Below are 72,089 nucleotides of genomic sequence, written 5' to 3' on the forward strand. Positions count from 1 at the left end.
TTCCATGGGAAGACCCACAGATTTACCAATGAATGTTCTCAGACAGATTATTTAAGAAAATATAAAGCAAATAATTTTTTTTTCCTTTAAAATAAGCAATACAAAGCTTACACTACAGTCTGTCAAAATAGCATCTCCAAGAGATAATGACTAATCATGGTGAATTAGACTTCCTTAAAAATTAAGTGCATGGGACAAAAGCAGGAATAACTAGCAGCTACACACCTCAGCAGGACCACAAAAAAAACCCCCACAAACAAACAAACAAAAAACCCCCAACCACTACTATAAAAACATTTACATCATGTGTACTAAGCATATTTTTCCCAAACTGCTTTCCCTTGTGAGCTGGCTTAACCTGATGAACTATATCAATCTGGTTCTCATTTCTGCAACCAATTTGTTTTCTAAACTCCATACAGCCAGTTGCATAAACAAATCCTTATTATAACCACAGAAGTAGCTGCCTCAGTTTCTGCTGTAATCAGCCATTTACAGATGATTCATTTGCTCAGGCCTTTTTTTTTTTCCACATGCTAAAGATTGACTGTAAGAAACAGAGGCCATAGGTTATAAAGCTGTGTGTGCAAACAATGGAGAAATGAAGGTATTGCTCACAACACACTTCAGGCTGGTGCTCACACAGGTACCAGTGAGGGTTTTTTTTTATATCTATAAATCACACTTCAGACAATTGCAGGGACACACCACTGTGGTCTACAAGAGGGTACATAATTTATTTACTATTTTTAGCTTTATTTTATGTGTACATCTGTACATTTCAACCAGATTCACAAAATGTAAAACTTGTGTTGTCAGAGTATTTCATACAGAGGTTGACACATAGCCTCATGACTACTTAGAAGAACATGCAATAAGCTACAGAAAGTTTATGAAAATATTTTAATAGAAAATTTTAGTTAAATAAATGAGCATGAGAAATCATGTTTAACTTGCAAATTCTGTTTGTAAGCTGCTATGAGAGATTTCCTACTACCAAAAAGAAAATAAATATAAATCATTACCTAAAGATTCTTTAAATCTTACAATTGGACAACTGTTCCACTGTGTCTGCATTCTAAAGAATGGAAGTAGAAATTGTGCAGAAGAATGTCTTACTTTAAATAGCTGTCCAACTGTTATTGCTGTTTTTCAAACAACCTGAAAGCATGCAACGAAAACTTCAAACTAAATAGACAGCTGAATGTACATATTTAGGTTGTTAACACAATTAAAATGCAAAAGATAACTACAAAAGTTTCTCAAAATGTTGTGGTTTGTTTGTTTTAGGGTTTTTTTAAATATGTACATAGAGAACTGTACACAAACAGGGAAATAAAAAAGTTGCTTTAAAAAATGAAATAGAGTAGTATACAGTATTTACAACTTAAATGCCATCCCTTTTTTAACTGGGGCTAAATTATTACATGAGCATGCAGTACATCCACTTGAAACAAGTACCTTTTGCACACTATAACAGAGTCCTGTACAAAGCATAAATCAACTAAATGTTAAGTCACTCTTCTCCATCACAGTTGTTGCTATCTTCAAGCTCCATAACTTTGCCTAGGTCACAACACTTTAGCTTAGGTAACTTCATAAAGTGAAGCTATGAACATCTATTTCTCATAAAAGTTTGAAGAATGCATTCTATCAACAAGACAGTTTATGGTGAGACACCAACAATGTTCTATTGTTTAAGTCACGCTTGATGAAAAGCTGTACTGAAGGAGCACAAGTCTGTCAGTGGACTAATGGATATTTTTTACCTTTGTCATTTTTAAAGATTTTCAAATTCCCGTTTTCCTCTCCTCTATTTGTTCTGCCAAATCCAAATGGCTATAATACTTGTATTTGTAAAGCTTATAAAGCTGTTAAAGTTATGAATACAGATGCTAAATACTTTTTCTAACTGTAAAATAGGTATTTATTCTTAGTGGCTTCTGTAAGCACTTATGAAGAATTGTGTGCTATTCTATATATTGTCACAGTCAAAAGTTTAGTTGTATAGATACCTGATTATCCTCTAAAACACCCAAAATATTAAGGACCTTCAGAACTTCATTATCTGTATAAAATTTAGGCACATTTCAAACAAGTAAAACTTCTAGCCAAGTAATTTTAAAAGGTTTTAGATTTTTAGCTCCCATATACCTTATATTGGTGGATAATCGAAAATGGATTTTACAGTGTTGATACTAAATTTCTCAGGTAAGCCTAGAGAGTTAAGTCTCAAATCAAAAGGAATGCCATTTTTATCAATCAAGTATTGTTTATTTCACTGAAAATGTCTCTTTAGTATTTACTTTGCCTTAGAGTTGGTGTTTTGGTCCACAGAAGAAGCACAAAAGGACGTATTATCCATTCCCTTCAACAGCTATCAAATCCTGATAGGATTCATGCAGTAGCTTCCTAAAGTCTTTAGTAACTACAAGATGAACAATCAGAAGTGACAAAATGTGTGTTCCTGAAAGAAAATATTTCTTTAGATCATTATTTTAGAGTGTAATTGTTTTTATACCTGCTACACTGGGAGAATACCCCAAGCAGTAATACATCTTCACAGGCTTTGATATGTCCTTTTGATTCCACTTAGAATTAATGCACAGCCTGAATTTCATGTGTAACTTCAGGCACAATTGTGGGAAACAGCAGAAACAGCATGCTTCAGGATATAATATGTCACAATTTTAGGATATCAAGTGTATGCACTCAGGTTGAATTCTACTTTCTATGATAACTTCATTTCCCCCAAATTTTGTGCAGCTACATACACAAATTAATGAACCCAGATTAAGATTTCACTGCTGTAACAAAGGACAGAATACTTTTCCCACTGACTTTAAAGGTTGTGATGGTGGTGACCAACGTCACCACCAAATATCTGACCAGTAGCCCAAAACAAATGTTCAGCTCTGTTAAATTCATCTCTACTCAAAGAACATTTATTACTTCAGCTGAAGATTAGAACAGTCTTTCCACCTTGGGCTGCTCCCAATCTAAAGACTAAAAAAAAGTTATAATTCAAAAGGTATCCCATCAATATGCTGGTGCAATTGTATGTTAAATTTTGGTAACTGAAAAAAGGTTCTACATTTTTGTGTATGTAATACTCCATCATAATTTATGAACAACATACAGAATTTCATTTTGTCTCAAATTACATGGAATTAGATTGGTTATTAGGATGACAACTATGACCTATTTCCATGTTTTTCCCCTTAACTGAAATACACATATGATTAAAACCCTATTTCTAGAAACGGAAAAGCAACTGAAAAGCATTCTCAGGTTCACAATTGCATTTCTATGCCTTATTAGAGTCACAGACTTTCTGGGGAGGGAGGCTAACTGATTAATTCACAATTCACTACACCAAGCAATACAATTGTGTCTATTCATCTGGAATTATACATATGTGATGCTGGATGGCTATGTACAAAAACATCCAGTTTAATATGCTCATGATATAAATACTTAGATTTAATGCAGGCAATGCATTATTAAAACATGCCTAGTGCATGAAATACATAAATCAAAACAAAAAGACCCAGTTCTTGTAGTTATTAGAGCTCAGACTCCATTACAGTTTCTGCTCAAATGGTATTATATATGTGCTCCTCACAACAGAACTCAAATACAAATTGTAAGCTAAATAAATATTAATGTACAATATGTTGAGACGGAAACACTATTTTCTTTATCAAAATCAAAACAGTGTACTTCAAAAATAGAAAGCTACTTTAGACAAGTTTAGACAAGCTTTCCATCCATGTTGAATGTTCAAAACTGGTTAAATTATTGGTTTCTTTAAAAAAAAGTCAACAGCAAGTCATGGCTAGCCACAGCACACAGCTTAGTTTCATTAACTCAAAATTACCCAGAAATTTAAAGACAATAATTCTTGGAAGCTTTTTTTCCTGAAATATAGCTGCAGGTTTTGAATCAAAACAGAATTTTTTGATCTGCGGAATAAGTCAAGCCAATCAGAGCAGTGCCAGATGTTCCTTAGCTGCTTCCCAAGATGAGAACTCAAAGAGCAACCACCTCCAATATATGCCTACAGAGAATGTGGAAGCTCAGTTGAATGCCTGAGTCAAGGTCAGAGAGGTCATCTCCAAGGGGAATCTGCAAGTAGGCATCTGCTACTGACCTCCAAACCAAGGAAATAATACCAATTAAACAATATTTGAGTCACTTAAGAAAGCTTTGGGTCAACAGAACCTGGTTCTATGGCTGATTTTGGCTGCCTAGACACTTGTTGGAAGAACAATACAGCATCCCACATGTTATGAAAGTGATGGCACTTTTCTGGAGTATGTAGAGGACATATTTGGAATACAGATGGTTAGATGTGCCAGTCAAGGATGGGGCACTGCTGGACTTGCTACTCACAAGCCAAAGAAACCTGCTTTGTAAAATTCCAATCAGGGACAGCCTCAGCTGCCATGGTCACAGTACTGGGATCCTGCTGAGCATGCTGAAGGTCAGTGTTAAAACAAACATTTCAGATTTAGAAGAGCAAACTTCACTATGCCATAGCCCATGGGAAGGGATGCTATGGAAGATAAAGTGCTGGGAGTTTTTCACCAACAGTCTCCTGGAAACACTAAACCAGTTCATCCCCTTTAAGGTCAGGAAAGAGGCAGAGCTTAATTGTGAACTTCTGAATTTGTTCAAATCCAGAAGTATACCAAAGATGGAAAAGCAGAAAAATACACACTGAGAACTAAAAGGACATTGATAGGATGTACAGAGAACTTTAGGAAGTTCAACAAGGACAAGGGTAAGATCTTGCATTGGCAAAGCACAATCCAGGAGTGCAGCACAGGCTGGGATGGACCTGTCTGAGGAGCAGCTCTGTGGAAAGGGATATGGGGGTCCTAGTGAACAAGCAGCTCCATGTGAGTGAGCAGTGTGCTGTTATGGCAAAGGAAGCCAACGGGATCATTGACATGATGGACTGGATCAACAAGGGCATTGCCAGCAGAGATAAAATCACCGTTATCTCACTCAGCCACCTGACAGGCCACACCTCCAATACTGGGTTCTCTGTGTTCAGCTTTGGTCCCCAACATGCAAAAAACACACAAAACCATGGACAGGCTGGAAAGACTCCAGAGAAAGGCCACAGGGATAATCAAAGGTCTGGGAAGACTGACATATGAGGAAAGGCAAAGAACTGGGCTGATTCTGCCTTGAAGAAAGAAGGCTTAAGGGAGCCTTATCACCATATTCCAATTTTCAAAGGGTGTCTACAAATAAGAGACTCTCTTTTTACAAGCAATCACATGGAAAAGTGAGGGGTAATGTGTACAAATTACTTTGTGATATTCCAGTTGGACACTGGAATAATGCCATTGGAACAAAATCCACAGGGAAGAGTTGGGCTCCCCAGCACGGGACACCTTGAAGACTTGGCTGGTCAGAGTGCTGGGCTACCTAGTCTAGACCATGCTATTGACAGGAAAGGTTGGACCAGACCATGGTATTTTACAATTCTATGATCACACTGATAAACTGAAAGTATGTGGAATGTTTAAATCTTTGATAGCAGCAGATTCTAAAAAAACAGTAGCTTTTCCACATTAAATAATATATTCAGTACTCCCCCTTCTTCCAAATATTAAACCGTGTTGATGCATTATTTGTTCTGCACAGTGCAGAATGTGCACTTTGATACAACGCAGAGACAGGCAGAGCTGATTGAAGATAGTGCTAAAACATCCTGTGTGGACAACACTGCATTGTCCAAGGGTGAACCAGGGTACCATCAGTGCCATTCACACACAAGATGCCTTTGTAGCTTCATTAAGAGGGGAAGGGGGAGGGGAGGCTAGCTAAAGTAATTCTATTTTCTATTGGAAAAGCTATTTCAGTTGTTAGCAAGTGTCAGGTATAAAACACACTCCACAAAGCCACCATTCATTCATTCATATATATATATATATATATCTACACAGACACATACACCGACTAAAGCACCTTATGCTTAACAACACTGTTTCTAGGGATATGGAATGAAAGTTCCAAGTTTTGCAGACATAAGGCCACTTGCATTTTCTTTCACTGCTGGAGTTATTAAGCAGTACGTTCATGCTGTGATCAAAGAACACTTCACAGACAAACTTTTCATCATTATAAACTCCTCACAAGAAACAGCTGAAACCAAACTTCTGTCAAATAAAGTCTTGTCCCTGTTAGGCCACTTAAGCAGTATATTATCTGTCCGTCCCCTCTTGCCAGGCAATAATGCCATACAATGCAGAGAGAGCTAAGCACACAACAACATTTTAAAAGTGAATACAAGTACATATGCAATAAAAATTATTTGGAGAAAGGTAGCTCAAAACCTGCAAAGATGCCTCCTTGTCCAAGGGGGAGAGTTACAACAGCAACAACTTCACTGGCACAGTAATTAAAATGAAGAATGAAGTTCATCAATACAAGCACATGTATCTCATCAGTTGGCAGCAGTATGCTGTAGTTTAACTTAGTGAAAGACAGCCAGCCATTGGCCAGTGGCAGCAGAACAGCCTCCTACAAAAATTAAGAATGGAGATGTTCAAGGAAATTTGGAACCTGTGAATAAGTTTCAGTGTGAGACAAAGGCATGACACAATCTAAATTACTGAACACAGTGAGTGTTTCGTGATGTGTTTGGTTTTGATCCAGACAAGTATTTCCAGGTTGTCAAATAAAATGTTTTAAACTCTGTTGAACAAGACACTAACTTACTTGAACAAGACACTATATTCAAGTAACCAAATTAATTACAAATAATCAAAACAGAACAAGAATGAAGATGTGACAATTTTTTTTAAATCCTCTCACTTAAACATATATGTAACAAGGCACATTAGGAAAAATATCTTCAATCGCTTTATTATTCAATTTGACTTAAATACCTGAAACCAGTTTTCTCACAATTTAAGACAATGGGGGGAAGTTTCAATTGCTTGTTACAAATGTCATAATTTCATTGTCTAAAGTGCAATGGTCATGTGCCAAAAATTATAAGCAAAAAGTAAAAGACAAAAGACAAAAAAACAAACCACAGGAAAGTTTTTGAAGACATTCAAAAACAGTGACAGTATATGTATTCAGCCACCTTTTTGAAGCAATTAAAAGTAAAAATAACACTGAAAATATTTATAAACCCATACTTTAACTTGTTCCCTGCAAAGCCCATAACCTTGTATGTTTTCCAAACAAGACTTTGATGCTTTTAAAGAAAACAAATACTATTAGCATTCCTAGTACTTTAAAGAAATGTGGAATAAGATAAAGGCAGACATGTTAGTTCATTATATTTTAAAGTACTAAGCAATGACTGGATTGCAAGTTATATTTTAAACATATTCTTCTAGGTGTGCAGTAGGTGCCAGTGTTTGTGACAGTCCTAAAAGTTTTTTTGACATCATAACAGCAAAACCTTTGAATGATTTATTCCCCATCATCATTAAGAGATAACTGCTGAAAAGCATTAAGCTGAAAAAAGATGTAAAGGATTCCTCATTCTTCACAGAACTTTATGCCCTTTAAATTTTGTATTTCATAAATAATTAGTCATTAGACTTAAAATTTCTCTTTACTCCAAACACTCACATTTATGACATTTCACATGCACAACACCACTCAGTACCTTTTAAACTAGAAAAGCACAAACCACTAAAAGTTAAGTATTTGAAAGTTCTAGGTATCTTGACCTTTCCAAAGATACAAACTGTTCAGAAACAAGGTAGTAAATACATTAGTGCTGCCCCACTTACAAATTTTTGGAGTACGGTAACTATTTTATTACACTTAATATTTTTGTTCAGTAGAAAACCAAGATATCATACTGTTAACTCTTTCCATTTTCCTCATAGGTGTATTCGCTGAGAGTTTGTTGTATTTGTGTTTTCCTTACAGAATACATGTAGGGGTAAGGGTCCAACCAGTGCTTAATTAAATATAGGGAATTTATTTGCAATGAGTACCCTTTTTCTGAGGTTTGCAGAAGGGCTGGTAGCCATGTGTATGCTTAAGACAAAGTAATTTCAAGGAAAACATCAGTTTAAGATTTGTTTGTGCATACACAACAGCTTGTAACTTAATAACCTTCATATAGTCACCTTAAACTCCTGATTTCTGACAGGCTAAAATCACGAAGAAATGTGCCAAGGAACAAAACTGCGACAAGCCATTCTTCACACAGTGCTAATTATATCAGGGTTGTTAAAGCTGTGGTTCTTCAACCCCATCAAAATTAATCTACATTTTGAAACAGATCTAACAGTTGTTTTGAATGCTGAACAAGAATATTCAGCGTTCAGAGAGATTCTTCTAACACACAAAAGTCAGTTATCTTGCTATTTCACCTGAATTCAAGGAGAATTGTGCACATTCACAGAATTCTTCTACATTCCAGAGCTTACCCAGCCACCCACTCAGAATTAAACCCCAAGTTTGGCACACGGAGCAACTTTCCGGCCCCTCTGTTTCACTCCAAGGTGTTAAGGACAGTGATGCCACCACCAAGCAGGGACCTGCCTGGCAGCTGCTCGAGGCGCTCCATCTCTGCTTGGATCACACAGGGATGCCCCCTGGCCCCTTATGGAGGCATGTTAAGGCGCAGTGCAGGAGTGCAGCAGTTCCAACACTAGAGGACAGCCTGCTCATTTGACTGAGCCTCGAGATTTGTAGTGCACTTTCCACATAGCTTCCTTCCTCTTGCACCAGAATTCGAGTTCATAATCTGATGAATCCACTGTCAGGAAGCTCCTCTTCAGATTAAAGATGTTTTTCTCCCCCCTTTCCAGATAAGTTTCAAAGTGTTGCAAGAATTCTTGAAAATGAGATAATTAATGTCAGTACTGTCTGTCCAACGCCAAAGACAAGAGCTTCTAGGGGAGCCATATTCTTTCCTGCTACTCTGTAAATTCCAGCTACTGCAGCACCTAAGGATCACAAGGAAAACAATGATCAAATCGCAGAAAAAGCCAAGGTTGAAATATGTGACAAATTATCTATTCTATGTGTCAGCTATTTATAGAACATTACCAAACACTGCATTACTTCACAGCATTGCACAATTACCAGCCTTGCTTGTATTTTTATAGTTATATATATCCTTCAGGAATGATTTTCCCAATTGAATCAGATCAACCTTTCCATCATCAGTTTAAGAAAATCGAATCTTGTTGTTTCCCTGTATGCATCTTCAATTTTTTTTTTACATTTTTTTTGCCTTGTGCCAGTTGAAAAGGTAGCAAGACAGTCCTCTAAAAATTGACCAGGTCTGAAGAGTGGTTTAATACTGCTTGTATTGGCAGGGAGAAGACAAGAATAATAAAGGTGCAAGTGTCAACAAAACAATTGTAAACACACATTTATGAGCTTCATTCAATATTTCACTGAATAAAGTGGTCATACTAAATGAGTTTCTTTCGACTTAAACTACTGAATTGTTAACAATTGTTTAGCAAATCCAGAAAAACATGAAAAAGGCCAAAGTATTTCAGTATTTACCATAAATGTGTATAAGAGGAAATTTCTAACCAATATAATTAGATTTTGAGCTATAGCACATTAAAAAATTCCAAATTTAACAGATCATTTTTCTTGTACATTTGTGTGCAAATTCACATTTGAAATATAATATCAAGAGGCCAGGATGAACCTAAATCAAACCCAAAACTTAATTGTAGACCTTCAGTATGGATTGTCTCAGATGTTATCTAGTCATAATTAAATGCCTTCAGAGATCACAGAGGCTCTTTCAGGCTCAAAGAGAACTGAAAAGTCATCACCATTTTTTTAAGTAATAAGCAAGAGTTAGAAAAAAAGGGGGTCTTTTTTGTCTTGCACAGACACTAACAGGAATAGTCTGCTAGAGTGATCAAAAATCCATCAGTGACACAGACATATATTGAGCCACAACAGATTTTCTGAAAGTACAATCAGCATCTGAATCATCTGACATCTTCAAAAAGTAACACCTCAGTTTCACAAAAGCTTTAGGAAGAGTTGAACTCACTCATGATTGTGGCCATAACAGTACTTACAAAAACTATTATTCATACTGTTAGGCAATTTTTTGGTTAATTTATTTTTATTGTTTTGTTGGTTTTTTTTAAAACCATATTCTGTAAAGTACATTTTGTCTGAAATATCTCACCAGAAGGCTAGCCTTATGGTATTTCACTCAGCTACCTTTCATAAGCTTTTCCATTTGTTCCTTGGCTAGCTGCTGTCAAAACCTGAAAGAGATCCTTTTGACTGAGCCCTCTACTGACATTAAAATTATTTTTCAGATTGAACTCTCAAAGGAAATTCAAATTGGCCACAGAAGTATACCAGAATTGCTACTACTAGATCAATAACAGAAATTTTGAGCTTTAAGAAAACACTGAGATACTCTGGGAAGTATCCAGAATAAAACAATAAAAACTTGGTAGTTTGCTAATGATGTATTATTACACAAATAACAGTGTGCAGTACAACCTGTAATGCATAACCCAGCAGAGATGGTATGGAGCCAAAAGTATGTACAATAGGCTGCCAATGAGGGAAATGAAAATTTGTCACCAAAAAGGAGTGTGCTGGGGAAGAGGAGGAAGGACTGGGCCTTCTGGATCAAATACAGCTAAAATCCTTGCCTTAAGCTGCCTGGTATTTATATATTCTTGTTTGGCTTGGTGGGGTTTTTTTTTTTTGGTTGTTGCTTTGTGGATTTGTTTGTTTTTATTATGGTTTTAGGTTTTTGTGGTTGTTGTTGGGTTTTTTTTTCTTTTTTACTGTATTCCCTTCTGATTAGTAATTTTTAAATACCCTTTTTAATTACCCTTAATTTCCATGACTTTTCAAAGCTAAGAAACAGATGAGTCTCCTGCTTTTCTATATGCTGCTAAAAAGGTTCCAGAACATCAGAAAGTTTGACAGATCTCCCTGAGCAAAATTAAACTTACATTGTGCAATAGTCTATACTGCCTTCATTCTCCTACACAAACAATGCAGAAGACTGGAAAAGCAAAGTGGAAATTGAAGTCAGTTGGCTATTTCAATTTCTTAAGCAGTGGACCAGGCATATTCAAATAGCCGATATTTCAACTTGTATCTCTCAGTTTGCAGCATAATAGCCATTAAAAATCCTCTTTAATATTTGATCACCATAATTTGCCTTCAAAAGCTCCCCACAGAATTTCTATCAGTATAAAACAACTGAGTTCTGGCCAGAAACAAAAAATACTTCAAGGTAAAAGTACTTGCCTAAGCAAGCTGCAATGCTCTGTGCAAAACCTTTGGGAACAGCATAACAAGTCTACAGTCTAAGCTTGGAGAAGTTCTCAGATGAATATGCACACAAAAAGGACTTCTTATGTGCTAAATGTTTTGACCTGCAAAACTGGATGCCAAAAACACAACTGTGTTGCTCCGCTTTTTATGCAAAGATAAAAGACACAAAGTACTTTCATTTGAGAGACACTGATCCTGAAACCTCTCCACCACAGAAAGTTGTGAAAGTCTCTGCTTGGATCTTTCAACACCACATTTCCTATCTCAGTTCTTCAGAAATGCTCCAGCATGGCTGACCTTGTAACAGGCCACTGCCATTTTAATCCTAAGACAAAAATCAGCATAACATATAACATAAGGCACTCAACTAGTTCCAACTTATCTTAGCAAAAAAAACATAAAATAAGAATCCAACCTCCCCCAAAAAACCCAATAAAAAATAGCTATACTGAACCATATTGTGTTAACTGGTGGAGATTCTAAGCTGAGAAATCTGTAGCAATTAAAACAATATTTTGAGGAAAGGCTTAGTGAAACTTCTCATGATATTTGCATTTTTATTTAGCCTTGAAAAACAATAGTCAGGAAGGTCTTTCAGCAGCAGTAAGAAATAATCTGACACAAATCCTCTATGAATGAGTAGTGATACCACTGTTCTGATAAACTGGGCAGAACACAGGAAAACCAAAGTGAAAGGTGGGAAGTTTTGCTTTCAGACTATATGGTAGTTGCTAGTGTTAAGGTGCCTAGCTTGAAAAGTCTCTGAGGGTAAGGAAATCTTTTCTGCAACACTGAAGATTTTTGGGGCAGAAACTATTGCTCAGTTAAAATAGGCAGCACTCAACACATGGTTTTGAAGGCACTGTTTCAGACAAGCACGTGCTTCTTTCCTGAAAAAATAGCATTCACTATTTTCCCTCACAAGAGAAAACTCAGCATGCTCCTACTTGCTTGGGAAAGCTACTTAGTCTATTTATAAGTTTGATAAACAGAGCTGGATATGACAAAAAAAAGAATGATTAAAGTGTCCTACAGGTTTTATGGCCCATGTTTCAGTGCTGACATAGATAACAGAATTTCTTGGGAAAGACGGAAAAGCAGCATCTGATACCAATAACTCTAGATGAAGACAGATGAGCAGCATTTCCTCAAAACATTGTTGGCAACAAACTTGTGTCATATTTGGTCAGGTGTAAGCCTTCCCCATTTCACTATATAACACACTCCTACTTTCTGCAATGTTTTAAACATGAGTGAGGTTTTTAACTACAGCTCTGCAAACCTTTGGGCTTTAACAGAAAAAACTGTTGCATCTATCTGAGGATACAATGTCAAGAAATAATGAAAATATGTACTTTGAGTGGTAGCCATTCATGTAATTCCATAAGAAACTCTGTAACACATGCCCTTACCAAACAGTATTTCACCTAGAACATCAGCAAAGCTTAATTTTTCTTTTTTGGGAGGTGAGGGGAAGCCACTCTATAACTATTGCAAAATCCTTAATAAACAATTAACAATTAACTAAGAAAAGCAGTTTGTGGTTTTTTTTTTAGTTAGATGTAAAATAAGAAAGGAAAAAACCCCAAAACAACAAAAAAACCCAAACAAAAACAAAAGGCAGACTTACTGGTTATCATTGCTCCAGTTACAGAACCCAGAAATCCAATGCTGACCACAATGACAGATATCAGCCTCCCCTGCCTATGCCTCTGCAGCATCACAAACATTAATACTCCCACAGCACCATGGACAAAGAGAGAGGAGAAGAGAGCCCAGAGGAAAACCCAGTACCACATCTCTGAAAGAAAGCAGTCAAATAAAGGGTTAATGTTTTTAAGACAAAAACTTTATAAGTAAGAAACTTTAAAACATTGCAAACAATCAAGAGTAGGAGAAAATCAATACTGATTTCCATCTTAAAAGTGATACATGTGACACCATCAGCACATGCTCAAGACTCTCCTCATTTCAGCAGTCTGTCATAATCTATCAGGATTAGTTGAATTAAAAATTATAAAAAGGATTCTGGCAAAAATCTTAATTCAGATATATTTTTACAAGTAGCCGTAATTCCTTTAATGGCTTCTTTAAATAGTGTTGACTGCAATTTCATAGTGGGCATTGCAACTGCTTCTGTCGAATAAAATATTCTCTGACACAAAGACTGAAGGAGGAAAAAGTCAAGAACTGGTTTGGGGTTTGTTTGGGTTGTGAGTTTTTATTTTGGGGCAGGTGTGGATCTTTTGTTGTTTCCCAACCCCCCACCCTCACAAATAAGAGACAGCATCAGGTAACATCAGATGGGAAAAACTGAGATTAAAGACTTAACTTATCTACACCCAGGAGCTGTAATAGAGTGCTCCATCAAAGTAGCTTCAAAGGTGCAAATAAAAACTTTATCATTTTAACAAGAAATTTTAAACACATCCAACTCCTTGCTTCTAATTGCCCAGTACAGAACTTCAGAGAGAGGTAGTGACTATTATTTGAATTACTAAAAAGGGTGTCAAATCATGAGAATGTTTGGAGCACAAACATTTCTTTGAAGAATGGCAGATGTGATGAGCACCTTCAAAGAAAAGAGCTGGAACCCTGGAACCATCAATAGAGCTACACATTAACTCAAGAACCTTCTCACTCGGTGTCTCACTTTCTAAAAACATTCTACAAATCAAAAGGGTGAGTAAATAAAAGAAAAAAAAATCCCCTTTTGTTTTAAGTGAGCTACAGTGGGTATGTATCATTATAGAACTTAGTAAATTAGGGTACATATTCCACAATCGCATTACACTGTCATTAATTCAGTTTTTGCTGCAGTTCCCCTCAAAAATAGAACAAAACAACAACAAAAAAAACCCTCAAAAAACCCAGCTTCTTTACAAAAGCAAGATACTTATTGCTTATGAGGCAAGTCTGTATTAATGTAGCTTGACTCATATCAACTATTTGAGTAAAAAAATACAACCCAATTAGCTAACTTTAAAAATACTGAGCAGCACAAAACATACTGTGAAAAGATGCTGAGAAAAAAAATGTTGCTACACAATAACCACAGCCCTGGGAGTCCATTGTCAGCAGGATATGTATATAGATAGCACAGATAGAGAGTTTAAGCTTTATTTAGCAGTACTTTGGGAGTTGCTCAACCCTTCCCCTTTCCCACAATGAAACACTATGTCTGCCCAAGGACGTACAGCTCCTCTAAATCATGATAGCCAAAAGACTCCTTTAAAAGAGCAGCAAGGAAAGTGGGTGGCAAATCCACATCCAATGAATTCTTCAACCGTAGTTCAATGTGCAGCTTTTCCTTCTGAGTGCCTGGGTACATGTGTCCACATCCTCAGGGTGGCTCAGAGCAGCTCTCATCAGATCCTCCATCCCTTCACCCCGGCCCCAAGATGGGTGTCAAAAATCTTGGCAAAAGGATAACGACCATGGGACTGTTCCACTAAATTAATGTCTCATCATTCTCAGAAGCTGCTGTGACAGAACAGTAGCAGGAGTGCCAAGCAGTCACTCCACAAACCTCCTTACTAAAATTAAGAAAAACTGGCTGACCTAATCTGTGGGAAGGGAACCTCTCCTGCTGTCCTAACAGGCCTGGTCCATTACTAGCACAGTCTGGGTATTTCCATTGTTTTATTCAAGTGGCAGCACATAAACAAAAGGATTAACCAAAGATCTACCAATATAGAACATGGCAGCCCTGCCAGACCTACAGCTGGACAACAGGAGGATTTATTAACCAATCTGGACCAGGAAAGTCTGTAGGAATCTGACACTGTCATACCCCGTAATTTCTACAGGATTTGTTAGGCACTGCATCACCTTTTAGGAAATTTTGTAGGCATTGTCAACCTTTATCAGGTAGAAAAGACAAATGACTTCCAGTCTTAGGAAAACTCACTAGGATGACTGTATTTTTAGAAGAAAATGAAAGCTTATGGGAAGGCTAACTACTTCCCTGTAACTAAGAAACCAAAAATATTTACAAACTCTTACACAACAAAATAGCTCCACAGTGAGCAACTATCTTCAGTCTTATTTACGTTCCAAATAAGGCTCAAGGAAAATTAACATCACCCCTCACTTTATATTTAGGGCAGGAGGCTTGAGAATAGAACCAGCACCAAAATGTCCTGTTGGCTAAAGAAATATAAACTTCAGTTCTTTGCTACACACTTTCTCCTCCTACTCCTTAAAAGCAGCAGGAGCTTTGTTAAACTATGATCTCCCTTCATTAAAACATCATGTATGTCTTTAAACTTCATGTAGGAGCTGAAAGAGGACAAATCACTTCCAAGCACCATCCCTAGGAAAGGCCAGAAGCTATCCTTTCTTATCCTCCTTTATTTACTCTTTCTATGCCTGCTAGTTCAACACAATCATTTATTTACTTCTGCTTGTAGGGTGAGTGATGAAGCCAACCAAGTTGTTTGACAGGGATGAACAAGGTAAGGACAGAGAGAGAACCCTTCAAGCAAATCAGGAGACCTTACGCTCCATCCATCTAGAGGACAGCACAGACACTCTTACCCTGATATGGTGAGGGCAGAGAATTATTCATGCTCTGTAAAATTCAGTATCATCTAACCCCTGAACCATCAAGAGAGATGACTCTCAAAAATGTATGTTAGAGGAACACTGAAAGACACAAAGGAGGGGTTGGGAATAACACTGAGAGGTGCCACTAAAGAACGGAGAAAGAGAATGTGGACCTCTGAACACAAATGGCCAAGACTTCACTTGCTCAAAAATGACTGAGTAGTTTGATTGCTGAATTGACTTGCAACATCTCTAAGGAAGAGGAAGTGAGACTGAAGTGTCTCAGCTATTTATGTCCTATACACTGACTGATCCTTTAAGCAGCATAAATTTATGTATTGCTACCCTGACAAAAAAAGCACAGTCCGATTTCAGTCTTCGTGCAGCTATTCTAATTAGCTGGCTCTTTTGACAACATGAGCTGCTGTTATGGAGGTAATGATTTACCCCCTTATCTGTCAGAGAGATTCAAATATTCACCTAGCCTCAGTTCATTTAGTCATGCCCTCGAAGAGACATGAATAGTATAAAATTTTTTAAAAAGCCACTAACAAAATGCTTGCAATTCCCTTTGCTTGACCCTAAGAAAATTTCAGAGTTTACTTTTAGAGTATCCAAACTACTTGGAGTCACCAAAACACAACATACATCTATCAAAACTCCCCAGTTCCTAGAGAAATACAGGAACTAAGGAAGGCCCAGTAGTTTACAAGCATAGTGACATTCAGTATATTGCAAAGATGTCACAGCTCTTCTAATAGGAACAACTGAGACACATTTTCCATGTTTAAAATTCTTAATGCTTAAACTGAAAAGAAGATTTAAGACAGTGTTTATGCTCCTTTCCTCTGGTTCGCCACAGTTGGGGATTTTTTTTCCTACCAGAAAAGCTGCAAAACTCAAATACCTTGCAATTAATGCCCAATCACACCAGTTTCAGAGCACTTTGTTAATTTTGGTATTTATACATATCAGATAGATATCATGCATACATTATGCTTATGCACTACAGATACACATTCTATATGAATATTAATGTAGGCATACACAACATTAGAGATTAGGAAAAGACATATTAAAGCATGTAATTGTTTAGAATAACACTCATATCACTTCCATCTTAGCAAGACTTGAAGTTGCACTCCATCACCACTTTCATCTTACACAAGCAGATAAATGATTTTCAAATATTATCTATATAATGTATCAATATGCTGCCCTACTGCCACTCAGCTTCAGTAAACATGGAATATCTCCTTGGTCCTTCATCTTCAGCACTTTTCCTCTACTTCTAATCTTGTTTTGCCAGATGAATAATGATTGCCTACAACATGTCATAAATCAAAAGTGATTACTCCAAAACAAAGTGTCTTTCTATTCTAAGCCCAGTACCCAGCCCACTACTATTAGTTACAGAGGTAGTCAAGCAATAAGCACCTGTACTAAGAATACAAAAATACAGATTTAAGTCAACAAGGTAGCACTCATCAAATTTAGAATTAGAAAAACCAGTAATGTTAGATTCCTGTAGCTTATAAACTCACAGCACTCAGATGAAGTGACAGCTATAATAACTGCAAATGTAACTCAGCTCTTTACATGCTATATTTTTTTCTTCAGCACCAGGTCCTGTCCTTAATTATTGTATTAACTGGTACTTTCAAAGTTAACATCTCCAAACAAAACTTTGACTCTATAGTTGATAATATTTTTGCTGCATTAATTGGGGGGAAAAGCACTTTGCTGAGGACCATTTAAATCTCACATTACACACTAGTCCTCTCAAGTAACAGCATAGGGGGCAAAGAAAATCCAGACAATCTGGGACAAATTAGCACAGGATGGAGCTTAGGAGCTTCTATTAGTAGAAATATTGCCAAGACCTTCATTGTGGAAGCAGCCTTTAAACAATTTTTATTTTACTGGATACTAATAATGGGATTTTTTCCCTCCTTTTTCAGTTCAAATTCAGCTGCTATCTGATTTGTTCTAGTAAACACACTGATCTAGCACTAACTTTAAAACACAACCAGCTCATATAAAGGAAGTGTTCTGGGGATATACTGGAGGATGAAACAAAGAGTGAGGTAAAAGCCGCCCCACCTCTCCCATGACTCCTAAAGCCTTACTTGCACCTCCCAGGAGAGGTCAGGAAGAGAGGAAGCACCCCATGGTGATGGGCCCATGTTCACCTAAAAGGAACAACACCAGCAGCTTTAGCTGTTACAGGGTGTGATGTGTATGTGGCAGCAATGAACTTGTCTGTGGTCTCCTGGGTATTTGAGGCCATGAACAAAGGGCAGGATTTCCTTTTTTTTATGTTGAACCTGATTCACATATATGATATAAAAGTAATCTTTCAGTTTCTCATTGACAGGAAAAAGAACCCACGAAAACTAAACTATTAGGGTATGAAACATTCCTGGCTAAGGCTGGAGTTCATATCAGGACCCTGTTGAAAAATTCAGAAAATTAACATATTTTTAAGAAGGAAGCTGATAACATTTTGCAACATGTTTGTGAAAACATAATCAATATGGTTTATCTAAAGGAGATAAATCTTCACTTGTGCAACTTGAAAGTCCAGTCCAGACTGCAACGTTAAGTCCAAAAGTAGACACAAGGCAGTCTTAAATATTTATGGAACATGGCATATTAATGATTTTCTTTTCCCAATATTCTGGGGAAGTTTCTCCTTATACCTAACAGAGGTGCAAAAGGGAATGGATTAAGAAGTCAAAGAAGATAAACTCATTCACAAACCTATTTTCTTGGTAGGGAAAAGAACAAAATTTTTGGTCTTGAACAAAGTTTAATTTGATAAGGAGTAAGGAAGTGCTCGTAACTAGTTCAGCTTTTTGATAATATCAATGATTATATCAATATATATTCTAACCTGAAGTCCAGAGCAAGTTTTGGACTGTTGACAGCCCATGAGAACATTCAGGTCAACAGGTTACGGCTGTAAGAGCAGCCATCATTTAAGCACAAAATAAGAAACTGCAACTACAACTGGCAGTGACACATTCTCCAACAACACTACAATGGATAAAAAATTATTTTTCATATTTTTAAGTTAAAAAGAAAATACATTGCACATTAAAAATACCTTATGCAAGCCCTTATCTTATTGAAAAGCACTGAGAAATGAGCTGATTTTAACTCTCAGCACTGAATTTCATAGAAACGCCTATGCTGCACAATGATCTAATAAGAAAAACTTTATAGAGGATGTCTGGCACAAAGCAAAGTGAAATCCATTGTGAACTTTTTCCTTTAAGAGTACAAGTTTTTAAAGTAGGTATGGTAAAGTAACTACTCAGGAAGTGAGCTGTATTTAGTGTGTCACACTAATACCTGGAAACTCTGATTATCAGACACACACTACAAAGTTCATAGACCAGATCAATATGAAAAGGTTAATCCTTTTTATTACACTAAGATGCATCCTGAAAGTCAAAAGAGCAATAAAGATAATCACTTTCTGTTTGCTACAGCTTCAACTTCAGCTACATTTCTATTTTCATCCCACTTCTATTTCCATCACACTTCTTCCACCTCTAAAAGATTAAAAAAGAAAACAGAATATATCTATTAACCATTACTATAGAGTGCAAAAATAATACTCTTTCATAAATATTAGAATATTTCCATAACTGTTTAAAACCTACCCCTACTCAACATTTTCCAATAATCTGTCACCACCTAATACACCCCTACAACTGAGCAGAAAGAATTTACTCAGTTACATCTCTGCTATTGACACCAACCCTGTTTGTTCAGAGCTGGAAACTTATGCTTTTCTTCACACAAGGACAGAATAAGAGAAGATACCCCTCCCCACTGTATGCCTTGGGTCTCACAGTAGTCCACACCCATTTTTCAGCCTGAGACTGAGCAGAAAAGAGCCAGTTCTTGCCAAAAGCCAGCCAAAGCTCCCCTCTCCTAACAGAGGGTGAAGGACCTGACTCTACTTTGGTTCACAGAGTTTTTTTCTAACAGCTCCGTCTTTAAGAATCCCAGATGCTTAAGATTACAACTACTTGTCAGAAAACAGCTGTTACCTCATTCACTCCCACAGGTCTCATTATCCAGAGGTATACTCAGAGGTAGTGGGGGAAGTCTCTGATTCTCCACATTCAACTCTGTGGTTTTCTAGTTGGCTTTTTATAGCTCTCTGTCAAATGCCAATGAGCATATATCCACAAGGGAAACAAAATAAAATAAAAAAAACCAACCACCTCCACAAACATACTCCAGCCTTCTATACGCATTTATACACTCACACACTTTCTACAACCCTTCACTCACGCACAGGTACTCATCACTTCACTCGCATACACACACCCTATGCCATTAGCCTTCTTTTATTATACATGGACATAAAGAAACGAAAGAGCACATCCCACGCGCTCATGTCCTTAGCACGGGCAGGCATCGCAGACACCGGGCACACACCCCAGCCCAACCAGCACCTCACACAGACCCTGCCCGATTCCCGGGACCCCACAGCAGGCACACACACACACACACACACACGATGTACCTGCTTACAGAACACACATGCAGGCACCCGGAGAGACCCGGGAACATCAACACCAGCCCTCCCTCCGCGCAGCACACAGGGAGACCACCGCCACCCCACGCCCTCCATTGTGCTGCGGCCCCGGAGCGCACCCCGCAGCCGCCCGGCCCGCCGTGCCCCTTTACCCGTGAGGCTGCGGAGGACGGTGCCGTGAGCCCACAGGCTCAGCACTTGCTGCACCGACAGGTTGATCATGGAGTTGTCCCCCGCTTCCACCTTCATGGTGCCGCCGCCGGGCGGGGTCCGGCAGCCGCCGGGCCGCGGGGCGGGAGGGAGACGGCGGCGGCGGCGAGGAGCGGCAGGGCGGGGAGGCGGCCGAGGGAGCTCCGCGCCGCGGAGGAGACATCGAGGACGGAGTGGGGGAGGCGGCGGCCGGGGGGAGCCGGGCGGTCTCGGGGGAGGAAGGGAGCCGGCCGCTGGTGCTTCCCTGCCGCTCAGGGGCAGGGCCGGGCGGCGGAGCCCATCATCACCATCATCATCATCATCATCATCATCATCACCATCATCATCATCATCATCATCATCTCCGCCTCCTCCATCAGCAGCGGCTGCCGCCGCCTCGCTGGCGGCATCGTCACCCCGGTCACCGGCATCACCTGGAGCGAGGGCGGGGCGGCCGCGGGCCGTCACTAGGCGGGCGGCTCCATGCGGGAGCAGCGGCGGCAGCGGGGCGGCTCCCGGCGCCAGAGGCTGCCAGAGCGGAGGGGAGGGAGCGGCGAGAACGGGAGCGGGAGCGGGGCAGCGGGAGCGGGAGGGCAGCCCCGCGCAGGCGCGGCGGGAGGAGCCGGGGGGCGCGGGCTCCTCCCACCAAACGGAGAACCAGCATTCGGAATCACGATTTGACTCAAAGAGGGCGGGAAAGACTAGGGATGTCGTGGACCCCCAAAGAAACTTGCCTTAGCAAGAAGTGTCTCCAATAAAATCTACATACACCTATGGGTAGGTTTAAAGGGGAAAATAAAGTGATAACATCCCATGGTGTTAAAGCTGGTATTTAAGTTGATGCTGCTGACTGCGTTTAAACATCGGAGAAGAGCAAAATGCAGAATCTGAATTCTGATGAGAGCAGTGTTTTCACCTCGCTGCTCACAGCCTGAGCACACGGAGCTCCAGAGGGCGCGGGCGGATTCACCTCCGCGGCTGCCTCGGCGGGGTCTGGGGACGCAGCCCCGGCGGAGCAGGACGGGACAGGGACAAAGGAGCGGGGCGCGCAGGAGGAGCGCCGCTCGGGAGTGCCGGGGCTGCCGGAGCGCAGGTGACAGCGCGCGTCGCAGCGGAGGAGCTGTCATCCCGCTGCTGTGATCCCGCTGCTGTGATCCCGCTGCTGTGATCCCGCTGCTGTCCTCCCGAGCTGTCCTCCCGAGCTGTCCTCCCGAGCTGCCATCCCGAGCTGTCCTCCCGAGCTGCCATCCCGAGGCAGCCTCCAGGCAACGCTGCGTGACGTCCCTGCCTGTCTCTTTGAACCTCGCAGCTCCGCTGTCACTGTGGCCGCAGATTAAAGCCACCGAAAGTTAGAAAACGTCAGAAATCGTGAGAAACGTCAGAAAGCTTTTGCTTTCTTTATGTAATAAAGGAACAGCCCTTTTAAGCTGAATGCGGCTTCTTTCGAAGCGCGGCATGCACGGTGCTTACCGATGTAAAAGCCAGCAATCATCCCGCATCCATTCTTAAATATGCATTCCTAGGCCACATTTAGTGCCCGCACTTCCTCGCTGGCATTTCTTCAACAGTGCTTGCTACAGTACCTCGTAAACATCATTTTATATCAGCATCCTTTGATGGAAAGGGTTGGAGAGGTAAAGCAATTCATAATAAAATTTGCAATTTATGGATTAAGAGCAACTGCAGATAAATCAGCTCGTATGCTGCTTGATGCCAATGACCCATTTTTTTTCAGATAGATTTTTGCAGGATGTCTGGTTCAGGGGTGTGCTTCCAAAGCCTTTTGCAGCTGACAATACTTGGCATTTCTGCAAGTAGGTATCAAGCCAGGCAATGAGAAACTCACAGGGAACAGCTCCCTAGGGGGCTCTGGATTTCATTGGTTAAGCATGGCATCTCTGATGGAGAAAGAACTCAGCTGATGGGCCAGGTCCCTGTTCCATGATCAAGGGAAGGTCCTCTCTCTTCCTCTTCTTGTAACCCCATCACTTCACAGCTGTTTAAGTCAGGCCCTACAGAAAACAGCTCCCTTCATTATACAGTAGTGATTTATTTTTAGGGCAGAATTATTCCATACTTGGAGTAGGGCTCAGTGAGAAAATAGCATATAATTTAAGTTTGAATGTGAAACATACAATGAATTATTTAGGAACAGTTTTTCTGGTTTATTCCTTTTAACTTCTGCATGCCAAATATTGAGAAAACAAACATTTTTAAAATATCCTTAAATAAAATCCCCACCCCTAAATTTATTTTTGTTGTAGACCAATGTCCCAAGAACCAGGTACACTCTGCAGGACACTGTGGTGTAATAGAACTTACAGTAAAAAGGAAGACTACTTTTGATGACCATTTTATCTCATAAATCTCCTATGCTAACCTCCTGACAGATGTCAGCAAGACTATCTGATGGGCCAGAGGCATGCATGGAAACATGCATGTATCTGTAAGCAGTGGTGCATTGGTGCCTGGTGACCTTTCAGCCTGCACATGGATGATTTTCTTGGGTTCCACACAGGGAAGAATGCATGGGGGATACTGGCTTTGAAACACTAGCAAGTGTCCAGAACTTGGTAGAACACCTTCCTCAAGGTTTTATAGTAGAAGTACAGGGAGCACATTCATGTAGAGGTTGGGTGAGTATCTCTGTATTTTGCAGATTCTTGCAATATTTCCGCAGGATCATCCTTCAAGGTTTTGCAGATGCTCTCTCCTCCCAGGGAGGGCTGATCATTCTGCAGCAATGCAGGGACAGCAGGAACATAGAGATGCTCCTCTAAGTCCTAGGAGAACAAACCAGAGAGATCCACCAAAACCACAGTCCAGCTTCCACTGAAACCCCATCTAAGAGGCTAAAAATGGTTGTCAAACCTCAGGCATGCAACATCTAAATTAACAGAGCATTTTCTATCAAACACCTCCAGCACACTTGGACAGTGTACAAGTGATAAAGGGACTCATCTTAAAAATGGCCATAATTTATATAATTTATTCAACTCAATCCTCAGCCCATCCAGCAGGTGAGCTGGATAAAAATTTGAATACAAATTCATCATGTGTAAACAAGGCTAACTGGGTCATTCAGGAAAATAGGAAAATATTGCTAAAGTACTGACTTTAAAGCAAATTTAAAAAGGAGTCATACATGGCAGTGACATTTCCCAGTAGTGCAACACTAGGAGGATGTCATTCTGGAGAAACAGAGTCCCTTGAATGAAGCAGCAGAAACAGTCAAAATTCACTCTTCCAGGCTGTAACTTCATAGGAGCTGGGAATTGCAGCCAACTCTGTCCTCAGCAAGACCTCCCACATGGGTGCTGTTGCCACAGAAGTCCTGAGTGTAGCAGCTCCCTGCAGGGATTATTATCAGTTCTGTAGGCAGCAATGTACGGAGCAACAGTGATGATGGCAAGGGGCTCCCAGCAGGGCTTAGGCTGCTGGTGAAACTGTGACTCAGGGGAAGAATAAACCACATGTACTTGAGCAAGACAGGCAAAGGTGGTGAGGGCCGCAAACATCTCAGGGAGGAGAAACCACAGTGGGCAGCGCTGTCCTGATAAGTAAAACAGGAAAGAAAAAGAAGAAGAAGAAGAAGAAGAAGAAGAAAGAAAGAAGAAAGAAGGACATAATCTCAGAATTTCATCAGATAAGGTAGCTCCATTCCATAAATTATTAATGGTTAAAAAAAAGAGAAGTAGTCCTTTTGCAAGGGCATGGTAAGACCACTTCCAGTGCTGTTGCACCCTGAACACGGGGAGGACAGACAAAGCAGAGAATATGGAGATGGATCAGGGAAGGTGACTGTGTCAGAGAGGAGGGCTTGCTGGCAGGATGGCAGAGGGAGGGCTGGCAGGCTGGGTATGACCAGCTCTGATAACCCTCTGCAGAGCAAGGATCAGGAGAAGGCTTGGAACTGCAGGGAAAGCAGGGGAGGGGAGAGAAGCTGACAAAGAAACCTTCACAATTTGTGTAGAAAGCCCAGGTTTCCACTCTTGTGTGGTATTCCAGAGGCAGGGACACAACTCACAAGGTCTGCCTGACAGCCAGCCCTGAGCCACCACAAACACTTGAGAGACTCCAGGCCTCCTTTACACATCCAAACCCACCAATGAAAGGGTCCATGGGGAGCACCTGAAAGCTTGAACAAGGACTGATCTTCATCCCAGATGAGCTCATTTTCCTTCCCCCATTCCCCTATTCCCTCACAGCAGCTGGGAGGTTTGGGAGCGTGCAAAGCACTGCAAGGAGCCAGCTGTAAACTCTGACTTCAGCCAAAGGAAAGTAGTTTTACAGGTGGAAAAGTAGGGTCAGCTTAGTTTCTCTGCTCTGCGAAAGATCAGAATACATCTACATAAGTTGCTATTAACTTCTGGTATTGTTTTCAGAAGCTGAAGAAATAATGATAAATTTCATTGGAGAGCCCTTGGCTGAATAATTTTCCACTTGGAAAGGTAATGCTGTTCAAAATGAACTGATTTCTTAAGTCACATCTCTTTAGAGAAACAGACAAGACTGAATATGTTCTATTGCAATGCTCTGGAGCAAATATTTAATTTTCCATAGTGAATACAGCTTTTCATCATAGTAAAACATCAAAATCCACATAGCAACCCCTTTTGGTCCCCTTGAAGAACAGAATGCTCACTTGAGATTTTCTAGCCAGAGCTGGCCATGTAGATTGACTGGCAGTGCAGTTAAAGATCTGCTTTAACTGAATGGAAAACCCCAGCACTTGTCATATATGCAGACACTTTTCCCCATTTCAAAGGGGTTTGTTGGCCTTTCACCCAAGTCACTAAGAAAATGTTACAAATGCAGATAATAAATTAATACCTCTGATGTTAGCCATAGGTTTCTTCCTATTTGTCCCCTTTCTAGACCACCAATTCATGCACAGCAGTTACAGCTCAATCAGAAGTAGTAACAGCTGGCCTGCAAGCAAAGCTGAGTGAATAGAAGAAATAACAATTGACGATTTTCAAGGGTATCCATAGCAAGGAAGAAGACAAGGCCATCAGCATGGAAACAGATTAGAAAAGATGCGTGAAAATTTTTGTAAGCTAGACTACACGCATAAGTAGATGTGTATACGTGTCTTATTAAATTTCTGTAAAACTTTTGCCAATTTTGCAAAATTGCTTTGCACCAATGAATATAATAAGTTATTGTGACGTAGATCGCGCTTTTTTAAGAGTATATAAGCTGGAGAACACACAGAATAAAAAAACCTTTTTCTTCTTGGACCTTGATCACGTGTGTGGATGTCACATCCGACCTAACAGCGACACTTGTCCCCTTTCTAGACCACCAATTTATGCACAGCAGTAACTACTCAATCAGAAGAATTGGCAGTCACAGCTAGTTGTGACTGGAGAAGTGGGGCTTTCAGACATCCTTGGCCTCCTAATCTCAGCTCTCAAAAGGCTGAAACACGATCTCAGCCGCTGACCTCGCTGACGGATAAAGATGCCTGGACAGCCATGTAGGAGAGGAAGGAAGTAAAGTGATACCACGGGCTAAATATCGCAGCTCTCCCCAGCATGAAAGTAGCGTCACAGGCGGATCTAAGCCATCAGAAATCATCCCGAGCCGGCTCCCAGGGCGGCAGAGGGAGGCAGAGGTGCGCGGGAGACTTTCCGCACGCCCCGGCAGATGGAGCGCTGCGGTACCGGGACGGCTGCGCACGGCCGGCTGCGCTCTGCCGCCGCGGGAGCCACCGCCGGAGCCCTCCCGGGCTGTGCTGGCAGTGCTGCTGCAAGAAAATACCTGTGGGCTCTTAGAAACTGCAGTTAGATTTTTTTTTTAATTAAAATTTTGGAGAGAAAAAAAAAAAAAACAGTCAGCTTAGTCTGTTTAGAGACTATCCCTCTGTAAAGTACATTGATTTTTGAGCCAAGAGTTTGCATGTATTAAAATGCCTGAAGGATTGAATCCACCATGAAATAGAAAAGTCCCACTGACTACTCTAAAAAGATTTGCCATAAGTAAAATTACCTAGACTTGGAACTAATTTTTTTTTTTAGTATTTTAATCTGCACTGCTTAAAAGATCAACTCAGCTATTTGTTTTAAACAATACCATCATTTAGAAGTAAAAAGTATAAAGCTTTCTCCTACTCTCTCTCTGCACACACTCACAGACACGTGCACACACACGTGTGTGCATTCATACACGTGTAGCAGTTTGAGATAAGGCCTACTGTTAATGTCAACTATGCTGTCACTTAGAAAATTTTATTGCTCTTTATGAACCCTTTCCCAGGAATTCTTTCTTGTGACTAAGAATGTTATCAGGGTTCTTGTGAAATCTAAATTATTGTTTGTGTTTTTCTTTATAAGTTGACTCAAAGCAGGCAATTATCTGTTAAAACTGTCAGTAGGAGACATTTGGAAGAGTCTAGCAGGGACAACCACCTTTCAAGACATGGATGTAACCAGTTTCAATATTCATCTGAAGATAAAGTATAAAGTAAAAGTGAGGAACAACTTTTTCTCCTTCTTCTCTTCACTGACATGTTCAAAAAGGTTGTTTGGCTAAAATGCAGAAAATTTGCTTCCAATAAGATTTATTTCTTTCAGAATAGCCCTCACTCCTCCAATTATTTTTTAAATAACATACCAGACTCTCACAGCCCATGTCAACAATTTGATGCACGGTTGCCACATCAGGTTTCTCATATGCTTAGGTCATTAGCTAGCAAGAACATTGTCAAGCTATTATTTTTTGAAATATCCTATTTTTAGATTGTTTTGGAGTTGCTGGAAGTTTGATAGAGAAACCTGTTCCTTCATTAAACTTATTCTTGTTTAACCCTCACATATGCATGCCACAGTCCAGATAGTACATAGGCATTTATCTTCTGCCCATGGCCCAAAGCTCTGGCTCATCTGATTTACAATCCATTTGCATTTTTTCTCTCATTTAGAACTGAAGAAAACTCAGATTCAAAATGTCTGAGTTTAGTTGAAATACCTGTAACTTCAAGCTTCACAATTAAAGCCATATCTGCTCATACCCTCACACGGAGCTCCTTCCCTCCCCTTGTTTGCCTCTCAATTGATGCGTCCTTGAGCAGGCAGGAGAGGACACACCAGCATCACAGAGCAGGACATTTCCTCAAAACTTCTAGCTTTCCCCCTCTGTAGCAGTGCTTTTCAATAACACAAACCTGCAAAACCACAAATATTTCAGTTCCTAAGCAGGTCCTTCCCCTGCTGATCCAGCATCCTCTAAAGTAACCTGGAAATGCCTAATTGATTTCAGTGGACTCCAGTGCTGAATGGGGGAATTATCTGATCTTATCGTGTCTTCTTTTCATCTGACAACTATAATTATGTTTAGCAGAACTGTTACAGGTGTTTCTAGAAATTCAGCTGCCTTAGGGCAGAAACAATTCTGTTCTGCCAGTAAGGGCCATGTATTTTGGTTCCTCTTTAGTATAGGCCAGTTTTAACAAGTCTTACCCACTTATTTGATTATCCCAATGTGTTTGCAGCACTGGTTTACTTGCCCTAACTCTCCATTTCATCAGTACAGTCTACTTCAGAGAATGTCTTTGAGGGCACCTCAAAAACACCTTTGTTGTCAACATTTTTAAAATCTGCTGGTTCTTTCAGCCCTACCACAGTCCCATGAAATTCAAAATCTGGCTCTTGGTTTTAATTTATGGGTTAATTAGAAATTTTTGGCACCACTACAAGCATAGATTAGTTCCAACCATCGTGAGATTCCCATTTGAATTCCTGGAATTTTCAAACTATTTTAACAAGTCTTTGACTTCCTGTCATCTCCTTTAGATTTTCCTCTCCTAGTTCATAGTTCAAGCTGATCATATAAATATGTCACAGAACTATGCTTTCAAAAATACCTCCCTCTGCAGTGCTGAGCAAAACTCAAGGTAGACATAAAGAGAAAAAAAAAATCAGCTCATTCCTACAGCAAGGGAATCCCATTGCTGGAAAAGAAAACCAAAATCATGTGAAACTATTGATAATTGTAACAGTTTTGGATCAGGTCTTGATACTTCATAAAATTCTGCAGGTATGATCCAACAGGACACTAAAGATTTTCTTCTTGTTTGTACTGCGAGTACTGCTTGACCCTTCAGTAATGTTATTCCTAAAGAAAGGAAAGAGTCAGCAGCATCACTGAGGTGCACAACCAAGAATCAGGAGACACAGCATCTCTTTCTAGACCAGCTTCATGCTGACAGGTGAGTCACACAGGGCCAGATTCACTTCAGGCAGTATCACACCCTGTGAACAGCCCTCTTGTCGCCAGTGGCCTTGGGTAGTGCTCAAAACACAAAGAAGTCTCCTAATTCTACTTGTAACCGCTTTGGTGTTTGGTTTCTACAATTGGAAAAATGAGGTAACCTTACTTGTGGGGTTTAATTAATGGACAGTTTAAAACGCACTGAAAAATTCAGACAGACAGAAATCAGAAGTATAAGGTATTCCCAGAGATAAATGCTTCCAAGGTGGCTTTGTTATTGTTCTGGCTACCTGCCCACAGAGCTTTGCATGCAATTTAATACCACCAGGAGGAGAAATATTTGATTTTATAGAGTTGTAAGCTCTAGCTGATCAAAAAACTTAAGTGGGGAGGGGGACAAAAAAAAAAGATGAAATACTTTATTGTCAGTATTTGTCAGATGCACTCTTCCAGTTCCCTCTAAAAGGGGCTGTGATGATACTCAGTAGTCTTAAGAATGGGGTGAAAGATTCAGGTGAGGATGGGAAGTGTACTCACTCACAGGATTAACTTGGTCACTATGTCTGGGCTACAATGCCCTCTTTGATCTTATCTAAGAAATCTCCTTACAGGAAAGGAAAATTTTGCCACTTCAGTTGTGCAGAGCACAGATAGCTGATAGGGACTTGAACGGAGAGGGCCACACAGTGCAGCATCCTCTTGCCCCCCTTGGTCTGGAAGCAGCCTGGCCACATTTGCACGGAGCTGTGCCCAACAGGAGGAGCTCTGCCTTCTGCATTTCATTTTCCTGCACTCACAGTTCAAGGATTAACTCAGGCTGAACTACGTGAAAGTAATGTGCACCTGCCTGCATGGCAGTGCCTTAGGTCAGGGGGTTTTGCAAACAAGTGTACTCAGTGCAGGCCAGGCTCCCTGTCCAAAGCCCTAATTAGAGGTGTAGATCACAATCGGTGTAAGGATGCCCAAGGCTCCACTGACCCTGAAAATGACCATCCTCCCACTCTTCCCTCAGGTCCTCCCCCAAAACAGCGCTGACAAAACCCTGCAGAGATTATTCTGAGACTAGAATAATAAACTGAGTGGTCTGAAAACAAATACACCTGTAGGAACAAAAACAAATGAGCAGTTAAAGTGGCAGCACTCTGAAAATGTTTGGAGATGGAATTGTACATGAGTATGTCCTAATTCCTCGCTTCCTGTGGCAGTAGTGGAAGAGAAAGAAGTAAAACAAATTTACTACTGCTAGGAAAGGTGGGATCTGACCCAAAGCAGCGACAAATGCAATGGTAATATCCCCAGCTTACACAATGTTAGCTTTTGACTACACTAGCTGCTCTAAAAATAATTCAAGTCCTGGTGAGATGATAATTTCACAAACATTTTCCTCACCTTATGCTTGCTTAGTAAGTATCAGAATCAGTACAGCAGAATTTGTACATTCAGGTAGCAGTTATCACAGAAATCACAGCACAAGATAAATGTGAAGATAATGTGATATAATGTGACACAAGATAATGTGAACAAACTTCCCAAAGACATCAGAATTTAAATAGGTTTTCTTGTCATATGCACTGAATAATGCATTCACTTTTAAACAATCGACAACTCAAGGAAAACAACACAAAAAGTCACAAATAATCTCACAAAAGGGAAAAGGGCCACAGCTAATTTAAGAAGGTGTTTTCTACTGCTATTTTACCTGTCTTTACTCTGACATCAGGAAAAAAATGTTGACTGGTTTCAGATAGCCATTAGCTGTCCTGTCCTTAGATAATCTCTGAGAGCTGAGGGGGCAGGAATGAATGTACACAAATACAGCACACTTGAAAAATATTAACTAAAGCTGGGAATAAACTATTCTCTAATGGAGGTCTCAGACCTGATTAACAAAGAGAAAAACTGGAGCAGATACTTTCCAAGGGAAATGTATACAACAGAACTATTCCAGGCTTTTATGACTTGATTTTTAAAACCGGCCAAGAAGAGATTTAATTTTGTTTACTTTAACAACTTAGAAAAGAAAAACGTCCCAGTGCTCTAGCACTTTGTCAGACAGATTCCAGAGCAGAGGGATTAGCTAGCTGTTTGGTCTCACAGTGTGCACACACACGTACCACCTCACATCTGAAAGGGGAACTTGGTCAGTTTGCAAAACGAGGAGAAATGCATGTTGGCCCAAGTTCTCTGTTTCTGTCAGCCTCTCTGGTGAAGCAGCACAGTGGGTGAGGGCAGCAGGGAAAAGGTTTTGAGTGATGGTTTCCACTTCTCACTACAAAAGAAAATTTAGCCTTTCTGTTTCTGCTCGTTCATGTAGGAGCAAAAAAATGCAGCTTCTGTAAAACTCATGACAGTGCTGCAAGTGCTAACAGCATCAGAATTACAAATGTGTTAGTAACTAAATCCTCCTAACGAGAGGCTGAACCCTTGGGACAGCACGAACCCTGGCACGTAGCCTCCCAGACAGACTGTCTGTCTGGGGAGGAAGTTGGAGAGAGTGGCTGCAACCTCCTTGCAGCCAGACCTACCAGAGGAGAGCAGAGCTGCTCAGGATCCAGGTGGTGCTGGCTGAGGAGAGCTGTGCTGCCAGGTTCAACATTGCCCACCAGCAGTGCCCTTCTGCCAGACCCCCCTGGAGGGCTGCCCAACACTCAGAGCTGCCCTCCCTTCGCCCACCCTCCTTTCCAGCCTGCAGGGCTCTGTACTGGGAATGTGATACCTGCAAGGCTTGCTCAGGGAAAGGTGCTCACTGAAGGTGTACCTTAAGGTTGCTGTTTGCCTTCCTTGCTGTTCAGATGGAATCCTCCCTGCAACTCCCCTCTCACCTTCAGCTCTTCTGCTTCTACATGTTCAGAGGTAACCCACTCTGCCCAGCAGCACCTATAAGAATAGTGGATCTTAGAGGATCTTAGAGCCTAGAGTAACAACCCTTGCTTTAAAGCAAAGTTAAAGCATCTTTTAGTTGAAAAATTCCTAGCCTATTCCTAGAGCTTTATAGGGGAAGGTGCTTTGATCACTGACTCTTTTCAGCTGTATTACACTTATTTCTACCGATGCAAGTGCAATCTGGTTTTTGCGCCAGGGGCTTGCTGATTGTATTAAATTTTGATAGTGCAGTTTTGGAAGGATTCCTAAGAAAAAATCACTGCTAATGAAGGCATAAGTGCAAAATTAGAACATCACTCACATTTCCAGACTGAGCTGAGATCTCATTGGCAAATGGTGTACAGGCAAGACCAGATGCCTCACAGTGGTGAATTGCACCTAATGCCCTTTTGTAATATGCCACAATGTGGCAAAAGCTGATCACGTTCAACTCATTTTGTAAGAACAAAATGTTAAGTAGATCTTAAAGGACCCAGAAAAGAGAGGCAGGCAAAGGTAAATGGGTTGGTATATGCTATGCTTTATCTTTCACCACAAACTTCACAGCTGCTACAAGATGCTGGAAGAAGTTTTGTAGCCTCTGGTGCATGAGGTGAACTTGGTTTGGTCAGGGAGCAAACCAAATGGTTTTGGGATTTAGCAGAGCAGATAATCCTTTTGATTCTGCCCTCCACGGGAGTCTTTTTGCTAAGCAGGAAGTTAACCTGATGTTGGATCCAGTGGTTTGCAATGTCAGCGTGACCTCTGCTCACTCTGATCTTCATGGAGTGAACCATTTATGCAATGAAAATACAAAAGGTTCCAAAAGAATGTGTGGTGCAAGGCCAGGTTCTGACACCCCACTTACACCACCCCTGTTACAGGCTTCAGTATTGATAGTGATGCCATGCCATTTGTGAAAAACAAAATTGTCCAACAGAGCTTCCCCTGCCAAGGCATTAAAGAGGAGATACTGATCCTTAGTGCTTAAACATCTGTTTCAATACAAATTTTCCATTCTAGGATGCTAATTGGAAAAGCCCAACAAGAAGAAAACCTAACAAAAGGTCAGGGGGTGCTGTACAACCAGCTGGACAAATAAGTTACAGTAGCTGTTCTTATTTACTGCAGAACACAGCTGGATTTGGTCTTCTATTTCAGGTGGATGGTACTAAATTTTACATAAAATTGTCAGCATCTTTAAATGTAGCCAGGTAAGGAATGCAAAGAGGTCAGCTTCAGGGAGGCATATTTGGAGAGTATAGTCATATTCAAGCTCAGTTTTTACCAGGTTTTGCAATGAAGCATGATAACATAAACCTAAAGATTGAAATTCCACACCAGAGTGAGTAGTCCAAAAACACATTGCTCTGACAATGTTCCAAAAAAGTCAAAGCTTAGATGGTGCATAAGTATTGCCTGGGCTTTAGTCAGGCTATCCATTTAAGGCTGAAATGTCACTCTTGATGAAAACAGAAACAACCAAAAAAGCACATTTCTCAAATCACTCAATTTATCATACTGCTTTCTGTCACAGTGCCTACTGGGTTTCACAATCAATCAGGCTTCTTTCAATGTGCTCAGGATCATGGAGGTCTCAGTGACAAATTAAAAATTTGCCTTTGAGATAACACCAGATGTGCATCACATGTGAAGGGTGAGCCCTTTGTGTAATTAACACTGCAATTATTATCACCAACACATTAACTGTAGTCCAAAACATGTCTTCATGTGACTCATAATAATACCAGAAGCCTAGCAAAAGCCTGTAAGTGACTATAACCTGCTGCTTTCAGTGTTTTAATGCCAATCCCCAATCCCCTGAATCTACTCTGACTTCCTTTCTGGTTCCTATACTACATCACTGGGCAGAGCCATTTGCTCCTTTTACTTCTAACCTCCATAACATTCATCTGCAACTCATTTTGACTCTTCTGCTGACTCAGCCATAGGCTGAAGTGGAAACAAAATTCAAATATCAAGGCATCATATATATATATATATATATATATATATATATATCACACACACACATATACACACATATATATATATATATTTGTTTTAGCTGGAGGTGTATAGCAAGTCTGGAGACACACATACTTGTCTTCGTGCATCCTTTATTCCTAGTCATAAGGAAGAGATCCTACACATGCCACTATAGGCTTTGGCTGGAAGACAATTTTATTTTACTTTTTGATTTAGTTAGTGAAGACAACAAGGGAATTGAGCTTATGAGAATCTCTTCGGGTACAGTAACCAAACATTGACAGACATGTGAGTAATTCAGCATTGACTTTGTAGCCAGCATAGCAAATGACATTCGAGAATCAATGTTTCATTGCCCAAGAGCCCACTTATAAATGCAGCTGTAATTAACCACTGCCTGCTGTGATGCCCAGCAGTAGTGATGAAGGAGATGTAATATGCATTTAATGCTGTTTAGTTTTCAAAGCAGTATTTTAGCTGGGAATGCTACTCTGTAAGCTCCCTGGGAGCCATCAGTTGAATCTGATTTCACAGACAAGAAACATGAGAGCCTAGAAACATTTGATCTACCGGATATTGCTGGCACTGCTTACTGCTGCCTTCGAAGAACACAGATCTCTGTCACGTACCTTTCCTCAGGGCACAAATCGCTTTCTGCCCTGCTCAGGAGGAGGTTACTCTGAGGAAAATGCAGATATACCTGACTTTTATTCAGGAGGCCACCAAAGGCTTTGCATATTCTTTGGCAATTTTGTAAGATATGATCTGCAATCCTACCCCAGTCCCAATTTGTACCTCAGAACAATTAGAATATTTATTAGTGAACAGGTGTTGGTTAATTGATGCAGTATCTGTGACAAGGCACTGAAGTTGCAAAAGATTTGTCTGTGCACAGAAACTAGGAACTGAGGACAGTCACGCAAGTTTTCTTCCTGCAGAGCACTGAAATTTTGCTGAATATTTACATGTCTAACCATTCACATCTGAAAAAAAGAAAGAGAGGGACAAACATGGTTCACAGCGACCTTATCGGGAAGGCAGGAAGCAGAGGTTTTAGATATCCCAATGTGATATTCTTCACTTCTGAAAACGTGGCAAAAAGGATCAGAATAGTGTTCTGGAAAGTAAAGTGATCTTTCAACAATTAACAACGCATCTGTAAGCAGAAATCAAAGGTCCATGCCCTCCTAAGGACTTCTACTCCAAGTTCCTAGAGCTACTTTCTGTTTCTTTGAAAGGCCTATTACTGCACTATCAGCTACTGGTTTTGTCTGTATCCAGAAAAAAAATCAGCCAGATTCTTCAATGCAGCGTCTGCTGCTGCGCACAGAGGTGGCCAGGGGCCTTCCTCGCGCTTTAACAGGGGATGTTATCCAGCAAGCAGCACCACAGATGGTTGCACTGATGGAGAGAGAGGCTGGGACATGTCAGCACAGACGCAGGAGCAAGAGATCAGTAGTCTCCTTAAATGACACTTGCTGATACAGAAAATGCTTCAGGTAACTGCATCCTAAAATTTTCACATTTCTAGGAAAGAAAATGAAAAAATAAAATCCCTGTTTAGGTTCAAGGGGAAGCTCTGTGCTCAGACATCTAGACTCATTTCTCTTGATTTTCCCTTCCTTCATCCCTGCTCCTATAAAGGGCGTCTCTAAGCCACTGATGGTTAGGAACCTCTCACATGCTGCTCAGCAGAAAAGTGGAAAAAATGTTTTAGAATTATTTCATTAACTGTTTTATTAACCAGCACTTCAGTTATGCTCTATGATGTACCAGCAAAATTGCTGAGTGTTGAGGAGGTTATTGGGCATTTCAGCTTGTTTCTTTTACACTATCATTGTTGTGGATCATCATATTCCTGGCAAACAATTATTGTTTGTTCATTGCTTTAACCCAGCTGAATTCAACCAAGGCTGAAAGAGTGGACTCCATTACATATTCATGAGAAAAAGACTTTTACTGGCTTGTATTCACCACCACCACCTCCCTCTTTTGACTAAGTCACTGGTCAAATATGAGCAAGGTGCAGGTTGACACATTTACACCAGGTAGAGAAGGCCTTGCTTCTATGCTATGTATATTTGTTCCAAGCACTGCCATGGTCTGTGCCTCTTGTCAGTGCCTGAACTGCGCTGGAGCTACTTTGGAAACTGGATTTAACCTGAGTGCAGCTCACGGTGTTTGGTCCAGAGGAGGAATCTGAGGAAGCACCTGTAAAATATCCACTCAAAAAATAAGCTGTATGGAGGATAAAGCAAAAGAGCACCAAATGACTGGTTTTGGTTTTCCCAGTCTTTGCTTCTGATGGATAACTATAGTTTTCAAATATGCTTTAGGTTGATGCAAGAAGGAATATCCTTCGCTAGCCTAAGGAACAGCTAGAAGACATAAATCATGTTTAAAGCTACATCACACTTCCTTAGTCTAGGCCACCAGCACCTGCCACTTTTTACATTAAAAGGGGCAAAGGAACCTAACTAAGCTGACCATAAACCATGAGTGGAGCCGAGAGGGAGGGAGTGTTAAACCAGCCTACATCTGTGATTTCCGTCATGGACAGTGTCACTCAACACTTACAGGGAAAAGAAACCAGGGATGTAACCAGGCCACCATGAAGTTTGAAGAACTCCAGAATGCAGCAGGGTGGCCAAGAAAAGGCTTCTCTGTCCTTGCACCCTGTTCTTACTCTTGCCATCGAAGTATAAATGTGCACCCAAAAGCATTCACATAGAAGGGATTGGTGAAAGAGATGGGGCTAATAGAAAATCATGCAAATAAATACAAAGCACATTTGGTGGGGAAGGTGGTACACAACACACATCTTCTTCCCAGGAGAGGGAAAAATGAAGGGGCTAGCCCTCATTCAGGCACTTATTTTCAGTATCCTTTGCACTCACCTATGTTCTTAAAAATCCTGTGCAGGTTGTGCTGGCTGGCAAATGGTAGCCTGGAAAAGCATCAGCTCTCATCTTTCTTACGGCAGCCTAGAGTCCTTTCTGCTGCCCTATTCTTAATAAAACATCAGGAGAATTAGAGTCATCATTCAGAGCATCCTGAGACTGTTACTGATGTCAAGAACCCTCTACTTCATGGTTATAAATTTGCTATTCTATTACCTTTTTTTTTTGCTACTTCATTTTCTGGATTCTATTGTAACTTTGTGTTCTTTCAAATGAGCCCTGCTAGGAGGATTTTAATCTGAGAAGTAAGCATAATCTTCAGGGTGTTTCCAGACTTCAAAATGTAAGAGGATGACACACGGCACAACTGACTCTTGTTGAAGGTTAAAGCAAGGTACCAAATGAAGGCTACAGACAGGTGATATATTTACTTTTGTCTAACCCAACTCTACTTCTTGCCCCATTCTGCTGCTCTGTGTTTCATACTTGATTATGGTCTATCCCTGCTATTTCTACTGGCAGCTGATGTCTCTCACCAAGAAGTGATAAAGGAGATTATTTTTGGAAAGGGTATTGCAAAGAATAATTAACTCTGATTTGCAGATGTCAGTGCATTACTTGAGATCTTCTATTGCATTATTTAAGCAATAAGGTTGGTGGGGTTTTATGCTGGCTTTGAGAAACTGGATTCATCCTTTTTTTTTTTTTTATAATTTCCTGCTAATTATGAGATGTTTCAATCCAGCCAGAAGGCTTTGTTCAAACATCACCTGTTGCATGTGAGGTGTGACAGTTTGTACCAACAGAACTCAACTCTGCTAGGAGAGACTTCAGAAAATTACAGCTTTGAAGTGCAAAGCCTCAACCAAAGCCACTTCTGCAAATTATGCAACCCTTGATTTCAGAACTGGCAGAAAACGTTCTTCCCCCTTCATAGGCAGCAACTGTTATTACACATTGTACCATTTAACATCTTCTAACAAACCTTGATCAAGCTGTCTTGGAATTTTGTAGCTCTAATGCCCTGGACTTACATAATGCAGGCTGATACTGGGTAACACTAATCTGGGTGATCCAGCTCTCCCAATTTTTTTAAGTAATCAGAATATATCAGAAAGCTTACAAAACTTTTCAGATGTATGCCAACACAGAGCAGAAATTATGTAGCTTTAGATAGAAGTCTGCCTTGTATGGCAGTCTTTCAGACTCTTTTTGCCACTCTTTTCCTAGCACTCTACTTTTCTGTTTATTTCCTCCATCCCCAATTCCAGTTGCTGAAATCAAAAAGTTAAGTCATAACCACTGTAGGCATCCCTCTTTCCCAACTTCCATCAAGGCAGAATGTCCTTGCACACCAAACATGCTGGAAACATTCAGATTTAACAGGTGAAACTTCTCCCAGGGATGCAACATTTTCATGGTGATGGGTCTCCATTTTAACCTAGTGGGACTGCTGCAAAGAAACCTTTTATGGCAGGATTTTCCTGGGGCTTCCTTTCCTCAAAGGAAAAAAAACCTATTCAGTTGAAAAAAAAAATACAAAATCCAAGTACTTTCCCCAAGCAGGTCACAGAGCATGGATACCCAAACCTCTGTTACTTCCTAATTCAGCTTTATCCCACAGTGGACCAGAGATGAAGTCTCCATGAAATGCACAGGAATTTTTCCTGTAAGCTGAGGTGGCTTCTGCAGCATCAAACACTGAAAGTACAGGAGCATTATCAGAACAACATCAATTAAGATATCAGTGTCTTGGGGAGCACAGCAACAAGAACAACTTCCCAGCTGACATTATTGAATGTGTACAATATAAACCTTCTCAAACCACTGGGAGCCATCCAAAATTGCTTTGCTAAAATAAAGTTTCATCAACCCTTACACACTTTTCCCCCACACTTCAAAATCTTCTGTCAGTTGTAGTAGCTCATGAATTTTGTTGGAAGTAAAGCCAGAGGCTTTTCCTTGTAAGGCACTTTACCTAACGCACAGTAGCCTTAGGGCATCATCAGACATTACATCTCCAGGAGGAAAGACTCCAGGGGTTGGGCAGCTCTAACCCAACACCAACAGAACAAAAAGGTCAAACCCAAGCATTACTGTTCCCTTTGGGAGAAAATCACACAGCATGGCTCTGTTTCCCAGTCAAGGCAATTGTTTGCCACCCTCAAGGATGCTCTCTCGGGACAGGACAACACACGGCCCCTCCTCACAGGAGGCAGCACCACAGTGCAGGAATTGTAACCAGTTCCCTTTGCAGACTCTTCTGTTCTGCTGAGGTGACTGAGGCAGGTGATTTGATCTGGAAAGCGTCCTCCTTACTTTGAAGTCAAGGGAGAGGATTTTTCTAAATCATGACGTTTTTCTTTCTTCAGTCCAGTCTTGATTTACGAGTCATTAAAAATTACCTTGATTTGAAGCAGGAACTTTTCCAATGTCTTTGATTCCCTCCCTCAAAAGCCTGTTCTGTTCCTTCAGGCTTGCATGTAGCCTCAGAGAGCCCTCTGTTTTCAGTGGGGTTCACACTGGTTCACATGAAAAGCAGCCTTGATGGTGGGTGGCTTTTTGCTGTGAAGTGTGACACTGACCTCCACCTTCCCCTGGCACTCACACCTGCTCCATATAATTCACATCATGCTCCTAAAAATGAGTTCAGAAAACCCTTTGATACAAGTTCATCAAGGTCTCACTCAGCCAGGGAGTACATGTAATTTACTCACAAGGGGCCAGTGTGCCTAGCACAATGGGCTGCAGCTTTGCACCAGTGGGTTTCAGCTGAGAAGCAAATAGGTGTGACAAACTGGGCACAAATGTGCCCACCACATCAAACACAGGCAGCTCCTGAATGATAAACAGGTCATGGGAACCTTATAAAGCTCTCTTTTTGTGCCTTACTGAACTCAAGAGGCACATATTCAGAGCACGTTGGTGCATTTCGGCCAAAAAGAAGCACAAAATGATATAAAATATCTAAAAACCAATAAAAAGCCACACACACACAAAACAGAGACAACAAAACAACAACAAACACAAAAAGAAGAGACAGGTTCTGGACTGCTCCTTCTTCCAATAAAGTCAGCAGGAGTTTTGTTGAGTGTATCAAAGCTCTCATAAACAGGCTTCCTTCCCTCCACATCAGTTGATCAAAATATCATTAAGATAAAGCAGGTTGGTTTGTGTAGAAAGGTGAAAGAAGACATGCCAAAATGAAAGAGAGAAAGAAGGTGTTAAATTGTCCCAGAAGTTGTTTCACCAACCTAATATCAATTTACAATGAATACTGAAGCAGGATTACAGGAGTCTGACCCATATGTTCTATGAACATAAAATAAGAAAATTACATAGATATTTAAAGACACCTGAAGTGTCAGCTGAAACTGATACCAGCAGTAATTTGAAAAAGGATAGAATTTTTTCAGAATCTGGTGTAAGATGGCAGATTTCTGTAGGTTTTCCAGAGAAGATGATTCAATGCCCTGTGAACTATAAATTAGGAATCACAACCATGACTCACCTCTTATAATCGCAATATGAGTTGCCTCTGGACTTGTAACTTGTTTCCCATCCTAAAAGATGTTCTCCTTGTTCAATTAGCAGATGTGGGTCACTGCATGGTCTTATCTATTGTGCAATTAAGAATTGTCTCTAACTGTTTATGTCTAAAAAGACTCAAATTAAAACAAGCAAATCTTAACCTTGGAGTCCTTATCTTTCAAGCTTCCACTGTTTCTTTAATAAATTAACTATGATTTCTTAGGAGCTGAGGAAAAGGGACTTGGGACCCCCACCACATGATTCATTATATGACTGTTGAATATTTTTACCACTTTTGTGCCTTTTGTTTTCATGGCTCTACCTCTGTCCAGTGCCTTTTCTCACTTAATTTAAAAACCTTTCCACCAATTTTGAGTCCCATTTCTCATCTCTCCCAGCAGCTTCCAAATTCAGATTTCAAGGGGATCACAGAATTTTCTCCTAATATTCTCTTTTGACACCTCTTTCTCCCCTGTACTAGCAGCGCCTCAGCCCTTCAGTCTGGACTTTTTCTAAAGAAATGAGCCTATTCCAAAAACCAAGCCCACAGCATCTCCTCAGCAGGGAATGTGGCCTCCCCTGCCACAGAGAACATTTGGCCAAAAAGCAGATCTGGTGAAATTCATCATTGCTCCTCAACTCAACCAAAGACAGAATGCAGAATTTGGGGCAACCTTTGCAGTAGCTGGTGCCATTTGTTAACCTTGCCTGCAATTACAGGAGTCAATAAGAAATGAGCTGGTTGTACCCAGGCAGTTTTCCACTGACGTAAGGGAACACACACAGCTGCCTGAAAGGAGCCCCTTCTCTTTGATGGACGTTCAGTAATGGATTTGCTGCACCTAAAGCAAAGTTTTATTTCAACACTTGTTTTTGAAAAGCAGCAACCAGTTGTCCACACCCCAGTGATCTGTGTAATTGAGTTCATGACATATCGCAATGTTTACTAAGAAAGTGGCAGATGGCAGTTATTGGGGGTCTTTCTTTTTCTTTCTTTCTTTCTTTCTTTCTTTCTTTCTTTCTTTCTTTCTTTCTTTCTTTCTTTCTTTCTTTCTTTTCTTTCTTTTTTTTTTTTTTTTTTTTTTTTTTTTCTTTCTTTCTTTCTTTCTTTCTTTCTTTCTTTCTTTCTTTCTTTCTTTCTTTCTTTCTTTCTTTCTTTCTTTCTTTCTTTCTTTCTTTCTTTCTTTTCTTTCTTTCTTTCTTTCTTTTTTCTTTCTTTCTTTCTTTCTTTCTTTCTTTTCTTTCTTTTTTTTTTTTTTTCTTTTCTTTTTTCTTTCTTTCTTTCTTTCTTTCTTTCTTTCTTTCTTTCTTTCTTTCTTTCTTTCTTTCTTTCTTTCTTTCTTTCTTTCTTTCTTTCTTTCTTTCTTTCTTTCTTATTTTAAAAAGGCCACATATGTATATCACGATTATGCTCAGAGTATTCCTGTTGAAAACAACTTTTATTTACTAAAGGATATTAAAGCTTGTTTAAAAAACACGTCCTCCATGAGAAGAGTGGCAGACAGAGTTAACAAGCTCATGTGCTGTTTTACTTGAAACACTGAGTAATAAGAGGTTGTATGTTTTAAAAAATGTATTCCCGACATAATTTGTAATCTTTTCCTGGGGAGAGGACATAAACACTCTGAGGAAGGTGGCATGGCTCTGAGGAGAGGGCATTTCTCCAATGCAGAAGGGCTAGGCTTGGAAAAGGGAAAAGTTGGTTCTTTATAAAAAACTGCTGCTGAATCTCAAAGTGAGAGAGAAATAAGGGCAGCCACACAAGGCAGTTTTATGCTCATTTCCATCAAACCAGCAGATACAGAGGAGGCAGGTCACTGTTGCAAGTACCCATGAAAGATGGAGATTGTGAGGCCACACTTGGGCATTGGAAAGGACAAACTCCCAAGAGGGAAGCAACTGTCTCAGTAAATCCAGAGTGAAATGGCACAGTTTGCCCTATGCTTGCCCTGGCTCCACAGGTTAGTTAGAGTGCCTTGCTTGAGGGACTGTATTTTCTTAGCAGGTCGAACTAAACATGCTAAAGCCACCTTTCTAGTGGCCAAGATGTGGCCAAGATCTTCTAAACAGTATTTTACCACGTTCATGTGACACACTGTGTAAATCCCATGGATCTTGGGCTTGGAGGCCCTTCTTGTTCCCTCATGATGCAGATGGCTCTGCCCTTTGCTAGTCACTGGTTCATCTCTTTCTTCCTTAAGCCTCATTGGACAGAAGCATTTAAACCCTTTCAGGTTGTTGCCACTTCTCCCAGCCCAGATTCCCCTTGCATGTCTCACAGCAGCTGGGGAATGTAGGCAAACTCCCCAGTGATGTCTGAAGCAAGTACAGCATGTTGGTCTTGGTTACTACCAAGGGTTTCAGCAGCTGTTGTCAGTGACTGCTTGTCCACAGAGATGCAAGAATGGTGCAGGTTTGGAGAAATTATTTGCACTCCAGAGGCAGATGGTTTAATAATACTAGTCAGAAAAAATTATATATTAAAAAAAACAGTGGAAAAGCATATATTAATTAATAACTACTTGAGTAAGACTTGAAGAAGAAACTGCTAGAAGCTGAGTAGCATGACCCTTTAGTTAGCAAGACATTAATGGAATGTTTTCTACCTCGAGGATTCAAAATTAAATTACTATTCCAGGCTGGGCTTCATCTTGCAATGCAGGATCAGCATTTCCTGCCATGAAATCAGTGAAAGTAATTCAGAAAGCTGGAAGCAGAGAAGACGGCAATGACAAGATTAGCCTCTTATTTTCCTTTAAATGATGTAGATGTAACAAAGTGCGACACTGTGTTTATGAAAACACCCCATCTGACCCCATCCCTGAGTATGGGCAGGCAACAAGGGTATTTCCTTTCCGTCATGAGGCTGTTCTGCAGCAGAACTCGGCTGTCTCAAAACATTTCTCAGCTAAATCTCAAGGACCTTTAGAGTCTGCGTGCTCTGTACATAGAAAGGACTCAAACATTGCATGTGAATTATGCTTTTTGAAGCTTTTATGAAGATTCAGTAAGCTTGTTCCTTTCTGAACAGAACAACTCACTGAATACTAGAGCTAGATAAATAAACCTCACAATCCTTGGAGCAAGACCTGTGGCCTGCAGCAAGTGTTTAGCCACCACCCAGGCAGAGTCAGCCTTCCATGGCTGTCTCTACCCTGATAATTACACATGTAATTACTCTGAGTCAGGAAGAGCTGTAACAAAGAGAGGACCAGGTCAGGATATGCTCTAGTTGGCCGCTTAGGGTGTTCCCTGGGGAAGTGAAAGCCACGAATTCAAATGTCCTTGAGCAGTAAAGAAATACCAATGGTTTTGTCTCCCCTTTCAGAAATGGGTGGCTAAAAAGCTGCCACCACCATTTCATGCAGTTCTGCCCAGGCAGAGCTCTGTGATAATTGCTAGAGGCTTGGAGTCAGGTTTTCAGGTCTCCTAGGGCAGCACGGAGATTTTGGGGATGTTTTTAGTCAGAAGCATCTCAAACTGACATTAGGCACCTGAATCCTTTTGGAGAAAAGCCCTTTGCCTACCACTTTAGTCACACCTGTTTCCCACAGGTAAGACAGTTGCTGCTAAAGCAGGGCCTGAATAAAACCCAAAACATGTTAATTTCCTTGATTTGACTTTTAGAAACATAAAATAGAGAGAACCTCCACTGCCTTCTTTTTTTTTTTTTTGAAACAACTCTGCATTCTCTGCTCCAGGTAGCCAAATTTTATTTTCCAATTTTGCAGATTAGCAATCACTTGAATTGCCAAAAAAAGCTTTTTACTCCAATGGATGACTCTGAGACAAAGGCTGTGCTGTGCCCACCTGGGCTGCTAGTAAGCAGCAAGTGGGTGCCAAGTACATGACAGAAGCAGTGATTTGCTGGCAGAAGCATAAACACAGCAGGAGAGACTGGAGTACTCTTGATATTACAAAAAAAAAATAAAAGTACAAGCACTTTTGATATTATGCTTAAGGAAAAAAGTGACAGTGGGAGTTGACAGGGAACAGAACAGGGAACAGACTGTCTGCCCAAACACTTCAGCAGCACAGAAGAAATCCAGAAGCTGTAAAAGCACCCAGCCTGTATCTGACATGGCTCATGACAACCATTCATCGTGTTTCAAAGTTGGACGTCTGGGTTCTTGCTCTTTGCCACCATCTTGGGAATTCCTTCTGTGAAGCTTTGGTGGCTTTTCACAGCTGCCATGGCAGCACGAGGATGTGAGGCTGACAGGACCACAGGATCTTTCTACGGGAGCTGTGAGTGAGGTGCCAGCCCTGCCGCAGCGCTCCCTGCCCATGCCTGGGGCAGTAAGTGTGCAGTTACTCACCTGCTCTTGTTTGGAGACCAAAGGCCACTGTCTTGACCCACCCCTGGCAGGTGTTACCTTGGTGTTTGCTGTTGGAGGAGACTCAGGGGAAGAAGACAGGAGTGGAACTGGTGCTTAAGAAGCTGAAAAGAATTAGAAAAAAAACCCAACCTAAACCAGCCAACCCCCCCCCTCCCCAAAATAGGAAAAAAACCCCACTTGCTCCATCTAAGTTCAGCTATTCATCAATTTACAGAAATGGAAAAAATAACATTGAAATTATTTACCAAAAAGTCTAGTGTGCTCTTTCACTATTACTAAAATGGAGTATTTTAGATGTTACTGTATAAAAATAGCCCATGACATCAGCTCTGTTTTGCCTCAGCTGCAGAAAAAGCTGTGGACTACATGGGATGTGTGTGGGGTTGGAGGTATTTTTAGGTTGCCTATTGGGGACTGTTGGGAATAAAATTGGTCCTAAATCTGTCTCATTCATTCAGGGAACAAAATTCACTACAGAGGAAGGGGAGAAAGCAGAAGCAGCTAATTTCTTTCACAACACCATGCTTTAGACACTTTCCCTGCATTGCCAAACAGAGAGAGGTGCAGCAGCTCCCTCTGGAAGAGCTAATTCATGTTTTCCCTCAGCTGACCTTTAAAAGAGCCCAGAAAGACTAAACAAGGCTGGATGAATACAGATTCTGAGGCTAAACAGCAAAAACTTTCTAAGGAACCCCAAGAGCCACATGTTGCCAACACGCCCACGGAGACAGCAGTGTTAGTTGCAAATACCCCGCACCAGGTTTTGTATCTTCTCCTCTTCCTCACCTTCACCTCTCCCACAGACCCAAACTGTGTGTGACCTTTTGGGGGCTTTTTTCTATCACATTCCTGAGCCTTAAGAGACTGAGATTTTCAAGTTTTTATCTACAGCTGCAGTAATGAGGAACTTGGACAATAAATTCTAAAGCTATGAAATAACCAGACTGAATAAAACTTGCAGCTACATTTTCTTTAAAAAAAATAAAAAGTACTGAGTCATTACATTACATGATTTGCAATGTAATTGATAGCAAACAGCACAAGCCTGTTTCATTAGTGAGCAAACAACAACAGTAATAAAAAGGCATCTTGTTAAAGCACTAATCTCCCATTAAGGGACAGCTGTGAGGTTTCATGGAAGATGTCACTCTGGGTACCAGTAGAAATCACAGTGTGTTCACGTGCAAGGTTTGAAATCAATTTATGAGAAAGCATGAGCAGGTTGCAACTGCATTTCTGTTCCCTGCAGGAGGCTTCAAAATAATAAGGGATATTCTGGAAATTCTGTGTTTTTTCCAGATTATAGGTTAGAAATATTATTAAAATAGGAGCTATAGGAGAAAGGCAAATTACTTAGGAAGGAGCCACCACAAGTTTGCAGATTATTGTACTAAAGAAGAGACCATAAACCAGATGCTCTCAGTATATTTTTATTGCAGTCACCTTTTGCATGCAGTGCTTGGCTCATGAGTTTACGTGCCAGGTACCCTGTCTGCACCAGTAGTACCTGTGCGTGCACAGCAGATAACAGCTCCTCCTGTCCTGCTCTGTTATCAGGCCAGAAGTCCCACTGCTGGCTGCCCTGACTCACACACCAACAGAGCCCAGGCGTGGGGAGGTGGAGCTGTGGCCCCAGTGCTCTGAGCTGTGGGCTGGGTGTTCAGCTCTGTTTGACATGTCTAATATCTCAATGGTGAAAGGCTTGGTGGTGCGTGAGTCAGTGAGGCAAGCAGCTAAGTGGTGTCAAGCACAGCAAACAGCCTCAGAACAGCCTGTTTAGTAAACCAGTCAGCAAATACCTACAGATGAGGGAAGAGCTTAAAGTCTGGAATTCCCTGGGAATGAATCACAAACACTAAAAGTTGCCCAAATTTAGCACTCAGTGTTTTCCAAGCTGAAGGAGTGTACCAACATGAAGCACTCAAAGATTGCAAAGGCAACTCAGCCCTGGCTGTTTCATAGATAGATCCCAAAGCACTTTGCCAAGTGGGTCGATATCATTACACTCCCTTTTTAAGGAGGGTGACAGAGGCTGGCCTGAGGAGGGGAAGCCTGCAAGAAAAAGTGTGGCCTAGGGCAGAACAAAAGTCTCCTGTGTCACTCACCAGTGACCTTCCAGTCTAAAAATAAAGATATTCTCTTTTGTTGGGGTGGAGAGGTAAGGAGGTTGTTTCAACTTCAGATTTGTGTTTTGAATTTATTATGCTTTAAATTATTTAATCTAATTTCTCAGATTTTAATTTTTTCCCCTTATCAAATATATACTAAAAAAACCAACAACTTTGTAAGAGGATCTGTTTAAACCAATACCAGTCCTACTGTAATTAGTTCTTAGGTCCATGACTTAGGGAGCCAACGCTTGATATTTAAATGGCCCCATCTTCCCTGTTACCAAAATTCTGAATAAAATTAATATGATTCATATTCCTGACACAACAGCATGGAACACAGGGGTTTGCAGAAGCCAGAGGAGACCCTGGAAGAATGCATCTGTTCACATCCCCAGTGAAAAGCTGGTTTGTGAGCTTACGGGTTAATGGAAGAATAACAACATACAGCAGAGCTATGAGGGAGAAGGCAGGAGCTCTGATGGGGCAAATGTTCACAGCCTTTGCTCCAAAGAATACCCTATATCCTGCCCCCCAGTTAACCCCTCTTCTCCTACCTAGACCTCTTCTCTGGGCAGACTCCTCCAAGGCCACTGTCACTGAGGAAAACAGAGAAAAATGCTATTGAGCAAGATGTTTGAAAGGTGAAGGATGGGTCTATTGTATTTGTCCTCCTCAGCTGCTGAAAGCAGGAACACAGAATAATTAAACTCCATGTGATCTGCAAGCAAAATGCTTAAATGTGACTGCTTTGTTTCTCTGAGTCCTTATTACAGAATCCACTGATGGTGATGGTGGGAGATTGCCATGCATGAGAGAGGTGCTCCATTATCTCCATGTTCCTTTGAAACAGGTCTTTCTCAGGAGCTTCACTGCTGCTCCAGCAGGTGTTAACTCATGTGATGCCCAAAGTTTTCTCATTTAGTTTATTGTTTCCATCTCTTCCAGTCTAGATTCTTACATTAGACAAATTTCTCATCAAGCTCTGATAATGCAATAGAAAAATCTCACTGTGCTGCCTCTAGGAGAGCTTTTGATTTGCCATCAGCCTTATGAGTACTTTTACTCTGAGTTTCCTGGGGAGCAATATCAACTACATCTAGTCGAGCATTAGCTACTTTATGTGATTCTTTCCTTTACAAAGATTAAGAGGAATATTTCTTTTTAATTGAAAACTGAAGTCCATTTAGAGGGAGCCTCTGAAAGATACTTGCTTCTCTAAACCCTGCTCACGTGAACAGCACCACAGCTTGCTTGGAGAGTGAAAATATGTTTTTCTGCAACATCAAGCCCATCTTGCTCACAAGCAAGGGAGAGGAGGAAGGGTCTTGTGTACTCTGTATGCTTTCTGCACCCATTAGCCAAGAACTGCCTGGAAAATAACTAGTGAAGTCCTTCCTTCAGTCAGCTTCAATGAGGCTAAGCATATTTGTGCAGTACAGAAATGAGTGGTCTTGTACACACAGTTTAATACACAAAGTAGGAGAGACACAGGTTTTGCACAGTGAAAGTCACATTTATGCTCTTAGAAAATCTGGATGTTTTTCCAGAGAAAATTGTTAACATTAGAAAAAAGACAACACTTCCTCCTTCAAATTACAATGAACAATTGTGGGGTTTTATACACCTGGCCATTATCAGTTGTGTCAACTGTATTTATCTAAACTCTTTTTATGATTATATGCAATATATAACACACATTGTAGCACACCAATAAAACTAGATATGAGTCACACCTTAGACAATGCAGAGTTCAAGGACTTCACATTCATCTGTTGATTTTATTGCTAGTTGTGGTGAACTAGGCCAGTTGACTTCAGCCCTCCGCCAGGAATGGAAAAACACCAGCATGGCAATCCATATGCTAGCAATCATCAGCTTTTGGGGTAAGACCATACAAAAAGGGGGCAAAACAGTCCAGGGAAGGGCCACTACTGCTTTTCCCTAATGCTTTCACTCTGCACTCCAAATGTTGTAAGAATGAATCCCTGAACTTACAGACTCCCTCACCCTGTGCCTGGCTCCCTTCCAGCTGGGGAAGCACATGAATACAGCAGCTGGAGACATGAGAAGGCTCAAAGAAAATAGGTTAACTAGGGAATGTTTAAACTCCTTTTTTACAGCTTGAAGCAAGCCCTTGCTAAGGGCCTGAAACCAGGAACTGTAGAACTTTTAAGAGCTTATTTTGTATCATATTAATCCCAGAGTATTTATTCTCTGTCTTTGTCACAGAACACAGGAAGGAGAGGATCTTCTGCTGGACTGACAAGGAACCTTACCACTCCATTAATTTCCAAAGGTTCTGTTGTGGTTCTTCCTTTAGGCCATCCCAGGACAATGGGGCTCTCAACAACACCAGCAGACAGGACACAAATCTGTCTCCCAGCCCTGCTGGGCTGCTTGGCATTGCTGCCCCATGCACAAGTTCTCTGCAACTTCGTGGGCAGCTGTGCAGTGCTGCCAGCCTCTGGAAACCACCACCTTTTTCAGTGCCTAGCAAAGGGTTTCCTTTGAAATTTATGGTCACCATCATTATCTGGCAGTTTAAGAAAAGGTGCACTAAATGTTTCCCTGGAAGTCAGAAAGTTCCTTATTGCCCTCTGATAAATATCTGACAACTATTAAAAGCTGTGTTCTGCAACAACCCAGGGCAGGGAAGTATCATTTTCCTGTCCTCTGGTGCTTAGAAGTACAGGCATGCCCAGCCCAGCGACACGCTAAACGAACATGGAATATCTGGCTCTTGTTGGAGGGTTTAAAGATACGTGCTTCTCACAGGGCTCCCCTCTCCTCTCCACAATCTGGGGGCTGCTTTGGAGGAGATAAACGCACAACACAGCTTCGAGGTGTTCCTGAAATCCACCTCCTGCCCCTTCCCACCCTGAGTCACTCAGAAAAGTGCTTTGAAAATCTAGATTCAAGCTACAGGAGGTCAGTGTTTGTCCACCACACAGGACATACTTAGGAGCTTGGCCTGCGCTATTTCCTTGTCATACTGCGAAGAAAATGCAATCCCTCTCTTTTCTCAAGCCTCACACCTCCTACAGCCTCAGTGGCCCTCCATGACTACTCAGCCAGCAGAGCAGCAGGAGGGCAGGGCAGGTTCAGCTGCTCTCCCCCAGGCTGTGGGAATGGGGAGCAGTGCAGGTACTTAGACCTATGTCAGAGCTTTTGATATCACAGAAATCCTCCAAATCCCCGACCAAAGCATAAGCAGCTAGCAGTAACAAAACAATCCCTGAGCACACTAATGCCAATTTAAGAAGATAATATCTAAGATAGTGTCAAGCTGTTATGAAATCCAAAGGGGACAGCAGCATTTCCCAGGGAGCAAAACAGTGGATTTGCTCTTAGGGGTTTGTCCCATGTGCAGTCAGAACTGATATCCTATTCTATTATGTTATGAACATGTTGGATCTAAAAAAGGAATAACTTAATGTTATCAGAAAGATCTTCTCTTCATCTCCCTGTAAAAGGGCTGATAAGAAACACTGTGGTGACTTGCTATCACTGCTTTTGTACTTATCTTTTAGAAAGGACAATAACAAATTGGACTTTGACTTCCTCCTCCTATTTTGTTTAGATTCAACTTAATAGTTGCTACAGTTTCATGTAATGGAGTCCACAAACACATTCTCTCACTGAATTTGGAGATTGTCTGTAAGAGGCTGAAAAGAGCAATAAATCTGAGAGCATTCCTTATTCAGAATGATTTCCCGAATAATTTCTAACAGGAGTCCTTAAGCTGTACATAGTTTGTAATCACATTGATGTCAGTATTCCAAGTACAAGGCAGACTGGCTAAGTCTGAATGGCCTGATGGATCACATGGAATTGTTTCTGAAAAAGACCCCATTTATACATCTCAGGTACATTCAGCAAAGGAAAGCCCCATTAAGAATAGAAGACCATAACAGTTGTACAAAAATTACAAAGATTAAAAAGAATAAAATAGTCAGAGAACAGAGGAACACAGGTCTATGAAATGCATTTGAATCTGCAGTTCCTCCTACCCTTTTCATTTCAAGGGGGGGGAAATGCACTCATTGTGTCAATAAATCTGCACATTTGGAGGCATTTTAGTGCATTCCTAAATGCAAGTCTATGCTAATAGAACATCATCTGGCTTACAAAACTGAGGACTTAAAAGTTAAGAAATGGCAATAGGAGGATTTCTTTTGCAATCTGAGATATCGCCTCTCACATATGCAGGCATGCACACACTTCTGTTTGTGGTTATAGCTCTCCCAGACCTAGCAGGGATACAGAATCTGTCACATGTTCTCTCAAAGTACAAAGCCAGCAGCAGGAATAACACTTTGCTATCTGCTGGGGACAGGATGCAGTACATCCTAACCAAGAAAAAAGCTTACGGGTAAGAAGCAATATTTTTCATTAGCCCAATTAGGATATTTAGGAAAAGGAGAAAGCCCTCTAGGTTGACAAGTGCTTTTAAGGTCAGAAACAGAATCAGCAAATTCCCATTAAAGCTGAAGGCATTTGCTCTGAAAAAAAAAAAAAAAAAAGTAAAAAAAGGAAAAAAACCTCAAAACAACCAGAAAATCCCCCTCTCCAACTCCAGGATCTGAGCTCCATGGAGGCAATGGCCTCCTTAGCAGACAATACAAACCCCTGTAGATGGGTGCTTGTCTGTCACAAGGGTTGAGACCTGCTTTTCCCCAATCTCTGTTTCCAGTCCTGGAGGGGCCCTTCCTCCCTGGCAATCACTGACTGTGGCTGCAGAGGTAGGGCAAAAGCAGGCTTCCCAACTGCTCTGGGGGAGAGAAGAGTGATGGCACATAGGAGGATGGAGGCAGCACAGGACAGGAGCTAATCCCTCTGCACCCATGGCAAGTCACAGCAGCTCCACCACCCAGCCCACAAGGTCGATTATATTCACCCAGGTCTGGGTCTCCCCTCCCCACCTAAATCACCTGCAGCCAGCCTGAGGCATCACTGTGCTCCAGCTGCCCATCAGCGTTTTGGCCCTTGCTCTCACAGATCTGTCTTCCAAGAAAAGATATTTTTCTTGTATGCTTCCTCATGGTGTTGGCTGAAAGGTCCAAGGAATGCAGGAGCTGTATTATGGGGAAAAACAAACAAACAAACACAAACACAAAAACAAACAAACAAACAAACAAACAAACAAAAAACCAAAAAAACAACCAAAAAAACCCCAAACAAAACAAAACAAAACAAAAACCAACAAAAAAAAACCAACAGATAAATGGAAGGAATAAACAGGAACATTATGAAAGCAGTAGGCCAAATACACCAATATTCCAAGGTGGGCCTGTTAGTAATTTGGAATGCATTTCTCATTTAGGACAGCTGGTACCAAGAGCTGCAGATCATAGGTGAATCATCAGGTATTTACAGGAGAGCAAGGGGGCCAGTGGCTGTCCTGGCAGCCTTGCTGATGTTTTTCTGAAATTGGAATATGCACATAGCAACTCTTTTCTCCTTATCTATTCCTCAAAACTTCTTGTAAGTATGCATGCTTGCAAGTCACCCCAGGTTAGCTTTGTCAGAATAACAACCAATCATTCCACATACACAGGCCTGGCTTTTTGGAATTCCCTTGAAGGTTGAAAGCCACTAGGTTGACATGTTTTTCTCCATGTGATTCTCCTGGTATGGCTTTGTGGTGGCCTGATGTCATACCTAACCACAAAAGACCATGATCTAATATACCATAACTGTTAAAAAAATATAGTGTCCAACACTATATTGGTTTCCAAACCTCACAGGGAAAATATTTATGCCATAAATCTTCTCAGCTTTTCAAAGAGAAGGGCCTTGAAAGATGACATTTAAAATACCATATGGTATACTTGGTGAGTAGGAACATTAAATGGGTGAATTCACTTTTTTCATTATTATTATTTTACAAAAACATTTGGTACTTCTATAGAATATAGAAATTATTCTAGAGACATGAAAGAACGTTCATTTCAAAGTCCAGGTCTCTTTTCTACCACACTGGCAGTTCAGCAGTTTGACATTACTGGAGCAGTATAAAGCAGCCTCTGGGTGAGAATCTGGTTTGGGCAGTGGGGAATTGCAGTTTAACAAATCAATCATTTGCAGGCTGGAATTGAAGAAAATATTTATAGGAAAGAACATGCAATTCATCTGTGGCAAAATGATGTTAGCAAGGGTTAGGCAGCAGAAGATATTTTCAGGATATTGTGAACAGGCAGGAGACTGTGAAAGGACAAAAGTATGTATCAAAAAAAAAAAAGACAAGCCCTTCAGGACAGACTTCAGTGTTGCCATTTATTGCTGTTTTGTTTCCAGCAGCTGAGACTCTGTGCCATTTTACAAACATGCTGTTCGTGTTTAGAGCTAAATGGGTTTATCTTGAAATGCAGCCCTTTTCCTGAGGGCTTGTGGCCTGTACAGCTTTCTTTCTGCCTTTTTTTTTCCTTTTGCCCAGCTATGGCTTCCCTCCCACATTTGACTAAGGTGGAAGCTGGCGGTCCCTTAGAGGCAGGGGAAGGGCTGGAATTTCCCAGGTCATGCACAGGGCTCCAGCCTTCTCCCCGGCATGGGGCAAAACCCCTGAGCAGGAAAGGTGCTTACAGCTGCTTTCTGCTCTCCAAGACAAGTTCAATAATGCCACTGTCTCAGTTAATTCATCCTCTGCAGAGCAAGAAGTACAATCACGGCTACCACAGACAATCCTCAATGCATGCATTTCCATTTCCCCCTCCTTGCAGTGAGTCAAGGAAAAGGTGTTGTTCGTTTCTCTCCTCACTGACATCTCACAGGCTTTGCCAGCATGATGGTCCTGCAGCTGATTGTGGCACCTCAAAGATCCCAAATCCAGAGATGAAGGCATGGGGGCATCAGACTTTGCTGGTTGCAGCTCAGGCTTGGCCAGATTTTCCTGAGAGGGCAGGATTCCAGCTGGTCCCTTACTCTGGTCTGACACCAGGCTCCACATCTGGGCTGATGCAGACATAGATTTGGATCAAAGCTGCATGTTTTGGGACAGCTCCAGTGCCCTGGGCTCTGCCTCAGGTCTGGCAGGCAGAAGCTTGGGCTGCAAAAGCTGGGAAATCAGTCTAAAAATACATATTTCAGTAAAAGTTTGTTTTTCAGCTCTGTTTTTCTACCTTACACACTAGAAATGTTGGGCAAGTGGTTTTTGGTACCAAGAACTGCCTTTTCATTAGAAAAGAATGTCCCCACCAACCACATCCCCATGTAAGGAAAAAGCAGCAACTTACTGGTAAAGCTGTTAAGTGGGAAGGCAGAATTACATTGTCTGCTGAACCTTGCTGTCATTTCTGTGAGGTTCCATGGTTTCAGTGGCTCCTTACTGGGCGTGATGGGCACACAGAGGTCAGCACGAAGCCCACTGGGCTTAGCTGAGGGCTGCTGAAAGCAGGAGCCTCACCAGGCTGCCAGGCAGAGCTCTGCTCCCTGCTGCACCCGGGGGCTGAGGTCTGTGTGTTTACATAAATCAGAGAAAGAGTGGGATGAAATACTTCTTCATTCAGGCTGCAGCTGGGGTCGTGCCTCCCGATTTTTTGAAAACCCAGAAAAACAAATATTTTGCATTTATTATTTTTGGGCTGAAGGAGGAATGTCCCACTGACAAAATGAATGCATGGAGAGTGTTATGGAAAGAGGTGAAAAAGTTCCTCTTACCTTGCACAGAAGCGTGCCACATGTGGCTTGATCTGTCAGCTGAGGGAACTCACAAGCTGTAACCAAAACTTAAAGACCACAAGGCAGTCACTACTGGGCATTTGTGTGGGAAAAAAATATATATATATATATCCTGAAAATAAGAAAATAGTAAAAAATGAAAATAAAATTATAAAAGAAAAATAAGAAAACTGAAAAAAATCAGTTTTCATTCTGATTTTGTACACAAATTCTGGTTTTACGATGGAACAATCTCAAATTCCAATACCCAGGGAAACAATAAACAAAAGGAAAAGTTTGGGAGATACAAAGTCTGGACACAGGATGACATTTTGGTGCACAGATTCTTCTCCTGTTAAAAACAAAACCAAATGCTGAACTCTTTAACCCAACCACAGTATCCTGCTGATTGAAGAAGCCCTTCCATTCAAAGAATGTAAACTCTGCTATGACAGGAGCCGAGAGCTCTCTTTTATGGAGAACAGGAAACTTTCAGAAAAGGCCAGTTTATGACCTGGTTGGAGAGCTGGAAATAATTAAGTGTTCTTGTCAAAGGCCAAAGTCATAGGGTTAAATTCCTAGGAACTCAAAACAACCCTCAGTGACTGTGCCAAGACTGATCATTTGGCCCTTTCCTGACCACAATAGGCAGGCAGTGAGCAGCCTGGGACAGGAATGAGCCGTGCCTCAGTTATCTGCTCTTTCCAAATCCAAGCTTGACATTTTTAGACTCATCACACGCTTGTGGTCTAAAAAAGCAAAGCTGAGGTTAAAAAAATAAAAATAAAATCTGGAAATAAGAATTGCAGCCAAATGACCTATTTATAACCACACCAAATATGAGCTAAATGACAAATGAAGATCCTGATTCATATTCTTCTTCTGATGTAACCCTGCTCGATTTGATGAGCCACCAGACTCTGCAGGAAGAATCTGGCCCATGGGGAGCTGTCACGCTCTGCTGTGTACACTAAAACTGCAGAACTGTCTATACCTACAGGGATCATGCTGCTTAAATTTGAAGCTGTGCATGGTGTTTCTACTGAGCAGGGCTCAAAAATGTGATGAGGGGGAAGGGGGAATCCACTCATTTGGTGATTTTTTACCAAATGATGACATCAGAGGAGCAACAGACTGTCTCCCCTTGTGACACTTAGCTGGAACACAGTGCAGCAATGGGTTGCCAACACCCCTAAAGCAAGTTATAAGTCCTGGTGACACTCTAACCAATGCACTCAGCAGCCTGAAAGCAGAGGCAAGAGGAGAGCAGTGGTGGAGAGGACCAGGACTTCCTTCACAAACTGTGTGGCAGGGGAGAAAAGTGCTGCTGCCCTCGGAGTTGCTTTTCTCATTGCTTCTCACTTAAAGTCTTTTACCCTGGCGCCTCCAAAAATTATTTGACTCTTGCTTTGAGCATCTTTATAAGGCAAAAAATTGCCCCAGAAATCCTCAGAGAGTGTTTCTCATCTCTAATTGCAGTCAAATTGTCTGTTACAAGCCAAGCAGATTTTCCTTCTACACCAGGAGAACAGAATTACAGTTTTGCTCCAGTGCTTTAAGCTCAAAATCATCTCCACTCAGCCTTGTGCAAGGAAATGGTTTGTCCAAATCCCTTGCCTCAGTCAAGGCAACTCATCTGGTATCAAACTTCTCCTTTAAAGTTCAAGGTCTCAGACTGGATCTGAAATGATCACAAAACTTGGTGGACATCTTGCTTCACAATGGGACGAACTGAGGTAAAATTATAAATATTTCTGCAATTTTGCAGATCAGATTAGGCCCTGGCACCATGGGACGAGTCAGTCTCTATTGAAGGTGGCCCTTCTGCTTGTGTCTCTTCTCAAGCTGTGGTTCTGCCAGTCCTCAAGCAATCCTGCTTCATCAATTCATCCTTATCTATCCCCCTCCTTCCTCCCTGTTCAAATTTCTAAACCTGAGAAGCAACTGAGACCATCCGGTGACCTCCTGAACTGACTGTTCTGTCTTTTGTGAATCTAAATTGATTTTCCTTGCATGGGAACATCCAGGATCTACCCTTTGACCTTCAGACTGAGGTTGTGTATTAGGAGTAAGAGAGAATGCAAAAGTGGCATTTGACTGTCAGTGTTGCCAAGAAATATGAGCCATTCTCTACTAGGAAAGAGTCTGTTTGTGTCCAGTGCCTGGAAATATGGGAATTGCCAGACTTGCTTAGAAACAAGGGTCAGTATCCTGTCCCTGATGCTAGCCCGCACCAGATGCTTGAGAGAAAGGTCTGAGAAGCCTGCAGCTGGGCAGATATGGGATAATTCCATTCTTATCTCCTTGCTTTGGGAGCAGTGCAGCAAGCATGGACACAAACATGGACACAAACACAGACACACGCACACAAATACATGCACACTGGAAACCATGTGCCTCAGAGAGCTCTTTTCCTGGGAGTATTGCAGTATTCTGTGTCAAGTCAAGAATTTTTAATACCCATGACCACAGCATTCAACAGACCCCAGGGACCTGGCTAAGGAAAGGAGTGAATAAGGCATGGGATGATGAAGGTTCAGGAAATGCATTTAGCTCTTGGTTTCCATCATCAGTGTGCAGCTAATAAGTCAACTTAAAATGGCCACTAAAAATAACTCTGTTCACATGCCCAGCAGCTGAAATGCCATCATTTTCCAAAAGAACAATGTTGTTGAAAGAAATTGCAAACCCTTCACCCATATTCTACATGTGGGCATATTTTATAACCCAATTATATTCCTGATCATGATTTAGGGCCCCTTTTCCTGCTTCTAGGATCAATAGTTAGGCTTCCAGATTATTTTAGGCAGGTAGTCAATGGTCTTCAAGTCTCTAAGGTATGTTCAGCTTGCAGTAATGCTCCTTCTAGTCCATACATACTGGAGGGGAGATGAAGTGGGACCAGGCTGAGCCTGGATATGCTTCTACACTACCCTGAACAGATTGCCCTTTCTACCTATGATTTAATAATGCTGGATTTTGCTTTTTCCATAATGGCACAGATTCACAGGAAAAAAGAGGCTTTCCTTGTGTCAAGCTACAGCTGGGGATTTGATGTGAGGTTTGTCAGGGACTCTGGAAAGCTACTGGAACAGCCACTGTGGATTTCCTGGCCCAGTTTCTTTCTGTGTTTTGAGTATATCTGCCGTTACATAAATCTGATGATTATGAAAACACTCCACTGTTTAATACCCACAGCTCAGATGAGAGGGGGAGGAGGAAGTTTGTGCTGACCTGTAAGAGAATCTTGTTATTGATACAGTTGAGGAAAACAGATCTCAGCACACTTTGCTTATTTAATTAGTGTCTGTTTCTATGCCTCAGCTGTCCCACAGAACTCTTTCTGTACCAGTAATTAAAACACATAAAATTGTACAGGGCTATAAGATGATAATCCACATTATCTGATACTGCTGTTATTTGATAGCTCCTCAAACAAAGCACAAAGCAACCCTGACCTTCCTAATGGGTTTTACTCAGAAAGAGATTCAACACAAAGAGACATATAACTCTGCCCTCTAAAACCAGCGGGCATAGAAAATAGGATTGCAATTTCTTGGCTAAAAAAAGAAGTGCTTCCTTGGTATTAGTGGAGTAAGCTATTTTTAGTTTTGTTCTGAAGTCTTTGTGAGGGGCCTCTCTGAATCAGTCCAAAACACAAAGTCCTCCTCCCTAATCTGGAGAACATTGTACTCTTTCTCTTGCAATGCATGCTATTGAACAGCAAAAGAATAACCTCATGGGCAGGTTTTTCTGGAAAGGTTTCTCAAATAAAAGCACCTTCTGTCCTCCCTCATCCTTTGCAGATGCAGTTCCATCCAGGGTTTACCAGCTCCTCTGCGAGCAAAGGACAGGCAGGGCTGAGTTCCAGGATTAACTCTCTCCTAGGACTGCTCTGTGAGTATCACATTTTGTCCTCACTTCCCAGCAGGCAAACTTTCTTCTCTTTCTCTTTCTACTCCTCCCCATCCTTCCCACAAGGCCAGGCAAACCATATAACTGCTTGTGTTTCTCAGGCAGGGCATCATTTAGGAGAAACAGTACATTCTCTAGATACTGCTAGCTCCTCATGGGAAACTGTCTGGACATGTTGTGCAAATGTTAATCTGATAAAAATTAATTCTGCTGGCTCAAGGTGGTAAAAAAAGTGTTGATGGTTACCCTGGCATTGGCAGAATTAATACCAGAGCAGAGCTTTGCCAGCAGCACAAAGCTCCCATAGGAGTGTGGAATCAGCATAAACCCTGCGCTGCAGGTTTTGGTGACTGGCCCACTCATCATGTCCAAATGTCACTCCCTGGTGATGATCAAGTGCATACTGATGAGTGGCTGCTACAGAGTCTTGCAACAACAAACATGACATTGGGTGCTCCAGGATCCCAGCAGGTTTGGCAGTGCCATCCACCACTGACCTCTGCACAGCGACTTCAAGAGGGGAAGGCATGATTCCAGTTTGTCATATGTTTTCTGGCCTGCCAGGCAGAAAACCCTTCCTCACCCCAGGCTGTGGCATGATCTTTCAGCCAACTGTGCCTCATCAGGCAGAGACACCCCCTTTACATGGGATCCTGAGGACACCAGCCCACATCAACTCCTGGCTGCCCCCAAGGGCGTACTTCAAGTCTGATGTGTCCCTGCAATACCAGTCTTCAACAGAAACACCAGTTTGCAACCAAGAAACCTCTCTTATGTCTTGGTCCATCTTGCTTTCCCTAAGGAACACAGTCCAGCACTGGTCCCTCACCCTCCTCTGCTAGGAAAGCCAAACCAAGCCAAGCCAAGCCAAGCCAAGCCAAACCAAGCCAAGCCATGCCAACCCAGCTGGTTCAAGGACTGCTTCCTGGCAGCAGCTGCCTTTTAACTGATCCCACCAAGCTGGGTAGGACAGGCCTGGGCTTTCCAAAAAGAGCCACCTTAGGATGTAACAGGAGAAATTAGGCGGCCTTACAGGCTCAGAGCCAGCATGTTCAATGTGGCCAATCCCTGTAGCTGTTAAGGAATAAATTGCTACATAAAGTCATTCTGCAGTCAGGTAGAGCCTCAGGAACATGACAGTCACCAGAGAGCTGTTGAGTCCTCATAGTTACTTGCTTGCTGTTACAAACACTCCCTAGGTTATAACAGCTTTCAGGGAAAATCTGTTCCCCCATAAGCCCTGTTGCTAGGGCTGAGGCTGTATAAGGTATATGGTCCTGCTAGGCAGCCCATTACCTGCTCTTTGAGCTGAAACAAAACCCTTTTCCACAGCAAATGCCTTCCTATGGAAAAATCAGGGTGCTGGTTAAATGAAATTATCCATCATGCTCACCTAATGGAGAGCAAAATGTAACCACTTGGTGAAAAATACTTTATATGCTCACAAACTCAGAAAAAATTAATCAAAACACTGTAGATTTCAATACACAGCCCAACTCAGTGTTTTCCACACAAAATGTTTAAAAAAAGTGTCTGTTTTAGAGGGACCCTCCACCTTCCTATTTTCTCATTAAATAGTCTGGATCATACCACTGTTTTGCCATTAACAGTAAAATAAAGGAGCTATATAGGAAGTTCAGAAACATTTTTTTACCTGCTTGTACATTCCTGATAAACTACACTTTGAAGAAATGGGAAGATATATGATTGTGGAATTTATTTTTTAACTGAAAGAAAATAGAGATAATTGCTTTCTTCTGATCTTGATATAAGTATTTTTCCCTGGAGACTGCAGGAAGAATTTCCTGTATTTTTCCATTAGCAATGCCCCGCTCTGCTTGATGCCCTTCTCAGGTCCACTCTCCATTCTCAGGGATCACATTTGCCCATAATGCCAAGGCCCTGCCCTTCTGCCTTCCAGCTTCCTCACTAACTTCACAGAGCTGTAGGAATTAGGTGGCATAATTGTGAAGGAAGGTAATAGGCCTTAGTCCTGTAAAGTTTTCTTTTAGCAAGTTGAACAGCCTTCATGCTAAAGAGATAGTGTGAAATGTTTCTCTTAAATTCAGAGGTTGAAGAACATCACTCCCTCAGTGCTCCCCATCCATCTCTTTTTAGCCCTCATCTCTCTCCCTGCCAACTGAGTCCTGCGCTAAGGACAGTAATAGCTTTACTATGAGTTCAGGAACAACTGTTCCTTTTGTTATCTGTGCCATTTCCAGACTCTCAGTTAATTTCTAACTTTTACCAAGCCTGGAAGTTCTTAAATTACAGAAAAAACTCATATGAAAACTGCAGTGCACTGTTCTAAATAAAGCCCAAACGCATTTCCCTCATTTCTTTACAAAAGCACAGAGATAACATTGAAGCTATTGCCAAAGTATAGCTTTACAATGAACAGCCATTATGTGCAGTACCCCACTGTGTTTTTTGGGAATGGGAGGTATGAACATCCCTCACACGAACATAAAATGTGAATAATGATGATACTTGCAGGTATGTGCTCTGAGAAGAAAAACATGGGTCCAAAAGCACTGCACATAGCTTTTATCCCCGAGAGTGATTAAATGCAGATGGCTACCAGGAAAGCTGGGTTTCGCAATAGCAATCATATAGGATCCTTCAGACTATTTGGCTAGTAATTTAAGTTAGGAAAGCTATTTGCAGAATGTGACCTCTGGAATGTAGTTCTTCCAGGAAGATGTAACATATTATCAAGGAGTGAATTCCAGGACTGAGTTATTTCTGGTAACAATTGAACTATGACAAAAATATTTACAACTAACTTATAAAATAAAAACATCCAAATATTTGACAAGGAGTTTATTTACAATGAAAAGTTTCTGCAGATCTCATTAGTTTCTACTTAGGAGAGAAATAAAAGGACAGGGACTTTGGAAATGACCCTGTGTGTTCATTTACAAGATACATACCATTCCCATTAATTTTAAACAACGGGGCAATAAACAGCAAAGGCTAACAAGACACGCAACCCACAAACTGCTGCAAGTGCCCTGCTCATAGCTCAGCTCTTCACAGAAGTTCTCCATTTCTTCACAGCTGGTCTCCATATGAACCAACAGCTCAGTCCCAATGAAGACTTTTACCCTTGTCCAAATAAACCCAAAGCAAAGGTAACTCAGAGTAACGGTGCTGCAGCTCTTTGCACAGACCTGTGCAAGCACAAGGCACTAGAAACATGAGGGAAGATCTTAAATGCTTCCTGTGTAAAATTGCCCACCAACTAAAAAGATTTTGCTCTCACCACCAAATATTGTAAACTTTGCTGAAAACGAGGACAGAATATTGGAAAGAATATTCCAACCCCACGTCATACAATTCCTTTCCATCAATGGAGGTTTGTTTTTTTATCCCACCAACACTCCCTGCTGTCATGGGTAGAGGTCTCCTTTCAGGGCTGACATGGAAAGCATTTGAGGTTCATTTATTCTCATGTCAGAGTTCTTCAGCCTAAACAGCTTTCTTTTTTTTTCGGGGTGTATTTGCTGAAGTTTCTATAAACAGCAACTGTATCTCCTTGAAGCTTTTGTTTTGCAAAGCTAAACAAACCAATAGGCATTTTAATACCTTTTCCTAACAAAAAAACAACCCCTAATCATCTGCTTAATGAACCTAATGACCTCTCTTGGCATCTGTCCCAGTATGAATTGATTTTGCTTGGAAGTAGGTGACTAAATTTCTAGATAACATCTTGTTGGTACTTTACAAAATAGCACTGTTAATTCTATGCCCTGCCTGGCAATTTAATTCCTTTTCCTTCAGGGCAGGTCATGTTAGTGACCCTGGGTGGTCTTGTGATCAATTAGGGCACAACTGGCACACTGGCATCTTTCCTTCCACTCTGTACACAAACCAAGCATGGTGACTGCACAAGTCACATTCAGGCTGACCCAGCAGTTCCTGCCTCTAGAGCTCCTCTTGCCCTCTACACCAGCCTTGGCCCAGAAATGCAGATTAGAATGCATGAATAGAATTTCACCCAAAACAAAACTTTGCCTCTGAACATCTCGCACTTGTCAGCAACCCACAGACCTTAAACGGGTGCCACAGCTACACCTTTCTCATTTTGCCTTCCCTGTACACTAATACCTGACACTTCTCTCCAAAAAGGGCTCCCAACCACTCTGCTCACCCCTGTCTTGTCAAAACACTGCACACACGTCAGCCTCTGCACTGCTCAGTCACCCATGGAGTCAGGTTTTACACTGCCTCAGGGCCACCCTTGGCTGGTTTTCCTGGCACCCAAAAAAGGACAGTGCTTTACTCCCAGATAGCCTCTATTGCTCTGTCCTCTTCCTACCACGCTAAAAACTACTGGAACAATGCACAAACTCTTGCTCAAGCAATGCCAGTTACGTACTTCATTATTTCAGGGAGAATATTTTGCAATAGCTAAAGATAGTCCTTGGGTTTCATGTTATTTACTTACGTGCCTGTTGAGCAGTCTAACCTTAGCACAGATAAACAAAGTATCCCAGAGAAATTTCTGCACAATAATCTACATGTTCTGAGAGAAAGTCATGCCTCAGAAGCTTTCAGTTAGAAAGCAATAGGAAAATGGAATTTGAAGTGCAGCTGACTGCACATTATTAAGCTGATCGTTTCACAGTACTTATTTCTATTATTTCTTTTGACTGCAAGCATCCCAAAGGTGGGAGGTGCATCAGGATCCTGGGGACAGCTGAATTGGATCTATCAGGCCCATTGCAATGGCTGGGTTTGTGCTGTACCTTCTCTTCCCAGTGATCCCAGAACTGTCTCATTTGAGAGACATGGGGGCCACCTAGACTGTTGTGCACTGTTGGCACTGCTTCCTGCAAACTTCTCCTGCACCCTGTGCTGAGGTGCATCAGAAAGGGTTCAGCTTACCCATTTATAACCCAGCTGTGTGTCATGCAACACTTAGACCATGCTCAGAATCCACCTCTTGGATATGTATTTTCAGTTTTGTAAAGCACACCTGGAAGCCACAGTTGTCTTTTCCCCTCAGAGCCACTGCTTTATTCAGCATCCAAACCAACAGAAGTCAGAAATACTCTGTTTCCACTGGGTGAAAAACATACCAAGTGCTTTGTGCTACAGCCTTCCTGGCAAGACACAAAAGTCTCTAAGTTGTACCCATTTTCAGACTGCGATGTCAAAGCAGATGTGGGACCAGATTTACTGTAAAAGGCTTCTTCTGGCCCATAAATGGTCCAGAAAACCTTTAATGCCCTGAGCACAGTTTGGAGCAATTATAGCCTCAGTCATAAACCCAATGAGATTTATCATTTCAGTAATTTTGACACAAGCCCAGTTGAAACTCAGTGGATTGTTTTACTTTTTGGTATCTGCCAATGCTTCAAGACAGCTTCATTCCCTCAGCAAAGGCATTAACCCAATGTGAAAAAATGAGATGGAGACAGTTTGTACCTGGTTTCAATATCTCTATATTTGGGATAGTTAAACACAGATTGTTGTTCCAGTGAAATAAGAAAAGGTTTTTTGGAGTGCTTAGCAGAGTCAGAACCAAATCCCCAAAACACAGATCTATCTGAAATACAAGTTTTTCAGGAAAACCAAACTAAGCTGTTCCCAGGACCTCACGGATACACACTGATGCAGACACCACAAACTATAATTCCAGTTTTTTAGGACCAAGTCTCACTAGTTCCTTGTTCTTTACTGCTGTCATTTTTCAAGGTTTGTAGTGAGGATCACGTCCAATGTATCCATCTAATGTAGCGGCCAGGGGGAGAGGAAGTAGTTTGTAATGATGTTGAAAAAAACACAAGCCAACAGTCAGTCCTGACACAAAGAGGCTCTGCAGCTGATACTGCCAAGGAGAAGAAGAGAAAGAGGGTATTAAAAACATGCCAGAATTTCTTATCAGAGACCACACTCCATAGCAGAGCTGGAAAAAAGCCTCAAGCCTTTTAGCCTTCAGTCCACTGCCTTAACCTTCTATACCAGTTTTGTTAACACTTGTCTTACACTGGGGTGGCACATCCACCTCTTCTTGAGTATTTATTCTGCTTACAAGCTTCATCAGAGGTCAATTTACATCAAGGCATAGGAAAATTGGAAAAATAAATGCAATGAGCCACAACCAGGGGCTTGCTCTATTAAGCTTAATTAGCTAAGCAGTGCTCCAGAAGCAGCTGAGGGACTGCAGATCCTCAGTCTCAGAGAGGCACGGGGCTGGACGGGACATGGCACAGGCCTGCCATGACAACCTCATTCCAGAGGCAATGAAAACGGGAAAGGGGCAATTACGGAAGTCCCCGAGCCTGCTGTGTCATTTTGCGCAATGTCTGTTTCGTGTCATGTCTCATGCAACAGCCGTGCTACGTAAAAGCAATTGGTGTAAAACTACCTTTTCATGAGGAACTGGGTGCAGATACAGAGACAGCTCTGGGGGCTGAAGCTCAGACAGAACCTGATGAGTATAAACATTACAAGACACTAATCATCTCAAAGGGGGCTATAAACATACAGATTCATGGGGCTGTGGGAAGATGATTTGGCCACAGATTTATCTAGGAAAAAAAGGAAAAGTTGGCCACTGGACTTTGGGGAAAATTATTACAGATACTGTTTGGGAAAATAAATGGGTCTGTTGGACCAGTGTTGAATAGGAAAATGATTTCTTTTAAATGAGGAACACTCCGGAAATTTTGGACAGGCAGCACTGTAGGCAGTAAGAGAATAAAAGAATTAACAGACAGCAAATCATTCAGTAGTAAAGCCACTGGTGTTTATACCAGGAGTCCTTCTGTGAGGAAGAGGCTCTGCGAGCCAAAAATGCAGCAGTAGCTGTACTCTGAAACAAGATGAAGCTGCCTGAAAGGAAGAGTCTGTTTTCTTTTGGTGTTTGAGCAACACTTTGCTGGTGTTTTTCACCAACTCTGTGGCCCTCAGGAAGGATTGCCAAATTTCTTTTTTAGGTCAAGTAAGCTTGGAATTCATTATGCAACCAAAAATTTTAGAAAATAATGAGTTTCATACAGGGAAGAACAAACTGACTTCCACGTCCATTTAAAATAACAAGACACACAGCCTGCACCAATCTGGACACACAGCATCAGTTTGTCCAGCTTTGGGAAATGAGAAGCTGGGAGTGAAGGCTTTGACTTGAAAGAGATGGGAAGACCTAAGTCATTATATTTTTATGCTAAACAAATTGCAGAGAAAGCATCTGGTTATTCCTCTTCAGCTGAAGTTAACCTTTCATTTCTGAAGGAAGGAAGGTCCTCAGACATGTATCCTTACATTTTCTGCAAGATTTCTATTATTTGACTTTTCCAGGAGCATCTATCTGTATCCCAGCTGGAATTTCCTACTTGAAATCATAGCTCAGAGTTTACAAGCCTATGATGAGACTTCTGAGGATCAGGCAAATGCTCCATCTCTCCACTGACACGGACAACAGCAATCTGCTCAGTGCAGCAGAATTTAATATCAAAAGGGTTATAAACACCTACAAAAATATAAATTATTTTCACCAGTAAGAGGCATATTTTGTCGATATGTCACAGTTTGCCCTGAGGACTGTGCAGGTTAAGAAAATAATACTTTTACCTCATCAGAATAACAAATCCAGCCTGTTCAGGCCTGATGTAGCCTAACTGGTTGGATTTCCTAAGGTTTTCAAATGCCTGAGGACCTTTTCTGCCTTCTGCCTGCCCTGTTAATTCAGAGGTAACAGATACAGCCCAAATACATGGTTGCAACTCCTGCCTTTGCTAAGGAAGGTTCGTTTCTGTGGGAAGGAGATTTCCAAACATGGCCCACAGTGGCAGAGGGGTCTGCAGGCTCTGGGTCACCATCTAACCAGGAAAAGGTGCAAAAGGAGGAGAAGTCCTTGTTGCTACAGCTTGGTGTCTGCCCCTGCTTCAGCTGCAGCAATCCAGCACAGACTGGGTCACAAGCCAGAGAGCTCAGCCAGCAGGCTCTGAGGCCAGGTTGAAGCTGTCACCAGTCATTTTGGGATACATGGTCATCCTCACAAAAGCAGGAGCTGGGACCTTAGCCAGGCTGCTGCACCTGCAGAAGTGATAACGTCTGGGCCAGGGCAAGGCAGGCAACGTGTTTTTGTGGACCTGAATCCGAAGCCCTGATATTTCCACCTCAAAATGAATTAGTAGCCATGGAGCTAGAAACTGCAGCCAGCTTGGATCGTGAAGCAGAAAGGAAATACACTCTTAGGAAGGAGACCAGCATGACCATCTGCTGGACATTAGTGCCTTTCTCCTGAGTTAATTAGATTTTCCCCTGTCTTGATCTGACTTTTCAGAGCTGCAAGGCTCTTTTTTAGCACTGTTGCAAGACTAGAAAAATCCTCAGGAATTGGGACTGCCAAGTAAATCATGGTGATAAAATGAAATCATTACCCATCATAGCTCCACAAATTTGGTGACTACAAGACAGTGACAAGACAACCACTGGACTCTCCCTGTGGACATTCTGATTCAAGGAGCCCTCCTCCCAAATATCTAACAAATATCTGCAGCTTGCAAAAAGAAGGCTTGCTAAGTAGAGAGGAAATAAGAAAACAGGAAGAAAAACATTTGTGGTTTCTCTCTTTCACCAAATTTAAATAAAAAGAGGGGGGACAGAGTAAAAACGTACTCCTGCAGCCAAGCCTTCCGTACGGAGCCAATGGGCAGATGCGGTTTCCTTGGACTACACTGACCTACCAAGGACTCAAGAAACCTGATGAGAAGGGTCGGAGGAGGGAATCAGGAACAGAGCCCCTTGCAAGGTAAGTGCTGCCCAGCAAAAACCTCTCTGTTTTGATTGCTGGTGCTCCGGAGAGGAGCTGCTGTCCAGTAGCTGAGCCAGAGCCTGCAAGCCTATAAACAACCTGGTCCCTCTCCATTTAGATGAGCAGCCACCTTCTTGATTTTCTTAACAACAAAGATTTAAAGTCCGTGCTTGTTAAAGGCCAAATTAATTGCTGTTTTACCCTCGAGGGCTTTTTTTGTTGAAATATTTTTTTCTGTGTGACAACCGACCATCTCAATTTAACTCCTATGACTGTTTGGATCCTGGTAAGCTGTTTAATGAAGATGCATTTCATGAGTAATCAGGGAAGCCCTGCCTCATTTCCCAGGGCAAATCAGGAAGTTAGCTTGCAGCAATGAATTTATTTGCTACTCCTGTTTGAAAAGGGGTCAAAACCCATGTACCTGGTGTTTGCCAAGAGGAAATACATTGTAAACTCTACTGGATAAAGACCATCTTTATTCCAAGCTATATGTTACCAAATAGATCATTATCTCTTAATTATATCACTGGTTATATTTATCAGATAAGAAACTTTCCGTTTTCTTTTTAGCATTGAGTTTACAATAAAGTACTCTTCAGTCAGTCCTGGAAGCATCAGGATATACTGATAGCTCTCTAAGCAGAAGTTTAATGTGTGACAAAGTTAAAATATAATTAAAATAGAGTTTTAAAGACAAAATTTATCACTCTTTGCAAGTGCAGATTTCACCCTAGGTCTGCCTCAGTTGATCCTGTTCATTCCAAGGCTTTCTAGCATACATTTTGGTAAGAAAGCATCTGTGAACATTATTTGAATAACGACTACAAAGCTGTGTCAGCTGCCCCTCTTTCACTTTCTGCAGCTATTCACAACTGCTCTGTGATTGTACAGAGAATGAGTATGAGTACTCAGGAAATATTATGTGGACCTGCCACAGGCAGCCCAGCCTCTTTCCATATCACAATTCAGGGCATGGCAGGATATGACAAAAGGTTAATGAGGGTATGACTTGAGCCACATTTTGTACTGAAAGCAGCAAATTCATTGTTTTGCCCTCTTTCAGACCATTTGAAGGAATTATTTCCTGGGCTAAAAAATGCTCTAGGAAAAATGCTTGTAGAGTAAATTTTGCTAAGTAATTTGCAAGACCAGGGAATTTGTACTGAACTGAACAGTTCTGCCAAAAAGATAAGGCAAGGCTGGAGACACCTGTGTAGCAGCCTGACCTCACTAAAAGTAACCCTCATCAATGTCCTTGTAAGGTGGTATCCACCAGCTGCACATCCAACAGATGGACCACCCTAAGCCAGGAAATCCATCTCAGTGCTGAGCCTTCCTCTGAAGCAATGCTGCTTCACAGGATCAGCTAAAAAATGTTAATCTTTGCTGGTAAATGTGTGGTATGAGCAGTAGGCAAAGCTTAACCAAGGATGGGCGTTGGAGTGTTGTGCTGAGGTTAAGCACGTGTATGGAACATGAAATTTTTTTACCTGGTTCTCAGGAAAATAAAAGAGAGCTGATAACAGCAACTTGTGTTTCAGTAGACAAGCCACACCGTCTCTTGGGATGAGCTGTGACTCTTCCACTGGAAGAGCCAGGGAACCCACTGTGGCTGATAAATAGAGCCTGCAACTGGAGAGCAGAAATAAATTAACACATGGGGACCAAGTTTTGAAGATGGGTGAGTCAAAACACCTCAGAGCAGGAGCATTCATAATTCAGGTCTGTGACAGAGGATGTGAGAGAAGTGGCAACAGGGAAGGAGGAATCTGGTTTTTCAAGTGGGAAGGGGGATGAGGAAGGGAGAAGCAGTTTGGGGAAGGCACAGCATTCACCGTCATCCTCTGAACCGTCCACATGAATTCCTTCTGCCAGTCATCTCACCTACTCTTCTCCCAGAAGTGAATTTTTCTCCTTACCACTACACCACGTGTTTTAATCTGCATGGTTTGCCACAGAGAGCACAAACTTGATGGAGCTGTTACACAAAAATGTAGATTCCTGTTAGCAATCTCCTACTGTGTATCTAGCCTGACCTCCTACATGCAAACTTAGGACTGTTCTCTGTTCCTGGAGTTTGCCCTCAGTAATCAAAGTGGGCTAATTGATAATGATAGTTAAGACGATTTTATAGTTACTCTGAATAACTTCACTGGTAGGTTATGGCTTGGTTTTTTTGCAAACAAAATACTTCTCATTAGCATACTCTCACTTAAATTCGCTCTTTCAAAGCAAAGCATTCTCTAAGTGCCCAACCATACAAGCTTGGTGGAAGGCATTTTGTCAGAAATAGTAAATTTGAAAGAAATATTGGCATTTTAAAGAAATCTTAAAGTTGTGCTTCTAAGAATAAAATGGGAAGCTATTGTTCTTGCCACTCAGTGGGAAAACATTTTGAATGAATCACACACTAACCAAAGAGTATGTCATGAATATAAAATATTTTAAACACTCTTAACAGCATCTGGGGAACAGCCTGAAAAGCAGAGACCCTTTTCTGCCTGTGAATGATACAAACAGTGAAGCATATGACATTACTTGGTTTGGAGCATGTGAGGGGCTGTGCTGAAACATTCTGTCCAAGATCACATCAATAGTTCTTCTCAGGCAGCATTAAAAAAAGAGATCTAAACAGATTCACAGGGGTTTTAGGCAGATCAGCATATTACAGAACAGCATTTGATGGTCCTCAATTAATCTTCGCAATCCCTTTGATTTAAAACTCAGTGGTTGTGTTTACATGGCATGACAAAAAAGCTGGAAGGGCAATATGCCCCATAATGGATGTATCCTGTATTCTTTTCAGAGAGACCCTCAATACATTGCCCAGACATCTTCCCTCGGGTAAGGAACAAACAGGGATCAAGCCCGCATACAAATTTGTGCTCTTCCCTCTGCCTAATTACTGATCAAGGTCTCCCTGTCTTGTGCCTGAGCATCACTGGGCTGCCTGCCCAAAGAGCATTCCAGCTGTACCTGTTCCTGCATCATGGGTTCCCTGCCCAGGTGAAGGAGCTGGAGCTAGGTGGTGTTTAAGGTTCCTTCCAACCCAAACCATTCCATGATTCTGTGATCTTCTACTTATCTTTCAGAGAAAGTGTAATCTTTGTTTCTGGACCTTACCTGTTGTTGTGGAAATGTCTGAAATGTCCATGCATTCAACGTGAACAGGAAAAGCTCTAAAGGATTCTGTGGCCTTTAGGGATGCTTAAACCAGGGCTGGTCTAAGTTCTGTGACATTTTTTCTGTAAGGTAGCTTGTCAATCTGTTGGCTTCCTCCCACAGGTTGTCTGATCCTAGAGAGTGCCCAAAAGGCTCTGCTAGAGGAATATCAGGGACTGAAACACCTGAGAAGAGGTTCATTGTTCATGTGTTCATGGAAGGAGGGGAAAATGGCTCTTACTTTACACATCACCTGAAGTGCAAGAAATGACCCCTTGTCGCCAGGGTTCAAAGGCTGAGGGATGCTGCCTTGGCTCTCTGGGCACCAGCGTATCCTTTCTTCACAAGCTCCACATGAGGTGCTGAGGCAGGCAATCGTGATGGCCTGCTGCAGGGACTTGCTTATAGAGGGTAGATTACTATGAATCACCCTCATCCCTATCCCTCTTCTTTGCCCCAAGCCACAAGGAAACAAATCTGCTTTTACCAAACATCACCTCCCTCCAAATAATAGCTTATTTCTCTCTGAATGGATGAACCCTGTCTGCCAATACAGCATCTCTAAATGCCTCAGGCAGGACACCTCAGCAGGACCTTATTTTGCCTTGAATTACTCTTGTATGGCTTTCTAAAAATAAAATCACTGGTTGTTTCTACTCCACTTCAAAGTAGTGCAGAAAATGTCCAAAGATGTAACCAAAGAGCTTCAGAAATTTTAATTTTCAGAGGGGCTTTCTCCTTCCTCTAGAATTAACAGCTGGACACTGATAGGCAGAAGTAGTAAATTATGCTGTTTCTTCATTAATTAAACAGCAAATTAAAAGTGGTACAGAGCTAGAACTCCTATCATGCCCTGCCCAGACCCCCCCAAAATATCCCTCTTAACACAGAATGTCTTGATCTGAGGGAAGAGGAGGAGGTTTTACAATCATTTAAGCCCCCATGCAGGTACACAGCTCACTTTTCAGTCCAGATAGGGACACGATCCACTTCAATGGAGATGAGAAAAGAGCTTTTTTTGCCTTTTGTGAGACAGATATTCTTCAATTTAGTTTATGGCTACAGATGACATAGCTGTCTAGAGGCACTCTGGTGAGGAGAAGCAAGGAGAAGAGCCAGTGTGGGGGTGGAGAGCTGCAGCTCTGCCCCTCCATTTGATGTGGTCTCTTTTAAAGGTCACCCACTGGGACCTGACATCAATCAAACTATTTTAGTAAAAATGAAGATTTATATAACACATTTGTGCTATAGGTCTTGGTTCTTCTTTCTTAAATTACATAAAGCAATATAATAACTTTCACAGGCGTATCATAGGAGACTGCCAACATTTCAAACATTTCCTTGATGTAGGATGATCACAATTGAAAGGAATGTGAATTTTATCCAGCCGTCGGTAAGGTTTTGTTTTCCTTAATCCCTGAGACTAAATCATTGGATAGTTTTCAGCCTCCAAACTAAATCTTAATTGAGACTAGCTGTCATTTAGGCAACTGCATGACTCTTATAACAAAAGCACCTGGGTACATTCAAAGAGAGACTGGGGCAGTCCCTGGGATGGGGACTCAGCACTTCTCATTAGTGTGAGCTGGTTGTGCAAGAGAGCTCTCTAGTATGTAGGAAAAAAAAAATCAAACTTTCTTGTCAATAATGAAGTTCCTTCATTTGAAGTGCTCTTCTACTCAAACCTGTGAGAGGTGCAAGCCAGCCAGAGTTCCCACAGACTGGAAATAAAGCTGGTGGTTTGTGTCCCAGGGGAATGCCATTTTGCTTCGTGCTGCATACACAAGTGATTTTTTTCTCTCACCAACACAAGAGTTCAGTTTATTTCTTGAACTGTACAAAGCCAACACCTTCCATCCCCCAACAAAAGTCACTAGCAGTAGGGTTCTATCTAGGCTTCTTCAGAGGTGTTGAAGATAACAAGTGGTTCAGCTGTGACACTGAAATTAGTAGGCAAGATTCTCACACAGAGGGGAAAATTACAGATATTTCAGTGCCATTTCTACTGCAATAACTTGGAATACCTCCAAGCACTCTGGCAGGCAAAAGGCAATATTTTTCCAC

At 41.4% G+C, this 72,089-nt stretch overlaps 1 protein-coding gene across 1 annotated transcript; it reads right to left on the bottom strand.

Moving 5' to 3' along the window:
• Positions 1 to 740: 740 nt before the first annotated feature.
• Positions 741 to 21,145, bottom strand: TMEM170B (transmembrane protein 170B). Its single transcript, XM_030971901.1, has 3 exons — positions 20,539 to 21,145; positions 12,911 to 13,081; positions 741 to 8,942 (listed from the first exon to the last, which is right to left on the bottom strand). The coding sequence occupies exons 1-3, from the start codon at positions 20,633 to 20,635 to the stop codon at positions 8,812 to 8,814; spliced, it is 399 nt and encodes a 132-aa protein (XP_030827761.1). The 5' UTR covers positions 20,636 to 21,145; the 3' UTR covers positions 741 to 8,811.
• Positions 21,146 to 72,089: the final 50,944 nt, after the last annotated feature.

The sequence above is a fragment of the Camarhynchus parvulus genome, chromosome 2 (assembly GCF_901933205.1).
Source record: "Camarhynchus parvulus chromosome 2, STF_HiC, whole genome shotgun sequence".
NCBI lineage: Eukaryota > Metazoa > Chordata > Aves > Passeriformes > Thraupidae > Camarhynchus > Camarhynchus parvulus.

Bases quoted from the DNA above. Each gene is read 5' to 3' on its own strand.
- TMEM170B (XM_030971901.1), bottom strand. From the start codon at position 20,635: ATGAAGGTGGAAGCGGGGGACAACTCCATGATCAACCTGTCGGTGCAG. The intron at 13,082-20,538 runs GTAAAGGGGCAC...GCTTTCTTTCAG, and splicing joins CGTCCTCCGCAGCCTCACGG to AGATGTGGTACTGGGTTTTC. The intron at 8,943-12,910 runs GTAAGTCTGCCT...TGTGATCCTTAG, and splicing joins AACTGGAGCAATGATAACCA to GTGCTGCAGTAGCTGGAATT.